General features: G+C 43.2%; 2 protein-coding genes across 2 annotated transcripts; both read left to right on the top strand.

The window, feature by feature from the left end:
* Nucleotides 1-27,591: 27,591 nt before the first annotated feature.
* LOC123132286 (DNA-directed RNA polymerase V subunit 1) lies at nucleotides 27,592-44,051 on the top strand. Its single transcript, XM_044552078.1, has 19 exons — nucleotides 27,592-27,886; nucleotides 29,106-29,196; nucleotides 29,392-29,518; nucleotides 29,627-29,742; nucleotides 29,836-29,892; nucleotides 30,568-30,741; nucleotides 31,516-31,674; nucleotides 31,767-31,922; nucleotides 32,372-34,102; nucleotides 34,197-34,372; nucleotides 34,475-34,550; nucleotides 34,640-34,767; nucleotides 36,130-36,287; nucleotides 38,187-38,461; nucleotides 39,301-39,474; nucleotides 39,548-39,688; nucleotides 41,129-42,606; nucleotides 42,722-42,830; nucleotides 43,248-44,051. The coding sequence occupies exons 2-19, from the start codon at nucleotides 29,110-29,112 to the stop codon at nucleotides 43,800-43,802; spliced, it is 5,877 nt and encodes a 1,958-aa protein (XP_044408013.1). The 5' UTR covers nucleotides 27,592-27,886; nucleotides 29,106-29,109; the 3' UTR covers nucleotides 43,803-44,051.
* Nucleotides 44,052-44,190: 139 nt separating this feature from the next.
* Nucleotides 44,191-51,884, top strand: LOC123132287 (uncharacterized). Its single transcript, XM_044552080.1, has 9 exons — nucleotides 44,191-44,666; nucleotides 45,557-45,621; nucleotides 45,703-45,801; nucleotides 47,058-47,105; nucleotides 47,196-47,265; nucleotides 47,895-47,966; nucleotides 48,330-48,446; nucleotides 51,293-51,464; nucleotides 51,497-51,884. The coding sequence occupies exons 1-8, from the start codon at nucleotides 44,211-44,213 to the stop codon at nucleotides 51,461-51,463; spliced, it is 1,098 nt and encodes a 365-aa protein (XP_044408015.1). The 5' UTR covers nucleotides 44,191-44,210; the 3' UTR covers nucleotide 51,464; nucleotides 51,497-51,884.
* Nucleotides 51,885-72,089: the final 20,205 nt, after the last annotated feature.

The following is a 72,089-nucleotide window of genomic DNA, read 5'->3' as shown; positions in this document are numbered from 1 at the left end:
TGGGCTATAAATTATTAGAAATAATGGCAGATGGGCTGTATGCTGTTTTCCACAGATTTGAGGCTTTCCTAAAAAAGGTTGACGCACAAGCACTGACTGTTGGATGTCCATCCAACGGCCATCGTGCTTCTTCAATCTCTGCTCTTCCTGCTCCAGCCGCTCAAACAAGCGCCCGCGGGACTGCCTGCTCCCTCCTCCTCGCGGCCGGCTGTGCTACCGCGCAGGCCTCACCGCCCGACCGTACTCCCATCGCTGGCCTAGCCATCCCTCTACTCACCCACACCTGCTGTTATTCTCCGGCGATGGTAGACGAACCAGTAAACCCTCGTACATGCGTACTCCCCTCCGCGTGGGAAACAACTACCGAGTCTTCCCTGCCTCCGTGTCGTCCCCTTCCTAGGCCTCGCCGTCGTCCACCGCCCTGGTGCTCTCGGTGCGGCCTGGTCAACGTGGTCAACGACCGACATGCATCTGAAGTGGACTTTATGTGGAGAGGCCGATAGCTGGGTCCACGGTCGCACGCAAGGAAATGCCTCCTTATTACGCGCAAAATAATGATTCCTCCACCTGACATCAGGGACCCACCGAAAGGGCCTCTGTATTTCACGAAAAAAACGTTACCGCCGCTGACAGCTCAGACCCACAAGCTATATCTTCGCACGCAAGGAAGTGCCTCCTTATTACGCACAAAAAAATGAATACTCCCCCTGTTAGCTGGGACCCAGTATAGTGGCAGGCTGACTTGTGGGCCTACTAAGTTTACGGGGACGGAGGCCTTTGTCAATTTAGTCAATATGCACGATTCTAGCTCCAGTGATCGCACGATGTCCATCCAACGGCCGTAGTGCTTCTTCAACCTCTGGTCTTCTTGCTCCAGCCGCCCAAACCAGCGCCGGTCGTGCCTCGTGCTCCTGCCTCCCGTGGCCGGTTGCGATGCGGCGGAGGCCTCACCGCCCCCAACTACTCCCACCGCTGGCCAGGCCATCCCTCTACTCACCCACACCCCCTGTTATTCTGCGGCGACGGCAGCCTCACACCGCAGCGAACTAGTGAACCCTCGTACTCCTCTACGCATGGGAATCCACTGCCGCGTCTTCCCCGGCTCCGCGTCGTCCCCTTCCTAGGCCTCGTCGTCGTCCATCGCCCCGGTGCTCTCGGCGTGGCGTGGTCAACGTGGTCAAGGAACGGCTTCCATCGGACGTGGACTGTACGTGGAGAGGCTGACAGTTGGGTCCACGGCCGCAACAAGGAAGTGCCTCCTTATTACGTGCAAAATAATTATTCCTCCACCTGACAGCGGGACCCACTGGACGGGCCACTGATACGTCCATTTTGCATCATGCTTTTATATCAATATTTATTGCATTATGGACCGTTATTTCACTTTATGTCACAATACTTATGGCTATTCTCTCTTATTTTACAAGGTTTACATAAGGAGGGAGAATGCCGGCAGCTGGAATTCTGGGCTGGGAAAGGAGCAAATATTAGAGACCTATTCTGCACAACTCCAAAAGTCCTGAAACTCCATGGAACATCTTAAAATAAATAAAGAAAAATCCTCGCCAAAGATGAAGGCCAAGGGGCCCACACCCTGCTCACGAGGGTGGGGGGCGCCCCCCCTAGCACGCGCCCCCTACCTCGTGGGCCCCCTGGTGGCTCTCCGACGTCCATATTCTCCTATATGAAGTCTTTCGATGAGAAAAAATCAAGAGGAACTTTTCGGGACGAGACTCCGCCGTCACGAGGCAGAACCTTGGCGGATCCAATCTAGAGCTCCGGCAGAGCTGTTCTGCCGGGGAAAGTTCCCTCCCGAAGGGGGAAATCATCACCATCGTCATCACCGACGCTCCTCTCATCGGGAGAGGGCAATCTCCATCAACATCTTCACTAGCACCATCTCATCTCCAAACCCTAGTTCATCTCTTGTACCCAATTCTTGTCTCAAAGTCCGGGATTGGTGCTAGTAGGTTGCTAGTAGTGTTGATTACTCCTTGTAGTTGATGCTAGTTGGTTTATTTGGTGGAAGATCATATGTTCAGATCCTATATGCATATTATTACCCCTCTGATTATGAACATGAATATGCTTTGTGAGTAATTACATTTGTTCCTGAGGACAAGGGAGAAGTCTTGCTATTAGTAGTCATGTGAATTTGGTATTCGTTTGATATTTTGATAAGATGTATGTTGTCTAGCCTCTAGTGGTGTTATGTGAATGTCGACTACATAACACTTCACCATTATTTGGGCCTAGAGGAAGGCATTGGGAAGTAATAAGTAGATGATGGGTTGCTAGAGTGACAGAAGCTTAAACCCTAGTTTATGCGTTGCTTCATAAGGGGCTGATTTGGATCCATATGTTTCATGCTATGGTTAGGTTTACCTTAATACTTTTGTTGTAGTTGCGGATGCTTGCAATAGAGGTTAATCATAAGTGGGATGCTTGTTCAAGTAAGAACAACACCCAAGCACCGGTCCACCCACATATCAAATTATCAAAGTATCGAACGCGAATCATATGAACGTGATGAAAACTAGCTTGACGATATTCCCATGTGTCCTCGGGAGTGCTTTTCCTATTATAAGAGTTTGTTTCGACTTATTCTTTGCTACAAAAGAATTGGGCCACCCTGCTGCACTTTATTTACTTTATTTACTTTTTGCTCGTTACAATTTATACCGTCACAAAACTATCTGTTACCACTTATTTCAGCACTTGCAGAGAATACCTTGCTGAAAACCGATTATCATTTCCTTCTGCTCCTCATTGGGTTCGACACTCTTACTTATCGAAAGGACTATGATAGATCCCCTATACTTGTGGGTCATCAAGACTCTTTTCTGGCGCCGTTGCCGGGGAGTGTAGCGCCTTTGGTAGGTGGAATTTGGTAAGGAAAAATTTATATAGTGTGCTGAAATTTACTGTCACTTGTTACTATGGAAAGTAATTCTCCGAGGGGCTTGTTCGGGGTATCTTCACCCCGTCCAGTAGAGCAAAGAGTTGCTCCTACTAAACCTATTGAAAATGAAACTCCTTTTGAATTTCCTTTGGGTATGATGGAAAAACTGCTAGCTAACCCTTTTACAGGAGATGGAACAAAGCATCCTGATGAGCACATAATATATGTGGATGAAGTTTGTGGATTATTTAAGCTTGCAGGTATACCCGATGATGTTGCTAAGAAGAAGGTCTTCCCTTTATCTTTGAAGGGAGACACATTGATATGGTATAGGCTATGTGATGATATGAAATCATGGGACTATAAAAGATTGAAATTGGAATTTCATCAAAAGTATTACCCCATGCATCTTGTTCATCGTGATCGCAATTATATATATAATTTTTGGCCTCGCGAAGGAGAAAGCATCGCTCAAGCTTGGGGGAGGCTTAAATCAATGTTATATTCATGCCCCAATCATGAGCTCTTGAGAGAAATAATTATGCAAAGTTTTTATGCTCGGCTTTCTGAAAACAATCGCACCATGCTCGATACCTCTTGTGCTGGCTCTTTTATGATGAAGACTATGGAATTAATTGGATAGAATTAAATGCAACTCTGAATATTGGGACCTCGATGAAGGTAAGGAGTCAGGTATGACACCTAAGTTTGATTGTGTTAAATCTTTTATGGACACCGATATTTTCTGTAAGTTTAGCACTAAATATGGACTTGACTCTGAGATAGTAGCTTCTTTCTGTGAATCTTTTGCTACTTATGTTGATCTCCCTAAGGAGAAGTGGTTTAAATATCATCCTCCTATAGAAGTAAAAGTAGATGCACCCATTAAAGTTGAAGAAAAGACTGTCACTTATAATGATCCTATTGTTCCTACTTCTTATGTTGAGAAACCACCTTTCCCTGTTAGAGTAAAGTATCATGCTAAAGCTTCAACTGTTGTTTGTAAAAGCAATATTAGAACTTATACACCCCCTGAGCAAGTTAAAGTAGAACCTAATATTGCTATTGTTAAAGACCTCTTGTCTGATAATATTGATGGGCATGTTATTCAGTTTGAAGGTGAAACTGCTAGAATTGCTAAACCTTGTGCTAAAGATAAACATAGACCTGTGGTAGGCGTGCTTGTTATTTCTGTTAAAATATGAGATCATTGTTATCATGGCTTATGTGATATGGGTGCGAGTGCTAGTGTTATACCGCATACTTTATACGAAGAAATTAAGAATGAAATTGCACCTGCTGAGTTAGAAGATATTGATGTCACAATTAAACTTGCCAATAGAGATACTATTTCACCAATTGGAATTGTTAGAGATATTGAAGTCATGTGTGGGAAAACTAAATATCCTGCTGATTTTCTTGTTCTTGGTTCCCCACAAGATAGCTTTTGTCCCATTATATTTGGTAGACCATTCTTAAATACTGTCAATGCTACCATAGATTGCACAAAGAATGTTGTTATTGTTGGCTTGGATGATATGGTTCATGAGTTTAATTTCTCTAAATTTAGTAAACAACATCGTGAGGAAGAATTACCTAGTAAGGATGAAATTATTGGTCTTGCTTCTATTGACGTACCTCCTAGTGATCCTTTAGAACACTATTTGCTAGACCATGAAAATGATATGTTCATGAATGAAAGAAGGGAAATAGATGAAGTATTCTTTAAACAGGAACCTATTCTGCAACACAATTTGCCAGTTGAAATTTTAGGGGATCCTCCTCCACCCAAGGGTGATGCCGTGTTTGAGCTTAAACCTTGGCCTGATAATCTTAAATATGCTTATCTTGATGAAAAGAAGATATATCCTATTATTATTAGTGCTAACCTTACAGAGCATGAAGAAGAAAGATTACTAAAATCTCTGAAGAAGCATCGTGCTGCTATTGGATATACTCTTGATGATCTTAAGGGCATTAGTCCCACTCTATGTCAACATAAAATAAATTTGGAAGCAGATGCCAAACCAGTTCGTGATCCTCAACGACGTCTGAATCCTAAAATGAAAGAAGTGGTAAGAAAAGAAATACTCAAGCTTCTGGAGGCAGGTATAATCTATCCTGTTGCTGATAGTGAGTGGGTAAGTCATGTCCTTTGTGTCCCTAAGAAGGGAGGTATTACTATTGTTCCTAATGATAAAGATGAATTGATTCCACAAAGAATTATCACAGGTTATAGGATGGTAATTGATTTCCGCAAATTAAATAAAGCTACTAAGAAAGATCATTACCCCTTACCTTTTATTGATCAAATGCTAGAAAGATTATGCAAACATACACACTATTGCTTTCTAGATGGTTATTCTGGTTTCTCTCAAATACCTGTGTCGGCTAGAGATCAATCAAAGACTACTTTTACATGCCCTTTTGGTACTTTTGCTTATAGACGTATGCCTTTTGGTTTATGTAATGCACCTGCTACCTTTCAAAGATGCATGATGGCTATATTCTCTGACTTTTGTGAAAAGATTTGTGAGGTTTTCATGGACGACTTTTCCGTCTATGGTTCCTCTTTTGATGATTGCTTGAGCAATCTTGATCGAGTTTTGCAGAGATGTGAAGAAACTAATCTTGTCTTGAATTGGGAAAAGTGACACTTTATGGTTAATGAAGGTATTGTCTTGGGGCACAAAGTTTCTGAAAGAGGTATTGAAGTTGATAAAGCCAAGGTTGATGCTATTGAAAAGATGCCATGTCCCAAGGACATCAAAGGTATAAGAAGTTTCCTTGGTCACGCTGGATTTTATAGGAGGTTCATTAAGGACTTCTCAAAAATTTCTCGGCCTCTGACTAATTTATTGCAAAAAGATATACCATTTGTCTTTGATGATGATTGTGTAGAAGCATTTGAAATACTTAAGAAAGCATTGGTCTCTGCACCTGTTGTTCAGCCACCTGATTGGAATTTACCCTTTGAAATTATGTGTGATGCTAGTGATTATGCTGTAGGTGATGTTCTCGGCCAAAGAGTTGATAAGAAATTAAATGTTATTCATTATGCTAGTAAGACTCTAGACAATGCTCAAAGTAACTATGCTACTACTGAAAAAGAGCTTTTAGCGGTTGTATTTGCTTGTGATAAGTTCAGATCTTATATTGTTGATTCTAAAGTAACTATTCATATTGATCATGCTGCTATTAAATATCTTATGGAAAAGAAAGATGCTAAACCTAGACTTATTAGATGGGTTCTCTTGCTACAAGAATTTGATTTGAATATTGTTGATAGAAAGGGAGCTGAGAACCCCATTGCTGACAACTTGTCTAGGTTAGAAAATATTCTTGATGACCCACTACCTATTAATGATAGCTTTCCTGATGAACAATTAAATGTTATAAGTACTTCTCGTAATACTCCATGGTATGCTGATTATGCTAATTATATTGTTGCTAAGTCCATACCACCTAGCTTCACATACCAACAAAAGAAAAAGTTCTTCTATGATTTGAGACATTACTTTTGGGATGACCCACATCTTTATAAAGAAGGAGTAGATGGTGTTATTAGACGTTGTGTACCTGAGCATGAACAGGAATAGATCCTACGCAAGTGTCACTCCGAGTCTTATGGAGGGCACCACGCTGGAGATAGAACTGCACATAAGGTATTGCAATCTAGTTTTTATTGGCCCACTCTCTTCAAGGATGCCCGTATGTTTGTCTTGTCTTGTGATGAATGTCAAAGAGTTGGTAATATTAGTAGATGTCAAGAAATGCCTATGAATTATTCTCTTGTTATTGAATCGTTTGATGTTTGGAGCTTTGATTATATGGGACCTTTTCCTGCCTCTAATGGATACACACATATTCTAGTTGCTGTTGATTACGTTACTAAGTGGGTAGAAGCTATTCCAACTAGTAGTGCTGATCATAACACTTCTATTAAAATGCTTAAAGAAGTTATTTTCCCGAGGTTTGGAGTCCCTAGATATTTAATGACTGATGGTGGTTCACACTTTATTCATGGTTCTTCCCGTAAAATGCTTGCTAAATATGATGTTAATCATAGAATTGCATCTCCTTATCACCCACAGTCTAGTGGTCAAGTAGAATTGAGCAATAGAGAGCTCAAATTAATTTTGCAAAAGACTGTTAATAGGTCTAGAAGGAATTGGTCTAAGAAACTTGATGATGCATTATGGGATTATAGAACTGCATATAAAAATCCTATGGGTATGTCTCCATATAAAATGGTTTATGGAAAAGCATGTCACTTACCTCTCGAACTAGAACATAAGGCATATTGGGCTATTAAAGAGCTCAACTATGATTTTAAACTTGCCGGTGAGAAGAGGTTATTTGATATTAGCTGACTTGATGAATGGAGAACCCAAGCTTATGAAAATGCCAAGTTGTTTAAAGAAAAAGTTAAAAGATGGCATGATAAAAGGATACAAAAGCGTGAGTTTAATGTAGGTGATTATGTATTGCTATACAACTCTCGTTTAAGATTTTTTGCAGGCAAACTTCTCTCTAAATGGGAAGGCCCCTATGTTATCGAAGAGGTCTGTCGTTCCGGTGCCATAAAGATCAACAACTTCGAAGGCACAGATCCGAAGGTGGTAAATGGTCAAAGAATTAAACATTATATCTCAGGTAATCCCATAAATGTTGAAACCAATATTATTGAAACCGTAACCCCGGAGGAATACATAAGGGACACTTTCCGGAACGTTTCAGACTCCAAAAAGGAATAGGTATGTGGTACGGTAAGTAAACCGACTCCAAAACAATTTTTAAGGCAATATTTCTCCATTTTGGAATATTTAGAAAAATAGAAAAATAAGTAGCAGTCCGGGAAGGACACAAGGGCCCCATGAGGGTGGTGGGCGCGCCCTACCCCCTGGGCGCGCCCCGTACCTCGTGAGCACCTCGTGTGCCTTCCGGACTCCGGTTTCTTGCACGATACGTATTTTGGTCGGTAAAAATTCATTATATAACCTCCCGAAGGTTTTGACTCCCATATCACGCAATTGTCCTCTGTTCTTGTTTCAAGCTATTTTTCTGACAGATCTATATTATCATGACATCCCCAAGTGCTTCCAAGGACAAGTTTTTCGAGAAGGTCATCAACCCTTACCTAACGGAGGTGCTTTGACACCCTCAAACCATTGAGATGCGTGATGGGTTGTTGCACATCCGCGATGTTGAGGGACCAAAGGGAACCGGAAGCGTGGAGACGAGGCTCAAAGCAATGGAGCAACAAGTTTTCAAATGCCAGGGGATGGTGGATCGTGGAATCAACGCTAGCCACACGATGCTCGCGAGTTCACCAACAACTACAAGCCGGATGCCAAGAACACCGAGGAGGCCATCTTCAAGCTATATGAGAAGATCGAGCACCTCCAAGCCCAAATCTATGACCTGCAAAACCAAAACTGTGAGTATGAATATAGATTCAAAAGAATGAGTTTGGCTGCAGATTCGAGGATTCCAGAGACTCGATCATCCTTCTATGATGGTGAACCTATGCCTTGGAAGATGGATGACAAGCCTGCATCATCAACAACACCTCCATCTTCTTCACCAACCAAGGAGATATAATCACATTGGTATGGGCACTCCCCTTGGCAACTGCCAAGCTGGGGGAGGTGCCCCGGTATCGTATCACCATCACAACTCCTATCTTTATCATTTTTCTTAGTTTGATCCTATTAGTAGTATCTTGATCTAGTAGAATAAAGTTTATGGCATGATCTAGTTTTGAGTTTTGCTTTTTGATCTCTCTATGTAATCGAGTCCGTGAGCTATATATAATAAAGATTAGTATTGAGTCAAGGGCTTGATTATTTTGCCATGATCTTGGGTGAATAAAAGAAAAGAGAAAAAGAATAAAAAGAAACAAAGAGTTCATATTGATCTTATTGAGAGTAATGACTTCACATAGAAAGAGTATGATGACTAAAAGTTGTTGGGAGTTGGCAAACATAGCGTTGGTCATTGTTGCAATTGATAGGAAGTAATAAGGAAAGAGAGGTTTTCACATATAGATATATTATCATTGACATCTTTTATGATTGGGAGCACTCATTAAAATATGACATGCTAAAGGGTTGATGTTGGACAAGGAAGACAACGTAATGAGTTATGCCTTTCTTATATCTGAGATAAAGTATGTTGTCATGGATCCTCTAACTTGTTGAGCTTGCCTTTCCCCCTCATGCTAGCCAAATTCTCAGCACTAAGTAGAAATACTACTTGTGCTTCCAAATACCCCTAAACCAGTTTTGCCATGAGAGTCCACCATATCTACCTATGGATTGAGTAAGATCCTTCAAGTAAGTTGTCATCGGTGCAAAGCAATAAAAATTGCTCTAAATATGTATGATTGATTGGTGTGGGGGAAATAAGCTTTATACGATCTTGTGATGTGGAAGTAATCAAAGTGACGGACTGCATAATAAAGGTTCATATCACAAGGGGCAATATAAAGTGACGTTCTTTTGCATTGAGATTTTTATGCATCCAACCATAAAAGCGCATGACAACATGTGCTTCCCTCTGCGAAGGGCCTATCCTTTATTATTATCTTCTACCTTATGCAAGAGTCACGGTGATCTTCACCTTTCCTTTTTCATTTTATCCTTTGGCAAGCTCAGCATGTTGGAAAGAGCATGATATATATCTAATTGGATGTAGGGGAACATGAACCATTATTGTTGACATTACCCTTGAGGTAAAAGGTTGTGGGGCGAAACTATAAGCTCCTATCTTTCTCTGTGTCCGATTAAAACTCCATAACCACAAGTATTGCGTGAGTGTTAGCAATTATGGAGGACTAAATGATAATTGAGTATGTGGGCTTGCTTTTAAGCTCTCACATAGACTCTTTCTGATGTTATGATAAATTGCAATTGCTTCAATGACTGAGATTATAGTTTGTCGGAGCCCAATAAGGTTTATGATTTATACTTTTGCATTGTGAATAGATCATCACTTGAACATAAGTAATCATATGACAAAATCTATATATGTTGCTGTTATGAGAATAATCAAGATGCCTTCATGTCCGTATTTTATTTTTATCGACGCCTCTACCTCTAAACATGAGGACATATTTATTGTTATCGGCTTTTCGCTTGAGGACAAGCGAGGTCTAAGCTTGGGGGAGTTGATACGTCCATTTTGCATCATGCTTTTATATCAATATTTATTGCATTATGGACCGTTATTTCACTTTATGTCACAATACTTATGGCTATTCTCTCTCTTATTTTACAAGGTTTACATAAGGAGGGAGAATGTCGACAGCTGGAATTCTGGGCTGGAAAAGGAGCAAATATTAGAGACCTATTCTGCGCAACTCCAAAAGTCCTGAAACTCCACGGAACATCTTAAAATAAATAAAGAAAAATCCTCGCCAAAGATGAAGGCCAGGGGGCCCACACCCTACTCATGAGGGTGGGGGCGCCCCCCTTAGGGCGCGTCCCCTACCTCGTGGGCCCCCTGGTGGCTCTCCGACGTCCATATTCTCCTATATGAAGTCTTTCGATGAGAAAAAATCAAGAGGAACTTTTCGGGACGAGACTCCGCCGTCACGAGGCGGAACCTTGGCGGATCCATCTAGAGCTCCGGCAGAGCTATTCTGCCGGGGAAAGTTCCCTCCCGAAGGGGGAAATCATCACCATCGTCATCACCGATGCTCCTCTCATCGGGAGAGGGAAATCTCCATCAACATCTTCACTAGCACCATCTCATCTCCAAACCCTAGTTCATCTCTTGTACCCAATTCTTGTCTCAAAGTCCGGGATTGGTGCTAGTAGGTTGCTAGTAGTGTTGATTACTCCTTGTAGTTGATGCTAGTTGGTTTATTTGGTGGAAGATCATATGTTCAGATCCTATATGCATATTATTACCCCTCTGATTATGAACATGAATATACTTTGTGAGTAATTACGTTTGTTCCTGAGGACAAGGGAGAAGTCTTGCTATTAGTAGTCATGTGAATTTGGTATTCGTTTGATATTTTGATAAGATGTATGTTGTCTAGCCTCTAGTGGTGTTATGTGAACGTCGACTACATAACACTTCACCATTATTTGGGCCTAGAGGAAGGCATTGGGAAGTAATAAGTAGATGATGGGTTGCTAGAGTGACAGAAGCTTAAACCCTAGTTTATGCGTTGCTTCATAAGGGGCTGATTTGGATCCATATGTTTCATGCTATGGTTAGGTTTACCTTAATACTTTTGTTGTAGTTGCGGATGCTTGCAATAGAGGTTAATCATAAGTGGGATGCTTGTTCAAGTAAGAACAACACCCAAGCACCGGTCCACCCACATATCAAATTATCAAAGTATCGAACGCGAATCATATGAACGTGATGAAAACTAGCTTGACGATATTCCCATGTGTCCTCGGGAGCGCTTTTCCTATTATAAGAGTTTGTTCTGACTTATTCTTTGCTACAAAAGAATTAGGCCACCTTGCTGCACTTTATTTACTTTATTTACTTGTTACTCGTTACAATTTATCCCGTCACAAAACTATCTGTTACCACTTATTTCAGCACTTGCAGAGAATACCTTGCTGAAAACCGATTATCATTTCCTTCTGCTCCTCATTGGGTTCGACACTCTTACTTATCGAAAGGACTATGATAGATCCCCTATACTTGTGGGTCATCAGCCACCGTATTTCGCCCCCCTGACTGCTGGGACCCACCAGCTACATCTTCGCACGCAAGGAAGTGCCTGACAGTCCGGACCCACCTGGTCGAAGCGTACGTAGCGTTGTCATTCTGGTCGCGAACGTGTATGTACATATATACTGGTCGATGTAGAGGCGCACACGTGTCGTAGTAGAGGCGGCCAGGGTGCAAGAAAGAACTCGGTCAATTCTTTCGAAGGGATCCTTTTCCTCGTTCGAGAGATACGGCCACGTATGTGTACATACGGGCGGGGTCTCGAACGCCTACTCGTGCATACGTACGGCTAGGGCTCATGTACATGGCTGAGTCGAAACGGAGAAACAACGTTGTCGTCGTGTTAATGGGGAGGCAACGGAATGCGTCGTGTTCATGGGGAGGCAATGGAATGCGTCGTATTCATGGGGAGGCAACGGAATGCGTCGTGTTCATCGGGAGGGCTTGGATGGAACAAGCGATGGAAACGAGGCCTGGCGTACCGCACAACGGAGGAAACAGACCTCCTACGTTCGAAACGGGGTCCTGTTGATCGGGAGGGGTCTGGCGTACCGCAAAACGGAGGAAACTGACCTCCTACGGTCGAAACGGGGGTCCTGTTGATCAGGAGGGGTGTGGAGTACCGCAAAACGGACGAAACGGACTTGTGTTGGAGCGCTATGGTCGAAACGGGGGTCCTGTTCATCGGGAGGGGTGTGGCGTACCGCAAAACGGGACTCCACAGGATACTGTTCATCTCCACCGTCGACCCCCTCCAGCCTCCACGAGCTACTGTTCATCCACCGTCGACCTCCTCCAGCCTCCACCTGCGACTGTTCATCCACGGGCTCCTGTTTATCCAGCCTCCACCGTGCGCTACTCCACCGGCTACTATTCAACCAACCCTCTCCACGGGCCCCTATTCAACCACCCCTCCACGGGCTACTGTTCATCCTGCCCTCCACCGTCTACTGTTCATCCTGCCCTCCACGGGGTGGTCCTGTTCATCCAGCCCTCCACGGGGTCCTGTTCATCCAGCCCCAACCGGCTCAATCGATCGGGGCCCTGTTTATCCAGAGGCAACACCACGGGGTCCTGTTCATCCACCCCCACCGGGAACTGTTCATCCAACCCCCCCCCCCAACGCTCACTGTTCATCCGGAGGCAGCATCAATTGGCTTCAGTTAGCAGCAGTAGCGAAGGAATCGCTCGATCGGGTTCAGTTAACAGCCATCGATCAATCGCTCGGGTTCAGTAACGTGTAGCCTGCAGTGCAATCGCTCGGGTTCAGTTAGAGCCCAACGCCTCGCTCGGGTTCAGTTAGAGCCAACGCCTCGCACACACGGGCATATGTGTACGAGAGAAATGCGCATCGCTCGGCCCCGACCTCCCACCGTAACTGGGAACTCCCCGAAATTTTCCTCGCCCTCGCTTCTACCACGGTTTTTCCGTCATGGACGGCCCAAAGAATGTCATGCAACTGCGTCTCTGGCCCTCCCAGGACGAAAAGCCCATTTTCTGTCATGATTTTTTTGTCATAGAAGTAGGAGCCCACCACATCTATGATGATACCGGGTTTTATCACAATTATCGTCATAGAAGTGTCATATGTATGACAGAAAAAAAATTCGTTCGGCCCAAAATGTCACGGATGTGTCTTTTTTTTGTAGTGTGTATGCAATGCAATCGCCCTGTAATTGCTTTAATTTATCACTAAATGGTAGCGATAGTCGTAGAAGCAATAATTGGCGAGACGACAACGATGCTACGATGGAGATCAAGGTGTCGCGCCGGTGACGATTGTGATCATGAGGGTGCTTCGGAGATGGAGATCACGAGCACAAGATGATGATGGCCATATCATATCACTTATATTGATTGCATGTGATGTTTATATTTTATGCATCTTATTTTGCTTGGATCGACGATAGCATTATAAGATGACCTCTCGCTAAATTTCAAGGTACAAGTGTTCTCCCTGAGTATGCACCATTGCGAAAGTTCACCGTGCCGAGACACCACGTGATGATCGGGTGTGATAAGCTCTACATTCACATACAACGGGTGCAAGCCAGTTTTGCACATGCAGAATATTCGGGTTAAACTTGACGAGCCTAGCATATGTAGATATGGCCTCGGAACACTGAGACCGAAAGGTCGAGCATGAATCATATAGTAGATATGATCAACATAGTGATGTTCACCATTGAAAACTACTCCATCTCACATGATGATCGGACATGGTTTAGTTGATTTGGATCACGTGATCACTTAGATGATTAGAGGGATGTCTATCTAAGTGGAGTTCTTAAGTAATATGATTAATTGAACTTTAATTTATCATGAACTTAGTCCTGGTAGTATTGGCATATCTATATTGTAGATCAATAGCTCGCATTTAGCTCCCTATTTTATTTTTGATATGTTCCTAGAGAAAAATAAGTTGAAAGATGTTAGTAGCAAAGATGTGGACTAGCTCCGTGATCTGAGGATTATCCTCATTGTTGCACAGAAGTATTATGTCCTTCATGCACCGCTAGGTGACAGAACTATTGCAGGAGCAGATGCAGACGTTTCTGAACGTTTTGACAAAAGCTCGGTATGATAACTACTTGATAGTTTAGTGCACCATGCTTTACGGCTTAGAACCGGGACTTCAAAAATGTTTTGAACGCCACGGAACATATAAGATGTTCCGAGAGTTGAAATTGGTATTTCATACTCATGCCCGTGTCGAAAGGTATGAGACCTCTAACATTACTTTGCCTACAAGATGAGGAGAATAGCTCAACCAGTAAGCATGTGCTCAGATTGTCTGAGTACTACAATCACTTGAATCAAGTGTGAGTTAATCTTCCAGATAAGATAGTGATTGAAAGAGTTCTCTAGTCACTATCACCAAGTTGCTAGAACTTCGTGATGAACTATAATATGCAAGGGATAACGAAAACGATTCCCAAGCTCTTCATGATGCTGAAATCGACGAAGGTAGAAATCAAGAAAAGCATCAAGTGTTGATGGTTAACAAGACCACTAGTTTCAAGAAAAGGGCAAAGGGAAGAAGGGGAACTGCAAAAAGAACGGCAAGCAAGTTGCTTCTCAAGTGAAGAAGTCCAAGTATGTACCTAAGCCTGAGACTAAGTGCTTTTACTGCAAAAGGACTAGCCACTGGAAGCGGAACTGCCCCAAGTATTTGGCGGATAAGAAGGATGGCAAAGTGAACAAAGGTATAGTGGATATACATGTTATTGATGTGTACTTTACTAGTGTTTATAGCAACCCCTCGGTATTTGATACTAGTTCAGTTGCTAAGAGTAGTAACTTGAAACAGGAGTTGCAGAATGAACAGAGACTAGTTAAGGGTGAAGTAACGATGTGTGTTGGAAGTAGTTCCAAGAATGATATGATCATCATCGCACACTCCCTGTACTTTCGGCATTAGTGTTGAACCTAAATAAGTGTTATTTGGTGTTTCCATTGAGCATGAATATGATTTGATCATGTTTATTGCAATACGGTTATTCATTTAAGTTAGAGAATAATTGTTATTCTGTTTACATGAATAAAACCTTCTATGGTTATACACCCAATGAAAATGGTTTGTTGAATCTCGATCGTAGTGATACACATATTCATAATATTGAAGCCAAAAGGTGCAAAGTTAATAATGATAGTGCAACTTATTTGTGGCACTGCCGTTTAGGTCATATTGGTGTAAAGCACGTGAAGAAAATCCATGCAGATGATCTTTTTGGAATCACTTGATTATGAATAAGTTGATGCTTGCGAACCATGCCTCATGGGCAAAGATGACTAAGACTTCGTTCTCCGGAACAATGGAGCGAGCAACTGACTTATTGGCTATAATACATACTGATGTATGAGGTCCAATGAGTGTTGAGGCTCGCAGCGGGTATCGTTATTTTCTGACATTCATAGATGATTTGAGCAGATATGGGTATATCTACTTGAAGAAACATAAGTCTGAAACATTTGAAAAGTTCAAAGAATTTCAGAGTGAAGTGGAAAATCATCGTAACAAGAAAATAAAATTTCTACAATCTGATCGCAGAGGCAAATATTTGAGTTACGAGTTTCGTCTTCAATTAAAACAATGTGGAATAGTTTCACAAACTCATGCCACCTGGAACACCACAACGTAATGGTGTGTCCGAATGTCATAATCGTACTTTATTTCATATAGTGCAATCTATGATGTCTCTTACCGATTTACCACTATCGTTTTGGGGTTACGCACTAGAAACAGTTGCATTCACATTAAAAAGGGCACCATTTAAATCCGTTGAGACGACACCGTATGAACTGTGGTTTAGCAAGAAACCTAAGTTGTCATTTCTTAAAGTTTGGGGTTGCGATGCTTATGTGAAAAAGTTTCATCTTGATAAGCTCAAACCCAAGTCGGGGAAGTGCGTCTTCATAGGATACCCAAAAGTAACTGTTGGGTACACCTTCTATCACAGATCCGAAGGCAAGATATTTGTTGATGAGAATGGATCCTTTCTAGAGAAGGAGTTTCTCTCAAAAGAAGTGAGTGGGAGGAAAGTAGAACTTGATGAGGTAACTGTACCTGCTCCTTTATTGGAAAGTAGTTCATCACAGAAATATGTTTCTATGACTCCTACACCAATTAGTGAGGAAGATAATGATGATGATCATGTAACTTCAGATCAAGTTACTACCGAACCTTGTAGGTCAACGAGAGTGAGATCCGCACCAGAGTGGTACGGTAATCCTGTTCTGGAGGTCATGTTAATTAACCATGACGAACCTACGAACTATGAGGAAGCGATGATGAGCCCAGATTCCGTGAAATGGCTTGAGGCCATAAAATCTGAGATGGGATCCATGTATGATAACAAAGTGTGGACTTTGGTTGACTTGCCCGATGATCGGCAAGCCATAGAAAATAAATGGATCTTCAAGAGGAAGACGGACGCTAATAGTAGTGTTACTATCTACAAAGCTAGACTTGTCGGAAAAGGTTTTGACAAAGTTCAAGGTGTTGACTATGATGAGATTTTCTCACTCGTAGCGATGCTTAAGTCTGTCCGAATCATGTTAGCAAATTGCCATATTTTATGAAATCTGGTAAATGGATGTCAAAACTACATTCCTTAATGGATTTCTTAAAGAGGAGTTGTATATGATGCAACCAGAAGGTTTTTTCGATCCTAAAGGTGCTAACAAAATGTGCAAGCTCCAGCGATCCATCTATGTACTGGTGCAAGCATCTCAAAGTTGGAATATACTTTTGATGAGTTTATCAAAGCATATAGTTTTATACAGACTTGTGGTGAAGTCTGTATTTACAAGAAAATGAGTGGGAGCACTACATCATTTCTGATAAATATATGTGAATGACATATAGTTGATCGAAAATAATGTAGAATTTTCTGGAAAGCATAAAGGAGTATTTGAAAGGAGTTTTTCAAATAAAGACCTCGGTGAAGCTACTTACATATTGAGCATCAAGATCTATAGAGATAGATCAAGACGCTTGATAAGTTTTTTCAATGAGTACATACCTTGACAAGATTTTGAAGTAGTTCAAAATGGAACAGTCAAAGAAAGAGTTCTTACCTGTGTTACAAGTTGTGAAATTGAGTAAGACTCAAAGCCCGACCACGGCAGAAGATAGAAAGAGAATGAAAGTCATTCCCTATGCCTCAACCATAGTTTCTATAAAGTATGCCATGCTGTGTACCAGATCTATTGTATACCCTACACTGAGTTTAGCAAGGCAGTACAATAGTGATCTAGGAGTAGATCACTGTACAGCAGTCAAAATTATCCTTAGTGGAATATGGATATGTTTCTTGATTATGGAGGTGACAAAAGGTTCGTCGTAAAGGGTTATGTCGATGCAAATTTTGACACTGATCTAGATGACTCTAAGTCTCAACCTGGATACATTTTGAAAGTGGGAGCAATTAGCTAGAGTAGCTCCGTGCAGAGCATTGTTGACATAGAAATTTGCAAAATAGATACGGATCTGAATGTGGCAGACCCGTAGACTAAACTTCTGTCACAAGCAAAACATGATCACACCATAGTACTCTTTGGGTGTTAATCACATAGCTATGTATACTAGATTATTGACTCTAGTAAACCCTTTGGGTGTTGGTCACATGACGATGTGAACTATGGGTGTTAATCACATGGTGATGTGAACTATTGGTGTTAAATCACATGGCGATGTGAACTAGATTATTGACTCTAGTGCAAGTGGGAGACTGAAGGAAATATGCCCTAGAGGCAATAATAAAGTTATTATCTATTTCCTTATTTCATGATAAATGTTTATTATTCGTACTAGAATTGTATTAACTGGAAACACAATACATGTGTGAATACATAGACAAACATAATGTCACTAGTATGCCTCTACTTGACTAGCTCATTAATCAAAGATGGTTAAGTTTCCTAACCATAGACATGAGTTGTCATTTGATTAACATGATCACATCATTAGGAGAATGATGTGATTGACTTGACCCATTCCGTTAGCTTAGCACTTGATCGTTTCATATGTTGCTATTGCTTTCTTCATGACTTATACATGTTCCTATGACTATGAGATTATGCAACTCCCGTTTACCAGAGGAACACTTTGTGTGCTACCAAACGTCACAACGTAACTGGGTGATTATAAAGGTGCTCTATAGGTGTCTCCGAAGGTACTTGTTGAGTTGGCGTATTTCGAGATTAGGATTTGTCACTCTGATCGTCGGAGAGGTGTCTCTGGGCCCACTCGGTAATACACATCACTATAAGCCTTGCAAGCATTGTAACTAATGAGTTAGTTGCGGGATGATGTATTATGGAACGAGTAAAGAGACTTGCCGGTAACGAGATTGAACTAGGTATTGAGATACCGACGATCGAATATCGGGCAAGTAACATACCGATGACAAAGGGAACAACATATGTTGTTATGCGGTTTGACCGATAAAGATCTTCGTAGAATATGTACGATCCAATATGAGCATCCAGGTTCCGATATTGGTTATTGACCAGAGACGTGTCTCGGTCATGTCTACATAGTTCTCGAACCCGTAGGGTCCGCACGCTTAATGTTCGGTGACAATTTGTATTATGAGTTTATGTGTTTTGATGTACCGAAGGTAGTTCGGAGTCCCGGATGAGATCGGGGACATGACTAGGAGTCTCGAAATGGTCGAGAAGTAAAGATCGATATATTGGACGACTATATTCGAACATCGGAAAGGTTCCGAGTGATTCGGGTATTTTCGGAGTACCGGAGAGTTACAGGAATTCGCCGGGAGTATATGGGTCTTATTGGGCTTTAGGGGAAAGAGAGAGGAGAGGCTGCGCGCCCCCCAATGCTTAGTCCGAATTGAACTAGGGGAGGGGCAGCGCCCCCTCCTTCCTTCTCTTCTCTTTTCCCTTTTCTTCTCTCCTGCTCCTACTACTTGGAAGGGCCCCTAGTTCTACTAGGAAAGGGGGAATCCTACTCCCGATGGGAGTAGGACTCCCCTAGGGTGCGCCATAGAGAGGGCCGGCCCTTCCCCTCCTCCACTCCTTTATATACGGGGAGGGGGGCACCCCTTGGAGACACAACAATTGATCATTGATCTTTTAGCCGTGTGCGGTGCCCCCTCCATCATAATCCACCTCGGTTATATCATAGCGGTGCTTAGGCGAAGCCCTGTGTTGGTAGCATCATCATCACTGTCATCACGCCGTCGTGCTGACGGAACTCTCCCTCGAAGCTCTGCTGGATCGGAGTTCGTGGGACGTCATCGAGCTAAACGTGTGCTGAACCCGGACGTGCCGTGCGTTCGGTACTTGGATTGGTCGGATCATGAAGATGTACAACTACATCAACTGTGTTGTGCTAACGCTTCCGCTTTCGGTCTATGAGGGTATGTGGACACACTCTCCCCTCTCGTTGCTATGCATCACCATGATCCTGTGTGTGCATACATTTTTTTTGAAATTACTACGTTCCCCAACACTCCAGCCTCCACGGGCTACTTCTCATCCACCGTCGACCTCCTCCAGCCTCCACCTACGATTGTTCATCCACGGGCTCCTATTCATCCAGCCTCCACCGCGCGCTCCTTCACCGACTACTGTTCAACCAGCCCTCTCCACGGGGTCGTGTTCAACCACCCCTCCACGGGCTACTGTTCATCCAGCCCTCCACCGGATACTGTTCAACCAGCCCTCCACCGGCTACTGTTCAACCAGCCCTCCATGGGGTCCTGTTCATCCAGCCCTCCATGGGGTCCTGTTCATCCACCAGCTTGATCAATCGGGGTCCTGTTCATCCAGCAGCAACGGCCTCTACTACCACGGGGTCCTGTTCATCCAACCCCCCTCCAGAAACTGTTCATCCAAACCCCCCAACAACGCTCACTGTTCATCAAGAGGCAGCATCGATCGGCTTCAGTTAGCAGCAGTAGCGAAGGAATCACTCGGGTTCAGTTAACAGCAAGGGATTGATCGATCGCTCAGATTCACGCGTAACCTGCAGTGCAATCGCTCAGGTTCAGTTAGAGCGCAACACCTCGCACACAAGCGCGTACGTACGAGAGAAACGCGCATCGCTCAGTCCCCGACCACCCACCGTAACCGGGAACTCCCTCGATATTTTCCTCGCCCTCGCTTCTACCATGGTTTTCTCCGTCATGGATGACCCAAAGAATGTCATGCAGCTGCGTCTCTGGCCCGTCCAGGATGAAAAACCCATTTTCTGTCATGATTTTTTGTCATAGAAGTAGGACCCCACCACATCTATGATGATACCAGGTTTTGTCATAATTATCGTCATAGAAGTGTCATAAGCATGACAGGAAAAAAATTCGTTCGGCCCAAAATGTCATGGATGTGTACTTTTTTTGTAGTGACTCCTTCGTGAGAGATGCCCATGGTGGGATAGACAAGGTTGCTTCTTCATGGACCCTTCGTGGGTGAAGCCCTCCGTGGACTCGCGCAACCGTTATTTTCATGAGTCAAAGTCTTCATCAATGTGGATGTACGATAGTACCACCTATCAGAACCACGTCAAAAATCTCCGTGTCTACGTTGTGTTTGCCTCCTCCAAACCCTTTACTTTACTTTCATATGCAATGTTTTACTTTCCTCTGCTACACTCTTAGAATTGCATGTGTAGGTTGATTACTTGACTTGTGCTAAGTTGCTAAAATCTGCCAACAATTAAAATTGGGAAAAGGCTAGATTTTTATTTGGTCAAGTAGTCTAATCACCCCCTCTAGACCTACTTTCGATCCTACATATGTGACAAAGTTGTTTTGCTTTGGGATGGTAGCTAATTTTCATGAGAATATGAAATATCATTCAGGTTTAGTTGATGTATTGCGGTTGTGGCGAACAAAAATTTCAACTATGTTGGATTGTTTTGATCTTGCTATAATAGAATCTGACCCAACACATGTTCCATTTATATGCTACTGCTTTAGACTTCACTTATATTTGCAAAGTGAGTTGCATCTTACACGTTGCGAATAATAGTATGGCCATACATATGTTTGTTCTACATATTAGAATGGCGCAGTTGAAGCATGGTATCCAATATATGTACTTTTGAACATTTGATAATCGACCTTCTATGAGGGCTTTGGACTTAATATTGAACAATAAGACATTATACATGTTTGTTCCTCATTATGATCATGACAATATGTACTTCACTTATACTTGCAATTATGATTGTTGATTCCTGAGATATTATTTGTTTCCATATGAACATCTTGTCTTTTATACTTGCAATCTAAGTTGCATATTGCATATTGGGAATCATTTTCATGACAACAAAAATGATACAACATGTTATATATACATATACTACGTGTACACGTTGTTCCTTTTGTTTCTGCCATTTTCAGCTTACCCAAAGTCGTGGACGGCTTTTCTTGAAGAAAGGGAGGATGATGAGGATGATTCTTCTTGCTTAAGATGGAAAGAAATATTGAGCCTTGTTGAAAAATATCACAAGGTGAATTCATTCCTAGTTGAACATGTTACTTTGATTCAGAAGAATTTTATACTGCCTAAGTCTTTGCATGTTTGTATGATCAGATTTAAAGAGAAAACAAGCTTGGCACATGGAGATGAAGAATTGCGGTAAGAAGAACACCTACCGTTGTCTAATATTATCAAGTGTGCGAGGGAGGAGAGGGAGGCGGGTGCACAACATAAAAGAGAAGGAAAATTAGAATCAGACTCGGATTGACTTCCATGAGGCCCGAAGTTGATATATGTGCTGAATCCGTGTCCGTGCCCTAAATAAGGTGGGTAAATACAATTTGGAAAGTTTGAGTCGTGTGCTTTCCAAACTGTATACCCGCATCCCATGATTCACGATGACTGAGTCGCAATCGTCAAAGCAATACGGCGGTTGTTTCTGCCAGTTTTCCAAATAGAGTCGTTTAAGTTAGGAAAGTTAGAGATATAGTTGCTTTCGACCCCAACACTAGGTTGGACGTCCAGGGGTCTATATACCCTTGTAAGTCGTGGATTTTAGGGTTAGACCATGTTTTGATTAAACCTCTACCAGATTGAACTGCTTTAAGCATTCCTCTGAAATTATATTCCTCTTTGTATCGACTAAGACTATTTATCTACACCAAATTCATTTCGATAGGGTGTATATGTGCTACTGAAAGTCAAGTGCTATCTTTCATTCCATTAGGAATTGCGAGATTGCAGAACCGCTTCGTGGTCGGCGGCTACGTGCGCAAGTGTGTGGTGTTGCGAATATCCATAGGGTTGAAGATTCGTCGCATTGGCAACGAGGAATCAGCCGAAGAGTTTGAGAGCATCTCACAAGTCATCCAACAAGTTCATTATCGACATCATATGCTCACTGAGAAGATTGGGCCACCCCTTATCAATTGGTTATTGACCGGAGAGATGTCTTGGTCATGTCCACATGATTCTTGAACCCGCAGGGTCGCATGCTTAATGCTCGGTAGCGCTAGGGTAGTAATGATATATTAACGTTGGTGACTGAAGGTTGTTTGGAGTCCCTAATGAGATCTCGGATGTCATGAGGAGTTTCGGAATGGTCTGAAGGTAAAGATTTATATATGGAAAGTTGTTATCGGGGTTCCGAAAAAAGTTTGGATTTTTTCGATATTGTACCGGGAAGCTTCCAGAAGGTTCTGGAGGGGTCCATAAGTCCACCAAGAGTTCCACCACGTCCCATACAGTAGCATGGGCTGTAGGGGGTGCCCCGGCCTTAATGGGCCATGGGCACCAGCCCCTATAAGGCCCATGCGCCTAGGGGTGGAAAACCCTAAAGGGAAGGGCCCTCCTCCCCTCCTTGGCCGCCACCCCCTCCCTTGGATGAGGGGAAAGGGCTGGCCATGTCCCCCATCCTACATAAATAGAGAGGATGCGCAAGGGGCAACCCATCCTTTGACCAAGGCGGACGCCCTCTCCCTCTCCCCCCACCTCTCGTTTGTGTAGCGCTTGGCGAAGCCCTGCCGGAGTTCCACTGCCACCACCACCACGCCATCGTGTTGGATCAGATCTCATCTACCTATTCTCCCTCCCTTGCTGGATCAAGGAGGAGGAGACATCATCGAGACGTACGTTTGCTTAACTCGGAGGTGTCGCATGTGCGGTGCTTGGATCAGATTGGATCGCGGCACGAGTACGACTACGCCAACCACGATTTCTAGATCGTTAACACTTTCGGTCTACAAGGGTATGTACATTCACCCCCTCTCATAGCTATGCATCTCCTAGATTGATCTTGGGTGTTCATAGGAAATTTTTTGATTTTCATGATTCGTTCCCCATCAGTTCTATAAGAAGAAAATCTTAGGAAGTACCATGTTTGTGAAACCAATACAAAGATGACTAGGGAGTAAATTTTTAGTTGGCTTTGTCTTATGATTTGTTCTTGGATTCAAACCAAAGTCTTTTCTTGTGTCGTCTTCATAATATGGTTGACCTAAACTTAATGTGAATCTTGTATCAACCAAAATACCTATATACTACAAACTAGAATCTCGAGGTGGACAACAACTAGAAAAATCGTCGGCATGGGTCACCATTCATCTCCCATATAAAAGCCATGTACCTGAATATGGAAATTAGTCCAAAGTCCTAACATAAACTTATTAAAATTATTAGTCCTCTCATATGTTTTTGCCATTAATCATCAGAACGACTAGGGTACAATGAAGATGCTCTTCCACCTCTGATAGTACCAAACAACATCGACAGAATAAGGGCATGTCAGCTAGGTCTTATTCCCCACCGCTGATGGCGCCATTACCTCACAACCGCTAGCTAGACACATATACTTAACCCTAGCTATAGCCAGGGTAAACAGAGACTACATAGCCACTCAAACCATCATTTGGAATATTACAAAAATGCACCAAAAAAACTTACCATTCTTGTGCCGAGACAGGCGGTTCCAGTCATACATCTACAAGGCGGAACCAATATGACAAGTAATCAGTGGCTACCGGGTATGCTAGAGAATCATTGGATGGGTTCTGCTTGCCAGTTTAAGAATACACTAAATGCTTATAGACACAATCTAGCATAAAGCAATATACAATCATCGAAATGACCCCCGTCATATTCTTTTCACTGTGTTTCATTCCTTCCATGCCAACCACCTATGTTCCATACATCACCTCTGGCACCCAACAAAAGTTGTGCTGGTACATGCTTTCTAGAGTGAGGTTGATAACGATCGAGGGTAACTAAAACATCATTAAGCAAAGAAAATTGACGTCATTGGCGACGAGGCACCACGAGGACCTCCCGTAGGTGACCCTCCATATATAACAAGCTCATTTGCAGTTCCCGACGAAGAAAACTAGCCTCCTAGTTTTGAAGCCAACGCATAAAAGCTCGGAGGAGCTTTGTTCGATTCCGTTTCCCTCTTCCTCCAAGGCTGTAATATTCCCTCCCACCTCCGATGGTGTCCTTTCACCGCAATTGCTTCTCTTTTCCGGGGTTAAACTCAGATTTTTCTTTGGCACCTCGTCTCATGTTACAAATCTAACTACGAGTACCTTTTGATCTATTTTTATCAAATTTCATATCATTTTACACACAAGTCAACGCCACGAGTAGGTCAATGCCTTCGTGGCAAGACTCTCGTAGGCGCCGGAGGAATCAAGGTTTACCATTTCCCGAATTAGACAGAAGAGTCTATCACGCGGGGGACCGGGCGTCAAGGACACAGTATCATTTATTTATGCATCATTTTGGCGTGTAGAAAAGGCAAACCTCTATCACCCCTTTCCCCCTCCGCTTGAGGGGTGATTAGGGCGAGTCTCCATCCTCGCCATCCACCATCATTGGCGTTGAGGCCATAGGGCCTCCTCCTTCTCATGCCTCTCTGGTGGTGTAAGGGATGGGAACCCCGATGCTTGAATGCTCGTGCGGTGCTTGGATCAGATTGGATCGCGGCACGTGTAGGACTACGCCAACCACAATCTCTAGATCGTTAACGCTTTCGATCTACAAGGGTATGTAGATTCACTTTCCTCTTGTAGCTATGCATCTCCTAGATTGATCATGGGTTTTTGTAGGAATTTTTTTATTTTCATGCTTCATTCCCCATCAGTTCTATTGGAAGAAAATCTCAGGGAGTACCATGTTTTGTGAAACTAATACAAAGATGACTAGGGAGTGGATTTATAGTTGGCTTTGTCTTATGATTTGTTCTTGGATTCAAACCAAAGTCTTTTCTTGTGCCATCTTCATGGTATGCTTAATGTGGATCTTGTATCAACCAAAATACCGATATACTACAAACTAGAATCTCGAGGAGGACAACAACTAGAAAAATCGTTGGCATGGGACAAAGCCATGGACCTGAATATAGAAATTAGTCCAAAGTCCTAACATAAACTTATTAAAATTATTAGTCCTCTCATATGTTTTTGTCATTAATCATCAAAACGACCAGGGTACAATGAAGATGCTCTTCCACCTCTGCCAGTGCCAAACAACATCGACAAAACAAGGGCATGACAGTTAGGTCTTATTCCTCACCACCGATGGCGCCATTACCTCACCACCGCTAGCTAGACACATATATACTTAACCCGAGCTATAGCCAGGGTAAACAGAGACTACATAGCCACTCAAACCATCATTTGGAATATTACAAAAATGTACCAAAAAAAACTTACCATTCTTGTGCCGAGACAGGTGGTTTCAGTCATACATCTATAAGGCGAAACCAATATGACAAGTAATCAATGGCTACCGCGTATGCCAGAGAATCATTGTATGGGTTTCGTTTGCCAGTTTAAGAATACACTAAATGCTTATACACGCAATCTAGCATAAAGCAATATACAATCATCGAAACGACCCCCGTCATATTCTTATCACTGTGTTTCATTCCTTCCATGCCAACCACCTATGTTCCATATGTCTCCTCTGGCACCCAACAAATGTTGTGCTGGTACATGCTTTATAGAGTGAGGTTGATAACGATCGAGGGTAAGTAAAACATTATTGAGCAAAGAAAATTGATGTGATCGGCGACGAGGCACCATGAGGACCTCGCATCGGTAACCCTCCATATATAACAAGCTCATTTGCAGTTCCCGACGAAGAAAACTAGCCTCCTAGTTTTGAAGCCAACACATAAAAGCTCGGAGGAGCTTTGTTCGATTCCGTTTCCCTCTTCCTCCAGGGTTGTAATATTCCCTCCCGCCTCCACTGGTGTGCTTTCGTTGCAATTGCTTCTCTTTTTTGGGGTTAAGCTTTTTCTTTGGCACCTCATCTCATGTTACAAATCTAATTGTGAGTACCTTTTGATCTATTTTTATCAAAATTCGTATCATTTTACACCCAAGTCAATGCCACGAGTAGGTCAATGCCTCCATGGCAAGACTCTCGTAGGCGTCGGAGGAATCAAGGCTAGATCGGACGGCTACCATTTCCCGAAATATACAGAAGAGGCTATCACGCGGGGGACCGGTCATGGAGCACACACAATATCATTTATTTATGCATCATTTTGGCGTTTAGAAAAGGAAAATCTCTATCACCCCTTTTCCCCCTCCGCTTGAGGGGTGATTAGGGCGAGTCTCCATCCTCGCCATTCACCATCGTTGGCTTTGAGGCCGTAGGGCCTCCTCCTTCTCATGCCTCTTCAGTGGTGTGAGGGGTGGGAACCCCGATACCTCGACGCTGGCCCGCCGATAGGTTAGGGTTAGGGTTTCGTGGCGGCGGCACCGGCCCAACGAGTAAGTTTCCTCGACCTTTCCTATCTTCGATGTCGTTTACGGCGCCCTCGATTGCTCCTGGGCTTAGATCCATACTGTCCTTTGTGGACGGAGATGATAGGGTTTGCAAGGCATGTCGGCGCGGTGGCGGTGGCAGCTTCCCTTTGTAGTTTGGTCCTCGGTACGTCCTGTGACGCCGTCGTGAGGCGCGCGAGGAATAATCTAGATCTGACACTTAGATCCGTGACTATTCCGGTTGCGGCGGCTTCTACTTAAGGGCGCTCCGTCCGTGACCAACAACGACGTGCCGAGAAAGACGACGAACCTTCGACGCCATTCCTGGCGATTATCTCGGTGCTTTTTTTCCGTAAAATTACGCGAAGACCGATCAATATTTTTTTTATTTCCTTGGTTGAAACAAGTAGTAAATTTCCTCCATTGCACAGCAACGAGGTCCATGATTTAGCAATTTCGAAACGCCTTTGACGATATGCTACTCCATAATTGCCATGAATATTTGCCAATGTTTGGGGGTGTAAATGTTTTTCGCTATCGCTAGAACTGAATCACTGCCACCGGTCAAGCCAGCCCGGCCCCCAACGGCGCGACCGAGCCGATCCGCACCGACGAGCCTACCCGCCGCCCCACCGACAGGTGGAACCCCTTCTCCCCTGCCCCACCGCCCAGCGAGGAGGGTCAGGTCGTGGGCGTGCAGCGGAGCCGCCGCGCGGGCACGGGCGCGGGCGGTGGTAACCTCACCTGCCACCTGCTCTCCTCTTCTCTCCCCATCTCTCTCTGTGCCTGCCGGAGGGGCGACTGCTCAGTCCCCACAGACGCGGAACGGCACACCTCCACCTCCACTACCACTCCCCCCTTCCCCACAGTAAAAGCGAGCGTCCTCGGTCCCTCCTCGGCGTCTCCGAGGCGCACTGGCCGGCTAAACCCTCTCCCTTTCCTTCCTCTCTCCGGCCGCTCCGCCGCTGCTAGGGTTTTAGGGCGCCGGTTCGGGGAAGGCGGGCGCCCCGGCGGCGGCGACGACGACGACGGCGGGGGCGGCGCCGGCGAGGTGGAGCGTCTGGTAAGCGCGGGGAGTTTTGTTATTAATCCGGGGCCGGGGATTCGATCCCATCGCCGCAATGCGGGCCGGATTCCGGCGATCGGGGGACGGGCCGGTGGGTCCCCCGGAACGGGGTTCTGGTTTTGGGGGCGGGTTTTGGTCTGTTTCATGTGGTTCGCGTCTCTGCGTCTGTATGAAGTTGTGGTTTTTTTTTAAAGAAAAGGGCTCTTGCCCCGGTTCCATTTCATCAGAAAATGATACCACAGAAGTATCCTTATTACAGCTCGCGGAGAGGATTGACCATCTAAACTGAAACATAGATCGAAAACTCATACTTCCTTTTTTCTAACCCCCGCATACATGGTCTCTACGATCACCCTTCCAGCAGTATACTGCTGTCCACGCCAGTTCCATCCTTCTGCCCTTTTCTTTATCAGGTACTGCACCACAGTTCTTTCTTCCTCAACCTGGCTCTGGCCAGATCAGCAGGGGAGGACGCCTGGCCGTCTCCCATAGTGAAGAGATGAGCCTCTCCACGCGATCTCTTGCAGCCTCTTTGCACAAGATCTTCCATTGATCGCAGAAACCTGCAATTTTTCCTCAGAATCACCTGCACACCCATCCAGGGGACCTTGTTAAAAACACATATCATTCCTGCTCCTCCAGATAACTCAGAGTGTAGCTGAAATAAGCATATTTTCAGCTTGCAGGGTTTTGTGTTTCTCCCACAACTTAGTCACATTATCAAAAGTAGGCTGGGGCATACACCCAGATATGATATGAATATTCCTCCACACCTCAGTAGCAATAGCACATTCAAAGAACAGGTGGTTAATATTCTCATACTCAGAGCAAAACAGGCAGGTAAGATCATCTAAGTGTTGTCTCTTACTCAAATTACTCCTAACCAGCAGCTTATCATGAGCAAGTAACCACATAAAAGATATGAATGTTAGGAGGGACATGAAGCTGCCATATTTTTGGGATATTTACAGGACAGATCCTCTAAAATTAATCATGCCATACGTGGATCTGGTAAGCGCGGGGAGTTTTGTTATTAATCCCGGGGCCGGGGATTCAATCCCGTCGCCGCAATGCGGGCCGGATTCCGGTGATCGGGGGATCGGCCGGTGGGTCCCCTGGAACGGGGTTCTGGTTTTGGGGGCGGGTTTTGGTCTGTTCATGTGGTTCGCGTCTATTAACTGTATATTATGTGACTGGTTTGTCCCTTCGGTTGCAGAGCGATGGAGGAGGAGGACCAATCGGCAGTGCTGGTCGCTGAAGGTGCCATCAAGAGCATAAAGCTCAGCCTCTCCACCGAGGAGGAGATAGTAAGTTCTTCTTCTTGATGATTTTACTCTCGGTTTTGCAGAGATGCATGCTGGGCTAAAAAGACTGTCAATGTGATCTCTCAAGTTTGAGAGAGCTGCCTCTGTTTCATTAATATTTGATTGAAATCAGTAATTTTGATTGGTCTGCGAGGTTACTTTGAACATTACTAATGTGCAAAATTTTGTGTTCTGCAGTGTACCTACTCTATAAATGACTGTCCTGTTACTCATCCTAGTCAGCTTGGGAATCCTTTCCTTGGCTTACCACTGGAAACAGGCAAATGCGAGTCATGTGGTGCCACGGAAAACGGCAAATGCGAAGGTTCTAAAACTACTTCTCATTAGTTTTTCTTCATGCCCCAAACATTGTCCTTTAGCAGTCCAGGACCCCTTTTCTCTTGTTACTAATAAAATCAATATGACCTTCCAGGGCATTTCGGGTTCATTGAGCTGCCTGTACCTGTATATCACCCGTGTCATGTCAGTGAGCTTAGGCAACTACTGAGCATGGTATGTCTGAAGTGCCTTCGTATCAAGAAAGGAAAGGTATGTATTGGTCAAAACAGCTTAATCTTACCATGTTATTCTTCTATACCGATTTCCCTGTTTCGATCTAAATCTTGACATTTCATGTCTCAGGTTAAACAGAAGAATGGAAAGGAAAATGTGTCGGTAACGGCATGTCACTACTGTCGGGTACTTGTCAACCTTAATACTCCCTCCGTCCCAAAATTCTTGTCTCAGATTTGTCTAGATACGGATGTATCTAATACTAAAACGTGACTTGATTTGGTAGATGCCATACTTCACTGTTGGACTGTAGCACTGAGGAATATATATATACTCAAGCAGTAGCCATTTATGTCAGTGTTTTGAATTTGACCTCACTCGTATTTAGTCCAAGTTATATAGGTAGCTGGTCTTTAACTTAACCAGAAGTCCGGTAGGAGAGAGCATATCCCACACCTCTTGTTTTATAGTGTTGGCTTGGTAACCTTGAGTATGATTGCGGGTTCTTCTTGTTCTTTTTTCTTTTTCAAATTGAAGTTACGCACATAGGTGCTAATTGATTGGGAAGTTCTTTTCTTTAGAGAAATGGAATGCCATAATAGTGTACTTGATTTAGTTTTATTTTGGTATGTGACATATTGTCACCAGAATTTACTGTACTCATAATTCCTCTCATGCTACCTATTCAGAATGCTACTGAAACTTGGAAGATATAACCAACAACCATGGCATCAGAGACTATCACCAGTGCCATTATTTTTATTTAAATCATTGAATGGCTTCCTACTTTACAGCATGTCACTACGACAAGTGCGATCTGGATGAGTGTCAACTGATGTTTCTCATCTTTATTTCTTTTAGGGTCTCCCGGCACTATATTTGAAGGAAATCAAGACAGAAGATGGTGCATTTCGTTTAGAGTTGAGAGCACCCCCAAAGAAACATATGACAGAACGCTCTTGGGACTTCCTTGACAAATATGGGGGGTTTCACCATGGTGGAGCCTCTCACTGTAGGACATTGCTTCCAGTAGAGGTAATAATTTCACCTTGTTCTGTTTTCAAGATGTTATTGTAGCTTCTTTGGACAGTAAAGATCCAGATACACCCTTTAAGTTTGGGAAGAACTATGCTGTTTGAAACGTTCCGAAAAATCTCAAGAATAGGTGATGTGTGCACAAGAGGTACCGACATGTGAAATATATATTTGCCGGTACCTTTCTTTTTTTGTTTTTCTGGAGGAGTACCCTATATGGCCAAGGCGTTTGGAGATATGACCGTCGCATTTTGAGGGTATCTTGTACCCTTATCTCAAGTAGTACAACCCGCAGGAATTTCCCAGTACCTTTTGACGCAAGAACACAAATCGCTGATGGGGGCTGCGGATTGTACTAGATCGGACGTCTGAGAAGTGTCGCTGGATAAGACTAGCTGGTGCACATGCCCAGATAGATGTTCTGTTTTTCTGTTTACATATTTACCAGATGAACTACATTTTCTCCCTGTCTTTCCACGTGTGAGGAGCTTTCATCCCTTGATAAGGTCAATTACCTTCGAATGATACATAGGGTGGTATATTCCGGAATGCATTTCTATACAATTACAATCTGTAGGGTGGTATATCCTGGAATGTTAATCTCATGAGTGACATCCATTCTTTACCCCCCAAAACATGGTAATGCCTAAAGTAAGGATCACAGTACCTGAGGCCCAAGGGCTAACAATTACTTGTCCCTTGATTATTTTTTACTGAGTTACCAGTGTTTTTGTATCCAGCAACCTACTATCTCATTCCTGTATTATTTGCCAGGCTTTTAATATATTAAAGAAGATTCCGGATGACACGAAAAAAAAGCTAGCTGCACGGGGATTCATTGCTCAGCCTGGATATGTGATGAAATATCTTCCAGTACCACCTAACTGCCTCTATATTCCAGAATTCACAGATGGGCAGAGCATCATGTCCTATGTGAGTTTTCTTCTGTGCATTTCCTGGATCTTTGTAATTTACTGACTGGTTTATACCTACAATATCCCATATTATTTTGCTTTTTGTTTCAGGACATCTCTATATCTTTGTTGAAAAAGATACTTCAAAAGATAGAGCAAATAAAAAAATCAAGATCTGGTTCCCCAAACTTTGAGTCACATGATTCTGAATCAGCTGATCTGCAACATTCTATTGGCCAATATATACAGCTCAGGGGAACTACAAAGGTATGTGTCATGATTTTGAAGCAAATTATCTAATTATTCATATTTAGATGGTGCATGAATTTTCAGTCAGACTGTTCAAGTTTGCTTCTAAATCATCACCTAGTTAAAAGTTACAGGATTACAATTGGTTCTATGAACAGCATGAATTCTTTTGTGTATTTGACAAAAAGTTAGGAATCTTCACGATATGATTGTGTCTATCCTCTTCTGAGTGTTAGCAAATTTCGACTTTCCATAGAATCATACCGAAGAGCTTTCTGGGCACTTGACCACATATTTTTTATCCATCACCATTAGAGAACTCTGGCACCTTCGCAGTATTCTTGGTAACCATCTCCTAGTGCTTGTTTATCAGAGCCATTTGCATTTATTTTCTGACCAGATTCATTTATGTCTAGTTTAATCGTGCTTCTTTTGATTCATGGAAACTCGACTCTTTTGTTTTGAAGGGTCCTCAAGACGCAAAGAGATTTGCAGTTAGCACAGATTCATCTCATTTGTCAACAAAACAATGGCTCGAAAAGATGAGAACACTTTTTATCAGCAAAGGATCAGGATTTTCATCACGCAGTGTACTTACTGGAGACCCGTATATTGGAGCAGATGTAGTTGGACTGCCTTCTGAAGTGGCAAAAAGAATTACTTTTGAAGAACAGGTTACAGATATCAACATAAATAGATTGCAAGAGGTTGTTGACAAGGGGTTGTGTTTGACTTATAGAGATGGTCAAACAACATATGCAATCACTGTAGGATCAAAAGGATATACCACTCTTAAAGTGGGTCAAACGATCAGTAGAAGAATTGTTGATGGTGATGTTGTGTTCCTTAACAGGCCACCTAGTACTCACAAGCATTCTCTCCAGGCATTTACTGTATACATCCACGATGATCATACTGTCAAAATCAACCCCCTTATATGCTCTCCTCTTGCAGCAGATTTTGATGGTGATTGTGTGCATATTTATTATCCTCAGTCACTTGCTGCTAAAGCGGAAGCATTGGAACTTTTCAGCGTGGAGAAGCAACTGACTAATTCACACAACGGAAAAGTAAATCTCCAGCTAGCGAATGACAGCTTGCTTGCTCTGAAGCACATGTCTTCTAGAACCATGTTAAGCAAAGAATCAGCAAACCAGCTGGCAATGCTCCTGTCGCTTTCTCTTCCTCCCCCTGCTGTGGTCAAGTCTAAGCCATGCTGGACAATCGCACAAATAATGCAAAGTGCGTTGCCAGCAGAATTGACATGTGAAGGGGATAGATTCCTAGTTAGGGACAGCACTGTCATAAGACTGGATATTGACAAAGAATCCGTTCAGGCCTCGTTTTCGGACTTGGTGTCCTCCATTCTTGCTGTCAAGGGACCAGGAGATGCGCTCAAGTTTTTGAATGCGCTGCAACCCCTTCTGATGGAATTCTTGCTTCTGGATGGCTTTAGTGTAAGCCTGCAAGATTTTAGTGTACCCAAGCCTTTGTTGGAAGAAGCACAGGAGTGTATTAAAAAGCAGTCTCTTGTACTGGAGCAGTCAAGGTGCTCGAGTAGCCAGTCTGTGGAAACAAGAGTTGACAACAATCTGAAGGACGTCAAACAACAAATTGCAGATTTTGTCGTGAAATCCTCTCGTCTTGGTCTTCTCATTGACCCAAAGAGTGACTCTTCAGTGTCAAAAGTTGTTCAACAGCTTGCTTTTGTTGGTCCGCAGCTCTACCGCGAGGGGAAGTTCTATTCAAGGTGTCTGGTGGACGATTGCTTCTCAAGTTTTGTCAATAGACACCCACCGATTGAAGATGGAGTTCAACACCCACCAGAGGCGTATGGTCTTGTGCGAAGTGCATATTTTCATGGTCTCAATCCTTATGAGGAGCTAGTACATTCTATATGTACAAGAGAAACTATTGTCCGCTCCTCAAGAGGGTTGACAGAACCAGGAACTCTGTTCAAGAGTCTAATGGCCATCTTGCGAGACGTAGTTATATGCTATGATGGAACTGTGAGAAACATCTGCAGCAATTCAATCATGCAGCTGAAGTACAAAGAAGAAGATGACACAGATTTTCCAAGTGCTATAGCTCCTGGAGAACCGGTGGGTGTCTTAGCTGCCACTGCTATCTCCAACCCCGCTTATAAGGCTGTCTTGGACTCTTCTCAGAGTAATAATACTTCATGGGAGTTGATGAAGGTAACTATGTTGTAAACTAATGTAATCACTATCATATGCATCGGTATCTCAAGCTATGTTGTACCTACTGTTTAACATTTTCTTAAACCAACAGGAAATACTTAAGACAAAAGTTAGCTATAAAAATGATGCGAAGGATCGAAAAGTTATCCTGTTCCTGAATGACTGCTCTTGCCCCAAGAAATTTTGCAAAGAGAAGGCTGCTATTGCAGTGCAGGGTTGCCTAAAGAGAGTCACACTAGAGGATTGTGCCACTGACATCTGCATCGAGTATGTATTTTCATGCCGTCATTCTAGTTACTTCTATACATTCTTTTTAGTATTTGTTGTCATTTGCGCCAAATAGCACGGATATGACATCTGCATTTCCAGGTATAAGAAACAAGTTAGTTTAGATGCAATTTCAGAAGCCACGCCAGCATTTGTTGGCCATATTCATCTTGAAAAGGTATTGTGATGTTTTTTTAGCTTTTCACATACAGGCTGTGTTTTTATAAGTATATATGATGCATATGAATATGTATGCATTTCTTGCAGGCACATTTAGAAAAGATAAACGTTAGCACTGATGAGATTCTTCAGAAATGCCAAGAAGTTTCTGGGAAACATGCCAATAAGAAAGGAACTCTTGGTCACCTGTTTAAAAAGATTACTTTCTCTACTTGGTAAACTTTTTATTCTCTACTCTGCATTGGGTTTTCTGTTACATCTTAGATACCATGGCTATTGCTCAGGACTGAGGTAGGCCTCATTTTAGCTGGTAGTGGTTACTGGATGCTGGTGACATGCTAATTTTGCTTCAGGGTATTGTATACTTGTGTTGTCTTCGATCAAGATGGGTAATGCCTAATATCTCAACATGAAAACTGAATTCTTAATGTTGTCTGTAAATGTTTCCTTCATGTTTTTATACATAGATTCTTTAACATGCTCTCTCACATGCATGTGTACTGTGTTGTAAACACATGCTGTGAATACCTTAGATGAAGACAAGATGTGGAAGATTATGTTAGGAAGTGAAGTGTTTCGGGATAGGGCGTTACGTCGATGACAAGGGGGAAATAAAAAATCTAACCACCGATTCGGCATCCCAGGATTAAAATTGTCACCTGTGTGTGGGCTAGTGAGATTGACCTATCTGATAAATAACCAACTCAGAATGAAATACTGAGGCGGCGAGTGAGAAGATGGCTAACCTCAATTGTAGCCATATGCACTCTTTGCGACCAAAATATCTTCACTCCATTGAAGTAGTATAGCTGTAACAAAAAAGAAGGGGAAAGGTCGATTCTGTAATGATGAAAATATTTTCCTACTGGATGATGATACTTCATATTCCGCCCAACTGCAAATAATGAAACCTTTTTAGCTGTATGCACAAGAATCAAGTTACACACAAAATGATTTTCTTTCACACGAAATTACTTTACTGCCCTTCAGTGATTCCTACACAAGCTAGCCCTTTCTCTTACATAATCAATTCACTCTTGCTGTTTAAATGTTAATTCCAACCCCTAAACATGACACCAAGGGTATAATAAAGGAGTAATCATTGCCAGTTATAGAATGACTTTATATGGAGAAGTCTAAATGGCTGCATGGACTTATTTGTGATCAGAGGGTTAACTTTGTATTTTCTGCATGTTCTTAGTTTAACATGAGGTTATCTGCTCTATAGCAATGATACTAAAACATGCTTAAGTATGTTAGAAATTTTGTATTTTCTTGTTGTTGCACTATATCCATCGTCTATTTGCTTCCTAGTCAATGCCCAAATCTGTTTTTAGTTATTCATACCAATGAACTGGCACCCTGCACCCGTGTGACTGAAGCTTAATCCATTAATGTCATAATGGGGATTTGTCTTGACACAAGGAGCTTCAGTACATTATCAATTGGGAACCACCTCTTTGTTATGTACTATTCAGTGTTACCACACTTTTGTCTGTTTAACGCGACATAATCTGTGATTGCTGATATTATTAAGGTTGATCTGATGGATATTTTTTCCTCCTTAATCTTGGCAGTGATTGTTCATTTGCGCAGAAGCCGGGTGATGGGAAGGTTCCATGTTTGCAGTTCTCTTTTTCTGAGGACATCCCTATGTTATCTGATTCCGTTGAGAAAGCAGTGAATGTGTTAGCTGATTCTCTCTGTGGTGTGCTTCTGGAGATAATCATAAAAGGTACTGTTAGCTGCAGAAACTAGTCAGCCATGGAAATTTCATTCATTGCATATTCTTAAATTACAGTCTTTTGTTAAAAATAAATTGGTTTCTCCTATCTTACTGGATGAAAGATCTGATGTACTGCACTTTGATTTGTCAACACCTGTCGTATATATATCATGCGTATAGTCGGTAGTCGCCTATTACTGTGTTCTTGGATGAGGCTATTGTTTTCAGTGGACTGGTGGTAGGGCATTCTGAGTTCCTGTGTTTAAGATGCTTAGGGCCAGGTACTGAACTCTGAACACACTTAGGAACCAAAACAGTAAATTTGTGACTAATGTTTTCAAGTGTCTACTCCTTTTGGGTGTCCTCACATGCCCTATTTAGGTGGCCTTTGTTTGGGCTGCAGCTAGTGATTCTAGATTCTAGGCCTTCCAAAATCAAAATCTGAAACAAACACATCAGATTCCTATCGAGCTTCGTAGAATCAATTCTAAAAAATGAACTACCAGACGGGTGAATCCGTAAGCTGCAATTTTGGCGATTCTGCCGATTCTGCAGCTTCCCACAAAAGAAAACGATTCGTCCTGAGCCGTTGCCCCTATTTGCAGTCCAAATTACAACCAAACTGCCACCGCAACCTTATCCAAGCGAACTGTCCCAGCAACTAGTCTCTCCTGCCGCCGCCGCTCTCACCCCACCCACGGTCGTTGCTCGCCCCGTCCTCCTCCCATCTCTTCCGTCCGATCCCGCTACGGACCGCCGCTGCTGGCTCACGCCCCCATCCTCCCGCTGAAAGCACGAGGGGGCAGAGGCGGAGCTTAGTTGAAACAAAACATGGCCGTGGCCCGCCCAATCCACGACCAAAACAGTGAATAATGAAGGCAAAAGTTGGGTCATGTGGGAGAAAAACAATGCGTTCCTTCAGCTTGGCCCGCCCAACAAAAATTGTGTAGCTCTGCTACTGCGAGGGGGGCCATCCCGAGATGGTCTGGCCGGACGTCACCCCGTTGGGCCGAGCATCTGCTGACCATGGACGCCGGCCTCCCACAGGGACTCACCAGTCGTCGTCTCCTGTGGCGCCCATGGGTTCCTGCTGTGCGTCCGCCTCCCACGATCTCTGTTGCTACTCCCTGCGTGGACTTTTACCTGGGATAGCACGAGGCGGGGAAAGCACGGCCGTGGCAATGCTTGCTGAAGCCGTACGTGTGCAGGTGCCTTTCATTTGCATGATCTTGTGAGAAGAATATGAGATCAGTTAATTTGCACCTAACTAGTATACTTGGAAAAACAGCTAATTTGCACTGAATCAGCATATAAACGTCATGCTCAGCATTCAGGGACATTACTGACATTTCACAACCCTTGCAGTTCCTAGAACTATCCAACAGCAGGTAAACAACAACCAGCTTCTGATTCTCAGGAATCCACAACCACAACTGATTTTCAGGAATCCACAGCCAAAGTGATTCTCAGGAATCTGTAGCCCAAACAAAGGGGGCCTTATACCTGCATACTTTGATGATGAATACATATCCTTTTATGCAATAGATGCATGCCATTCAGCTGAGATTTTATAATCGATATTTTCCTTGAAAAAAATGCAAATTTGTCAGTGCAACAATACAACAGATTTGCCAACTAGTTGACATGCAAACGGATGATTGCTGTCTGGGCCTACAGAATAATAGCATGTGTCATGTGGCAATTTGCTGTTCCATTTCATTTTCTGGTCCACTGATTTTTTTGTTGCAATGTTATGCGTAAGAAATTAATGTATATATACTCAACTATCTTTTTCTCCAAGAGGACATTAAAGATTTTATTTAACAATTTTGGTGGTGTTCTACCAGCTTCTTCTCTTAAGTGTGCGAAGGATTCTCCGCTCAAGTTTTTTTCCCATTTGCTCTGCAGGTGATCCTCGAGTTCAAGAGGCTAAAATTACGTGGGTTGGGTCTGATGCAACGTCTTGGGTTAAACATACAAAGAAGATATCAAAGGGTGAGCCTGCAGTAGAAATTATTGTTGAGAAAAAGGAAGCTATGCAGAACGGTGATGCATGGAGAATTGCCATGGATGCATGTATACCAGTCATGAACCTCATTGACACACAAAGGTCAATACCTTATGGTATTCAGCAAGTGCGAGAACTTCTTGGCATATCATGCTCCTTTGATCAAGTTGTTCAGGTTAGCCTTGCATTTATTTGCAAAAGCTTGGGAGTTTTTTTTTTGTAAAAACTGAAGTGACAAAGGTTTCAAATACTTGGTAGGAGTCCTGTTTTTTTCCTTAACTTAGGATGATCTTTGCAAAATAATCTTTTTTTCCGAACACAAGTTTGACTGTACCTGTACCACTGGGACTAGCTAAAGTTATTTGGTTTGTTAAATATGGTTTTCCTGTAAATACTGTACTGAAGCTTCGGTAAATATATTAATAAATCAAAGCAAGATTTGGTTTTGGTAAATACCAAACTAATCAAAGTTGATGTAAATTAAAAAATGAGGCATACTTTTAGGAAACATGTAATGTCTGGGTTAAGAGAGAGGGAGGGAGGGGAGTAGGAGAGAGATTGAAGGCAAGGTAGAGAGCTCCGCTGTGGTGTTTTGGTGGGTGGCTAGGCGGCGTGAGTGGCTCTGCCTGTTGGAGAATTTTGCTGTGAGAGGAGTTCGGCAATTGGTTAGAATTTTCTATTTTTATACCAAACTAACCGAGGCCATATGGTTTTTGATTTTCATGCATACCATAAACCAAAACCATACTAAGTTGATGGTTTGGTTCTGTTTTTTGGGTTCAGTTTCGATACTGACATATCGTAAATTTGTCGTTCAATTAAATCTGACATGTATTGCTGCCTAGCGATTTACCTTTCATCCTGCTTGACTCAAGTGTTGTAATATTTATTATGAAAAGCGATTTTGCTACAACTGTTTTGCGGCTGTTGATTTGTGCCGCACCTGTTGTCAACTTCTATCTTTATTTATGCCCTATTTCATTAGATATTTTTCTTGCTTGATCTTTTGTGCAGCGCCTTTCGAAAACCATGAAGACGGTTGCTAAAGGAATTCTGAAGGACCATTTGGTTCTTGTGGCAAACAGCATGACATGCACTGGGAACTTGAATGGGTTCCACAATGGTGGTTACAGGGCGACCTTTCGTTCATTAAAAGTTCAAGTACCTTTTACAGAGGCCACCTTGCTTGTAAGTTCATTTTGAGATTTCCTGATTTGTTTTATCACCACATGCACTATGCTGATTTCCTGATCTTCTGTAGACCCCTATGAAATGCTTCGAGAAGGCTGCCGAGAAATGCCATTCTGATTCATTGGGTTCTGTGGTCTCATCCTGTTCGTGGGGCAAGCATGCAGCACTTGGTACTGGGTCATCTTTTCAGATTCTTTGGAACGAAAATCAGGTAAGCTAGTTTTTCAACCCACTGGAGCTTATGATTCATATCAGTAATCGAGCTTGAGTCAATATTTAGTGGGGGTAAAAAGGTCTTCAGATGGTAGGGCCAATCAAACTATTTTCTTTCTTACTACAAAGATAATAATTTGAATGTTGCTATAAAGCCGTTCCACTGCATGATCCAACCATGTGAAATTACACTTCTATATTTTAACTAGTGGAGTGGCCTGTGCATTTGCACGGCTAGATTGACTACATATTGTAATATATTAAAATTTCACAGTCTACTGCAGAGTGCAGAGGTGACCGACGCATTTGTCACTTGCCTTATTGCACTTGTGTTTTTTATGTACTGCAATTACATACCTCCATATGCTTATATGCATGCGCATCTTACTCCTATTAATTGACTTATTGTTTCTCCATCTGAAGCAATGTAATTATTGATATCTTTACAAAACTACAAAAGGTGCTAGAACTTTTTCGCATCCCTGATATTCAACGCCAAAAGCTGACCACTTAAGAAAAAAGGCCAGCAATGTAAATTTTTGGATTATTACCTTTGGCGCTGTGAGGTCAGAGTGCAAATAATTGGAGCATGTGATAGGCTAGCAAATGCTTTGTTTTCTCTTTTGTGGCATGCATGTCAATAGGTGCTTTGTTTAATGAACACTATTTTCAATATGGTTGGGTTGTGCTCATCTATGAGGCAAAGGCTGAAAGCAATTAAATTCTTCTGTTTTCTAGGAAAGCAAATCAATAAATGCATATACTACATCACTAATTCTGCAGTAAGTCTTGTTGTGTTGGGGAGTCCTTGTTGTGTGTATGTATTATTCTCTTATCTGACTCATGGTTGATGCATACTGATGACCAGTGACCTTGTCGCTGATGCATGCTAGAGACCTTCTCGAGTATGCATGCATGGTTGCCTCTATCCCCATGGCATGATCATATGTCCATGGCAATGAGCTGTGTTGTCGCTGATGCATGGTCTATTGTAAAATATGCTAAACCGATATTTTATGTATTGCTGTAATTGTAAGTTTGTACCTTGGGCTAAACATAGTTCTTGAGGATCTTTCTTATTGCAATCCTGCCACAACTTTCTACTTGTGAGAAACCATCTAGCATATAGACACCAAGATTTCTTTAAATCTCAGCCGTTCTTCTTTGCTTTTTAAATCTTGCCTGTTCATTTTCTATCGTTTAGACACTATTATGAAGATCTAATGGATGTGATCTGTTTAGGTACTATTATGTAGATCTAATGGGTACAATCTGTTTAGGTACGGTTATGTAAATCTAACAGTTGTGATGTACTAATAAATAGATGGTCCACCAGATCAATGGCTCGATGTTTTACTTTTTTTGTTGTAGTTTCTAGTCTATGTCTATTTTTGACACTCTGCTTCTAGTATATAAATAACATATTTGATCATCGCAGCTGAAAAGCAACAAGGAATACGGTGATGGCCTGTATGATTTCCTGGCCTTGGTGAGGACCGACCAAGAAAAGGCTGCTTACACATTCTTGGATGATGTGGACTACCTTGTTGAAGACAACGCAATGGATGATATTTGCTTATCACCGGAAATGGATGGGATCCATGGTATGCCCACTTTTGAAGATGATCCTGAACAGCAAAATACTGAGAAGGACAGCTCATGGGAAAATGGCACAACGGCGGGTGCAAGCTGGGAACAAAATGCAAATGCTGGGAATGATTCTGGTAACTGGGGAGGAGGCTCAACAGTGGAGAATGATTCCACTGATTGGGCAGGCTGGGGCACTGGACCTGCAAATGACAAAAAGATTGTATCCGGAGAACCAGCTGAACCCGACACTTGGGCTGACCAGGGTGCTAAAAAGGATACGGAAGGAGGCTGGAATAATGCAGCTGCAGCTGGTGACACAGGAGCTGCAAAACCAGCAGAGCAAGACAAGTCATGTTGGAATGCGCCCCCAGCAGTGGAGAATGATTCCTCTGGTTGGGGAGGGTGGGGCACTGGAAACGCAAAGGACAAAAATATTGCATCTGAAGGATCAGCTGAAGTCGATACTTGGGCCGATCAGAGTGGTAAAAGGGATACTGATGGAGGTGGTGCTAGCTGGGACAAAATGAAAGTGAAGGATCACAATATGCAGCAAGACCAATGGGGTCATGTGCCAACCCAGAATGTTGATGCACAGGATGATCCATGGGGGAGTGTAGCAGGTGTGGCTCAACCTTCTACCGCAAAGCATATTGATGCACAGAATGATTCCTGGGGGAGCATGGCAGCGAAAGCTCAAACTTATGCAAGGGATGATTCCTGGGGAAGTGTGGCAGCTAAAACTTCCACTGCAGAGCCTATGGACACAAAGAATGATTCCTGGGGAAGTGTGGCAGCTAAAGCTTCTATCACAGAGCCTATGGATGCAGGGAATGGTTCCTGGGGGAGTGTGGCAGCGAAGGCTCAGACTTCTACTGCACAGCAGGAGTCCTGGGGTAATGTGTCTGCTTCACCATCAGATAATGCGTGGGGTGCTGCTCCGGTTTCCCAGGGACCTGATAACTCGGATGCAAAGCAGCCAGATTCTTGGGATGGCTGGGGTTCTGCTGCTCCAGTTTCCCAGGGAGATAGTTCAGATGCAAAGCAGCCAGATTCTTGGGATGGCTGGGGTTCTGCTCAAGCCGATGACTCGAGTACTGATAAATGGAAGACCAATGCTTCTGGCAACAACAAAGGCTGGAAAGCAGATGGATGGGAGGCCAAAGAAAACCGGAGGGACCAAAGAGACAATCCAGGCAGGCCCCAAATGAGGCCTCCTGTTGAGAGGCCACCAAGACCACGGTACGAACTGCCAGCTGAGGCGAAAAAGGTTCTACAAGAAATTGAACCCATTGTAACAATGGTCAGAAAGATCTTCCGTGAATCAAGGTAAATCATCTCACAGTTTACTTGTTTGCTTTGTGTGCTTCATGGTTGCCAAACAGTTATTTTGTTTATACCATCTTAAATATATTTGTTTTTGCCATTATCTTAAATGTTGCAGTGATGGCATAAGGCTTCCCCTGGAGGATGAAAAGTTTATCATAGAAAAAGTTCTGGAGCACCACCCTGAAAAGGAAAAGAAGGTGTCTGGTGAAATTGATCATATAATGGTATGGATTCTTGTGCTACCTTTTGCCTTCTATATATATATTTTTAGTTAAACACCTTTAGCTTTATTCTGAAGACTTAAATCCCTGAGTTGTTGAGATGAGCTGCTCCATCTCTCTAAAAACTTGGCCACCTGCTGACTGCACTTGCCTGCTTGCCACAAAATAACTACCACCTGACAGTCTGTTTTTGGCACCACTCGCTGATAGCCCTTCTCAATGGCTAGCATTAAGCCATGAGTTCCTGCAGTTGTTGGATCAACAATCCTTAGTATTTCGTTTCAAGCAGCCAAGAGTTGTCCTTCAGCATTCTGAGCTACTGTCCCGATCTGGCAGCTCAACCCTGAGATGGAATGTGTTATTGTCTGACGCATCATAATAAAACATGCAAGATCTTAACGGCCTCGTTTGATTTCGCAGGTCAACAAGCACCACGTTTTCCAGGACAGCCGGTGCTTTTACGTGGTGTCATCAGATGGGACCCAAACAGACTTCTCATACATCAAGTGCATGGACAACTACGTGAGGAAGAACCACGAGGAGCATGCCGAGCTCATCTGTGAGATGCACTTCAAGAAGCGCAACCGCGATCGACCACCAACGGTCGACGGAGGCGCGGCACCAGCCACTGAAGCCGGGGCGTCTCAGCCGGCTCCAGGCGAGGACTTGGAAGCCGCTCTGCCAGGCCCGCCGCCAGGAACTCCACCTCCGTCTGCGATCACCCAGCAGGAGACTCCAGCTTCTCCGGCTGCGGCTCCAGAAGATGATCTGCCTCTGCCTCCTCCCCCTCCACTGACCCAGCATGAGGAGGATGGAACGCCAGAAGATGATCTGCCTCTGCCTCCTCCTCCTCCACTGCCCCAGCAGGAGGCTGGAGCGCCAGGTTCAGCGCCAGAGGCAGGAGCCGTCGATGACAAGTGGGCAGGAGGTGGCGATGACAAGTGGGCGGGAGGCCCGGATGACAAGTGGGTCTAGTGGTTGCTTAGGGCGTGGAACTGAACTGAACTGAACTGGTTGTACATAGATGCTCGTAGCGTCCCCTGCTGAAAAACCTTTCTGCTTGCCCTGACAGACTTGATGTAGAGGGGTGGTGGCGGTAGCCGTTGTTAGACCTGATGATGGGCTTCGTTTCCTGTCGTATGCGATGCGTCTTCTGGATGAACCCTGTAAATTCTGGGAGGTCGCCCCGTGTGCTGCCTATGGTAATCGCGACTAGTTTCGACCCTTGTTTGATCTCCTTGGTTTCTTGTTGGCGTGGTGTGTTTGTTTACTTCCTCCGTCTCTTTTTCTTTTGGATCGTAATATCTGGGGAATGTCTTCTCGGAGCGTTCTCCCCCGTGAACCCCACAGCAGTGTTTTCCACTGAACTGGCAGTAACTCATAATGTCCAAAAAAGAAAAACTTGTAATGATCTCGTCAAGCCTTCCGATCCCGATCGGACGCCCGAGAAAGCCCGACCCCGCGCCACCTAGACAAAAGAGTCGGTCTCGCCTCCTCACACCCCACTCGACAGGCTCCACACCGGACCACCTCGCCGCCACCACCGCCCCGCCGCGTCCCCCGCCGCGATCAACCGCCACTTCCCCCTCGCCTTTCGCCGGCGGCCTCCCCGCCACCGCCATGCAGGCCCGCGTCGTCGTCTTCCCCATCAGGGGCCGCGCCTGGTGTTTCGCCCGCCCGCGCCCCGTCCTCCCCGCCACCTCCGCCTCCGCCTCCGCCGCGGGCAGCGGCGCTCTCCTGCCGCCGCCCACCCTCAAGGACCTCTGGCTCGGGATCTCCGCCGGCGGCCGCACGGCGCCCGAGAACGCCGAGGCCGTGGCCGACTTCGTCGCCGACAAGGTGCTCGATGGAATGCCCCCCACTCTCTCCCCCCTCCTCCGCCCGCCGCATTCATCCTTTCGCTATGCGTGTCTCTTAGCCTGTGCCTGCGGTATACGGTCTTAGGTGGGCATGAATGAACCGTATGATCTCGGCAGCTCCAGCCGAATGTTTTTGGTTCACTTGATGTGGCCGCAGCAAAACCGGCTGATCTTGTTGATCCGATGATGCTAAACCGTCCTGGATCTCACCGTGGCTGCGTTCTATTAATTCGTAGAATTTCGTTTTCCAATGTTTAGTTAACATGCATTGATATGTACTGACGTTTTCAGTTGAAATCAATCTGTTGCGACTTGCGAACACTGAACCTTGTTGTGAAATGCCATCTTCCACAGATTAATTTCTAGTTTTCTACTGTCACCTTGTTGAGAAATGCCATCCTCCACAGATTAATTTCTAGTTTTCTACTGTCTGTTCATGCTTGTAAGTGAGATGTGATATACTTGGGCCTCCACAGGTCCTTTCTTCAGCAGGGAAATGCATTAACAAGTGCGTGAGGTTTATTTTGTCTAAGGATGAAAATGGTACAGAAACAGTCTTTCAGAGGTAAAAATATAAAATTATGAAGACATAAATGGGATGACGACTTCCGGTTGAAACACAAATGGAAGTGAAATTTCTGGATTTACACACAGAAATTTCTGTTTTTCTTATGCATGTATTCCGTCCTCATAGACAGCACATAGCTCTGTCTGTTTCCATGTCCTTTCCACCCTACTTGTATTCCTCCATAGTAAGATCCATTGCACTAAAGCATGTGCCACTGTAACATGTTTAACCGGGCAGAAGTTACTCGCCAGGGAGAACCAACTATTGATTGAGTAACTAGCATATTGTTTTCGGGTGTGCAGATGAACAGGGCGTGGATTGGTTTCGGCAGCGCGCCGGAGGGATCAGTAAAGAGGCGGATCCACAGGTCGGGCGTTTAAGATTTGGCGTGTGTTGTGTGGAAGGGCGTGGCAAGATCGATCAGACGCTGAGCTTTGTTGTGGTGCAGCTTTGGGTTAAAGCTGCTTTCGCGGGTGCGGCCATCAGAGACTCTGTTGAAGTCACTGACCAAGGATGTCTCCATGCTTGAAATCGTCCACCCTGCAAGGTAATTGTTGACAAGCTTGCGTTATTGTTTCTTCATGGCTGTAAAATATGCATGCCAGTTGAGTTGTATTTTTTTTTCTTTGGGTTTGTGGTGTTCAAATAGTTGGAAGGTGCTAGTGCTTACTGAGTTGGTCTTCAAAACAGTTGGTCTTGTATTGCACATCTTCTGATGTTCGTGATTCTGAATGTAAATAGTACTACCTCTGATCCATAATAAGTGTCACAGTTTTGAACTAGCCCGAGTGCAAAACAGCGACACTTACTTTAGATCGGAGGGAGATCTGTTATTACTGAAGGTACATAAGTAATATGCCATTAGCACGAAAAAAAATCCTATGAGACCGGGTCTCTTTTCCAATTACGTGAGACCCCACCCAGAAAACGACACGTGTCTAGCACATATCTCAAAGCATCTGCTTCCCCAAAGATATCCCCAGCCGAGCAATCTGTTTAAACCGTGGAGCTCAGACTATTAGCATCTTCTATCTCCTTAATCCCATCTAGTGTGCAGCTTCAGCTAGCGAGCCATGACTCAGAACCAATCGCTCAATTGGTGATGGCTACTGGCGAACCACTTCTGCTCTATTCCAAAACTACAGCATCGTATTGCTAGTTTGTTACTAGCTTGTTCTTTTATCCTTAGCCATCTTCGTTGTACAAAAACCATCCAGCCTACCGGCCTCCAAGGCCATCGCGGCATCGCCGGTTCACTGTACTGCAGAGATGTGATCAAAATGACATGCTCTGCACCTGCAGATCGCCTCCATCGGCGTGGCCATGGCCGTACAGAGTGAGAGTCAGGCAGGCAGGCCGGTTACAGCCACGGGTAGTCAACTGTCATTAGGAGAAGGCTAGCCACGAGATAGACATTGCCGGCCGATGGAAATTTGGCAGAGATGTAAAGCTTGGAGAAGAAGATGCTTTGAGATGGGTGCCAAACCCGTGTCATTTTCTGGGTGGGGTCTCACGTGATGGGGAATGAGACCTGGTCTCATAGAATTTTCTTCCCATTAGCAGGGAATATGCATTGCCGCCAATGATAGAACTAGTTAACTATGAGCAGGAGACAGACATATGTATATATACTTTTAGTATATTTAGATGGGTTCTGTATGATGAACTTTGTGCATATATCTGGCTTCAACAATTTTTGCAAACTTGTCTTTCCCTGCCATGCAGTTACCTGGCATTTTTGAACTCACATGCCTTCTCTTACCCCCCTAAGTATTTATTCTAAATCATAATTTGTAACTGCAGTATAAATCCTCGTCTCGTGCGCCGACGCCTGCGGCACATTGCTGTTAGGTGATTGCTTTATGACCTTACAAGTGTATTGTTTACTTCGATTTAGATCTTTCCTGACACCTTTGTCTCTACATGGTTTTTGAGTATTAGGGGTGCAGCTATTCACAAAAAATATCTGTATGGCAGCATTTGCATGCTTCCAGTAACGAGCGTTTTCATGGTAAGAATTTAAGTGTTAGCTACAATCAATGAAAGTGTGCCTATTGGATTTATTCAAATGTATTCCAAAGATATTGCTATTTTGTATCTGTCGTTGATTTTACTGCCGTTAAGAGTTGATCAATGATATCATGAGATCTTCTTTGTGATGGTTACATCATGTACATATTTGTTTTTGCTGCATTCTAGCCTTCTAGGTTGCGCACATGTCAGTTGGTTGAGGTCTATTACTTGAAGCAACTTCCTTGTGTGCTCGCTCTACTTTGTGGCTTAGTACTTCAAATTAACAAAAGGAAAATAATAAGGTCATTTTGTGTATTGTTAAGATTAGAGAACCAGATTTAGGTTTGTGGAAGTATGATTTACATTCACAATGTTCATTCAGTTAATGAAAGATAAAGTCATGGCATGTATTGTGTGCTGATTGTTTTTGTGGAAGTGTGGTTCATTCTATCCTGTAAATGGTTTAGTAGTTAATCATTTATGATGTAGTTATTGTATTTAATTATGCTGGTTACTGGTTTTACCATCATCTGGTTAATCAAAGGATCTGATTGTATGATGCATTGTTGTATTTTATTACATAAGACAAATAACTTCCATAACAGAACACTCTTTATTCATCTACAGGTACTGCCTTTGCCAAACATACCATTTTTTTGGACGCTGTTTCGAGCTTATTCTCACTGGCGAGCTCTCCAGGTTCAAAACATGTCAAACATATTCCAGTTTGTTTGAATTTCAACTTGTGAACATATACTCCCTCAGAAGTCAGCACTGGTATGTAGTGTGTAGGGCACAATTTGTGCACAAAAATTCCAGAGGATATAAACTATAGAGGGCATGTAAGTCAAATACGTTATTGAAAGTCTTGTTAATTAGGAAGGGAGTTATTGGCAATGACGCAGTTGCTACTTGGTGACTGTTGGATGGAGCTATACTGCATTGCATGTCTTCTTTTGTTGGTAGAGAGCTAGAGATTACACTATGACATACATAGCAAATCTGTGTCAGCAATACATGAATGGAAATATGTAGGTTTTTTTGACATTTATTTTGATGCAGGGAAGCGAGAGACTCCACTTGCTAGTTTCAGACTGCTCAGGTGAAGGGAAAACCCTTCTCGAGAAGAAAAATGGAATGAGTACAAGAAAGGATGACGACTCACAGTATGCTCCGTGGGTAAGTTGACTGTAACTTCAAAATGAGTAAAACCTTCAGATTCTTATATCCTTGGGGTGCCTCTGGCAGTTGGTCATCTCTTATTTGTTGTTTGAATTAAAGTCGGTTCTGAACGAATAATGCCATGAACAGTAACATGTATATTACCATCATTGATGATTAAACATAGGACCTCTCATTACAGATAAGACATACTATTAGCTAACTGGATTCTTATCACTTACCTACTGTGACCATATTAAGAGAACCTGGAATAAATTTCACATAATTGATTTAGACATGTGTTATACTCAAATATGTCCACTTAGTTATCTTTTTAAATGTACGCTCCTAGGAATTGTGCAAAAGAGATTTGTGGAAGTATTTAAACTAAAACAATTTATCTACTTTCATAGAGTTCTTCAGTTTACTAGGCATGATTTGTTTGACCTTGGGTGTATGCCATGTGTGGTGTATGCCCTTGCATACCAGCAAGCAAGCATATGTGTGCACAGAGAGTCATGGATGACCATGGCTTTGGATTGACGAATTTATGTTATAGCTTTCACCGGTAGCTATTTAATTCAAAAACGGATGAGTATTTTTTGGCATGCCAGACTTCACCGTATAATGAGAAATACTCCCTTTGTAAAGAAATATAAGAGCATTTAGATCACTAAAGTTGTGATCTAAACGCTCTTATATTTGAGTAATCGTCACAATCAGACAATCAGTTACTTTAGTATTACCTTTCTGTAGTTCGTATAGTTGTTGACTGGTTATACACCTAATGGGTGGTGTGTACAGTTAGCCTGTCTGGATTATATACAACAATGATTAGGTGATTGGTGCAACCACTTGTTCATCTTACATGGTAATCACAGCATGATGGTAAAGATGATATTTGCACCTTGGCCTGAAGTACTTACCGGTTTTGGCATAGCTTTCATAGTGAATTTGTAGTTTTCTAGCAATCAAAAATCAAGCGTGTCGATGTTTTTCTTTTTTGGTACGTGATGTAATAGTTTTGTGTTGAATTTTAGAAGTGGCATTCTCATTTTCACTGCAATTAACCCTGAATATTGTTGGATGGGCCGGCAAATATTTAGAGTTCCATATTTAGCATCATAAGATGATTGTGTTTGGTATGTGCATTTGTTTAATATAATATATCTCCAGAAGTTAGGTCCAAATAAGACATTGGGGTCTGGGGTAATGGTTGTTTGCCAGTCTACTCTTTGTTCGTTCTGCGGCCTCAAGTTTATCTAGATGAGGTTGTTATATTTGAATGACTTTATGTTAGGATAGTTTCTTTGGTGCAGTCGGGGTTTCGCCCTGCAGCAGGTGTTTCGATGACGAGCACCTGCAGTGGGTTTCCCGGCTGTGCGTTGAACTCGCTCTCCCCTTTCCCGTCTCCTTTCTCTGGTCATGGACAGATGTATTTCCGTTATTCAGTTAATGGAAAGGGGTTCAGAAAATATATATTTGAATGACGCTTCTGATATCATGCCCATGGGGCCTTACGTGTGACTAAAATTATATTTGAGTGGCTTGTACCATGCATGTCATGTCCTGAATGGTAAAATGTACTCCCTCCGTTCCTAAATACAAGTCTTTTAAGAGATTCCACTATAGACTACATACGGAGCAAAATGAGTGAACTTATACTCTAAAAGGCGTCTATATACATCCGAATGTAGTCTCTATAGTGTGGAATCTCTAGAAGGACTTATATTTAGGAACAGAGGGAATATATAATATAAGATTACACAATTGAGAAATTGATGATCAAACATGGAACCTCTCATCACGACATGTGATATACTATTAGCTAAACTGAGTTCTTATCACTTACCTACTGTGACCATATTGAGTGAACCTGGAGTATATTCACAATGAAGTTTGTCAAAAGGTTCCATGGAGGGTTCTTCGGGCCGCTTGATTGGTCTAGACATGCTGCGTCTTTAAGTATACGCACCCAAATGAGATTTGTGGCAGGAAGTAGTTCAATTAAAAAGTCATCTACTTGAACAGAATTCTTCTATTTAGTAGGCCTGATTTGTTTGACCTCGGGCGTATGTCCTTCATACTTACATGCAAGCATGTGCGCTATGACCATGACTTTGGATGGATGAATTTATTGTTAGTAGCTTTCTTCTGGCATGGCAGACTTCCTGATAGAACAATCAATCATTGAGCAATCATCACAATCAGACAATCAGTTCTGTCAGTATATCTTTCTGTTGCTCATGCAGCTTGGTGTGGCCAGCCTGGGTTATTAAACTTATTATAGTACTACATCATTAGGTGATCGGTGCGACTGTTTGTTCATCTTACATGGGTAATCACAATAGTGAAAAAGAGGATACTTGCACCTTGGCCTTGAGTAGTTACCAGTTTTGGCACAGCTTTTACTGCGAGCCTGCGAATATATAGTTTCTCTGGCAATCAAGCATGTTGATGTATAACTTTTAGTTGAAATATAAAAACGATATTTTCAGTTTTACTGCAATGAACCATCATCTTGTTCCCCACAGAGTTCATTGTTTTTCTTCACTTATTGGAGTTCTCACTTCTCAGCGCTCTATAACCTGCCCCCACTACGAATGGACAGACAAATCTTCAGAATTCCATATTTAGCATCATAAGATGATCAATGTTCTGTAATATAATACATCTCGGGCAGTTTTGTCCAAATAAGAGTCATTGAGTTGTGGGGTAATGGTTGCTTGCATGGTTGCTCTTGCGCCCCTCTTATCATATGCATGTAGGCTCATGTGTGACTGAAACTATATTTGAGTGAATTGTAGCATCCATCTCATTTCCTGGATGGTCAATTATCTTACTGTGGTTATTTCATTCAACAGAACTTTCAGCCATCACAGAAGCTCGATGGGTTCCTTAAGAGGAGAGGCTTGGACCAGGGTCTGGATTGCGACACTATTTCAAGGATATGCCAGACGTACGACTTGGACAAGGTTGATGTCCTGAAGTACAGGGATCTGGAGTGGCCTAGCTCAGCTTCTCGCACTACCTAGGGTGGGCTAGCTCAGCTTCTCGCACTACCTAGGGATTCTTTGCCCACCGATGTCTGTACGGTAAAACAACTCTACTGGATGATAACTGCTGGAGGGTGATCAGGCTGGATCTTTTTTGCTTGGGACATGAACATTTAACCAGCATGGCGGATCATGCGGTGCCCGCATCAATCTGCTGTTAGCTTAGAAAGCTGAGAAACTAAGAGGACCTCTGAAACCGTAGCAACCCCATATGGTGACCCCCCCGTTGCTCTGTACCCAGGGTGTAAATAGAGTTTGGTGGTGACCTTCTACACCTGCCATTTCAGCACCTCTGGGTGATAGGAGACTTTACCTGCTCAAATCAACAGCTGGGTACTGAGGTTGAACATGACCTTTTTTATTTTTGTTTTCTTCTATCCATGCATCTGAATTCTGAATCCATCTTTGGTCAGATCTGAATCTTGCCAGGATCTTGTCTCTGCAAAGCAAGCAAAAAGAAACTGGTCTTTATGCTGACGTGTTTGTGGTGATTTTCACTTTGAAGACCAGCTTCTTATTGCTTATCTTTTGACTGATCCAACTCTACTTACTACATCTTCCATTGATTGCCATGTCATATGAAGGGTTTTTTAGTTGGAAAGGCCGGCTGCCAACTAAACCACGGAGAAAAAGTTTCGAAAACGACGTGGATACATCATGTGTTGAGCGCGATGTCTTTTTGGCTATCTTTGTCGCAGATTGTGATCCACGTTGGTCGCCTACGTTGATGAGATGCCCAGCCTGTGGCATGCCCATGCACCGCCTAACAAGTGGGTCGCTGCTGTCAACTGAAAAAAGAGTGGATCGCTCGATCCAGTAACTGGGTTCATGATGAAACAACCGTAAGTCCCAGTATTTTGAGTAGTGTGCTTTCCGATCACGAAACAACAGCATACACAAAAGAGAGTGGGATATAACTTGAAATTGTAACCTTGTGTGATTATCGGAAGCAAACTACACGTACATAGAAACTACCAAGTGAACGACTCACGCTCTATGGACAAATCCGATGGAATGCTATGAATTGCTAGTCCGATCTCTAGTGGCTTCCTTTTCTTTTTAGGCCTCCTTTGGTTTGCAGGAATTCTGAATGGTAGGAATTTTGTAGTTTTCTTTTCTTTGGAACCCTTTGATTTGTAGGAATATAATCCTATCCTTTCTATAAAACAATAAATTCCTGTTCCTATACATGATAAGAAACAACCCTTTGTACTGTATTTCAAAGAAAAAAATATTAGCCTAGATGCAATAAAAAATATATTATATCCTTTGAACCAAATGACATATCTTTCTCTATAGGATTTGAGATATATATTATCTCACGTTCTATGGCTTTCTTATTCCCATGATATTCCTATCCTATGAACCAAAGGATGCCTTACTATATCCATCTCACCTGCTGAGGCCTTGCATTGCCCCTAGCTGCCCACCCCCTTTGTTCCCCGTGCTCCAACCACTAATTTTTGTTATTCAAATAAATCACATGGCACCATCATCAACCAGGGCAACCATGATCCCATGAATGACTTCTTTCTTATACGCACGCAACGTCTGAAGATATAGATATCGGAATTTCTAGTTAACGACTTGTATGATAGTACTCATGGTCCATGTACCCAATCATGTAGTAAGAGGAATCAGACGATTTGAGTGAAGTTTTTTGTAACGTATCAACAACACATGTTTTAATTCTATAGTCTTGTCAACTGGTATCCAGGGGAAGCTTCAAAACCTTGTATTTATGGTGTTTAGTGATGGTCGAGCAATACCTTCTCTATCTTGACGTCTATGTGGACCATCGTGGTTGATGAGGAGGAATGCAAATACACTAGTTGTTGTAAAAATAACATTTGCAACTCAACAACTGGAGACCCTCAACATGGAGATGGTGCACAAATGAATTAAAAGACCAAGAGAGGGACTCTCCTACCTCGAGGCAACATCCTAATAATCTGATAACATTATGATGGTTTTTATCGCAGAGAGGATGGCTACCTCATCTACGAAGCTCTCGATCTCGCTTCATGCATTAGTTCTTGACTTCTTCATAGCAACTACTTGTGTCTCATCAAAATTATTGGTCCAAGAAGAGCATCTCACAACAATATCATACTCAAGTACACGAAAATAGCGTACTATATATGTGTGTGTGTGGGTGGGTGGGTGGGGGTGGGGGTGGGGGGGTGTGGTGTGGCAGCGCCCCAGCGTTGGGCCACTATGTAAATGAGTTTTTTGGGGAGGGCTTACTACATTATAATTTTTTATACTTTTCCCTCCCTGCCCCTCAATAATTTTTTCCTAGCCCCGTCACTACCTGGATCCTTTGTCTGTTGCAGATGAAACACGCCTATGGCACATGCACAAGGCCTTCAAAGTTGATGCTCTAATGAGTACGAGTCCTGAGAATCTTAACAATCCGAGCTATAAATGTAAATAAGAAGGAACTTGCCCCCAACTTACCTAAGGCAAGTAATGACATGGTTCATCAAGTACTGAACTTTGTATGAGTCAGTGAAAACCTAAATTATTTCAACAACTAAAGTCGTATGTTGTATAGTAACAAATGCTGAGAATCAAAAGGTAGATTAAAATAGTAAAGTGTCACAAATCACCCTCACAAAGAGTAGGTGATATAAGCTAGCCAAAAAGCATTGACCCATGTTGTGCCCACTATGCGAGAGGACTCATAATTATTTTGACCGATATCATTTTGTGGTTACCGAAGACCATCTTTTTCTCTCTCCAAAAAATATTGAAATCCATATTCACACTTAGGGAACTAGGATATTGTAGGATTTATGGCATTAGGAATGACATCTTCATGAAGGTGCGCTCATAGGAGACCTCCATTGTTATGGTCTAGATGCTCTAAGAACCTCCACATCCAAGTGTGCCCTTACAACACACCTATGATAGAAGCTCGGTCAGGAATCCAACACAGAGGAGATGATCTGTATACAATGTCCAAGCTAGTATTCTTCTTTTCCTACATGTTCTTACCGAGGTCGATGCTCTGACAAATGCATGTCCTGAGAACCATTAACTATCCAAGTTATGTACACCAAAACCAGAAGCTTAAGGCATCCACAGGAGAATACATGAGATTAGACAAGTGCATAGTTCCTCGAGGCAACACCTAAGGCCAATTCTTTTGGCGGCTTAAAAAATAAGGAGCCTTCTTCCCAACTCATTCCATAATCCACCCCTCTCATTCACTAGGGTTCATAAATTAATTATGGGATAACCAATTTAGAAGCCTCGATAAATTTAAGGGGAGGCTTATTTTTTAAACTAGGAAGAAGCAACTCATTTTTAGGCCACCTGGCCCTTAGCCATGTTCTCTGGCCTTCCTATATGAATTTGTGTACTCAAAATTCACAGTGTTTCCTCACTCTAGGTATAATGCCAAAATTATTAAATTCCTTTTAGGTGAAAATTACTTTTTCTATAGAGAATTTAGGTGAGAAGTACTATTCACCTCGTGTCCTACCCCCTGTTTATTCATAATACCATTGTGAAAAATAGTTTTTTTTTGCTTGGGCACCCCATGAAGGTACTAAGTGCCTTGGCGTTGGAACGATCCTATCAACCTCTTGTTATCCAGTCCGATTGTGCAATTGTTCTGAATGCCATTTTAGGATCATCCTTGGAAGGCTCTGCACATCGTCATGTAATTCTAGATACCAATAAACTTCTTGAAGACCGTGAGTTGATCCTTCAAAAAATCGACCCTAAGGATAATGGGGTCGTCGACTGCTGGGCAAAGCTTGGTATAATAAGGGTCATACTGTTTATTGGTTGCGCCAACCCCCAGACTGTATTTCTAAGCTCATAGGAGCTGATTGTGACTCTACTTTGAAGGAATAAAACTCATATTTCTTTCTCAAATATTTTAAAGAGATCATAAAGAACACCCGCATGCACATGCCAACATAAGTTGCCAATAACCCGTACTTCAGGAATATATGACCATAGAACTAGTTCTTACGAAACCTTGGAATCAAGGAGATCTTTTGACTTGTTCTTCCCAATCGATCCAAGAGGCTCACAGGGAGCTTCACCCCCACGCCACTCCCCAGTAGTAGCAGTGGCGTATGTTGCTCTCCTACAGTCACTGGCGTGGATTCAGGAATAGAACTTAGTTGGGGCCTATAAGGTCTAAATTTTGTAGCCACAGAAGCAGGTCCATTTGAGAAAAAACTCATGAAATGCTACTAAAAACATAAAAACACACAAACAATAGCAGCGCCGCTGCTGGCCTTCGGAGAACAACTGAGAGGACTCGACAGGGCCGGAGGAAGGATAGGTAGGGGGAGGTCGTCGCTCCGCCACCACTGAGCCGGGGTGGCCGCCCAGGCTTGCCCCAATGGTAGATACTCTTCCTACATTTGAGACCAGAAGCGAACACACACCTTATCATGCTGTGTTTTTTCATCGACTTCATTTTTAATCCTATATTTTTGTTTTATTAATTTACATGTTTGCTAGGCCAAGTTTAGGGTAAAAGCAAGAACTTGTTGGGGAACGTAGCATGCAATTTCAAAAAATTTCCTACGATCACGCAAGATCTATCTAGCAGATGCATAGCAACGAGAGGGGGAGAGTGTGTTCACGTACCCTCGTAGACCGAAAGCGAAAGCGTTAGGTTAACATGGTTGATGTAGTCGAACGTCTTCGCGATCCAATCGATCTTAGTACCAAACATACAGCACCTTCGTGTTCAGCACACGTTCAGATCGATGACGTCCCTCGAACTCTTGATCCAGCAGAGGGTCGAGGGAGAGTTCCGTCAGCATGACGGCATGGTGACGGTGACGGTGATGTGATCCGCGCAGGGCTTCGCCTAAGCACTACGACGTTATGACCGAAGGAGTAAACTATGGAGGGGGGCACCGCACACGACTAAGAGAACAATTGATGTGACTTTGGGGTGCCCCCCGCCCCCGTATATAAAGGAGGAGAGGGAAGGCCGACCGGCCCTGGGGGCGCGCCAAGTGGGAGGTGGGGGGTCCCACTAGGACTCCTTGAAGGAAATATGCCCTAGAGGCAATAATAAAGTTGTTATTTATATTTCCTTATATCATGATAAATGTTTATTATTCATGCTAGAATTGTATTAACCGGAAACTTAGTACATGTGTGAATACATAGACAGACAGAGTGTCCCTAGTATGCCTCTACTTGACTAGCTCATTAATCAAAGATGGTTAAGTTTCCTGACCATAGACATGTGTTGTCATTTGATGAATGGGATCACATCATTAGAGAATGATGTCATGGACAAGACCCATCCGTTAGCTTAGCATAATGATCGTTTAGTTTTATTGCTATTGCTTTCTTCATGACTTATACATGTTCCTCTGACTATGAGATTATGCAACTCCCGAATACCGGAGGAACACCTTGTGTGCTATAAAATATCAACACGTAACTGGGTGATTATAAAGATGCTCTACACGTGTCTCCGATGGTGTTTGTTGAGTTGGCATAGATCAAGATTAGGATTTGTCACTCCGTGTATTAGAAAGGTATCTCTGGGCCCTCTCGGTAATGCACATCATTATAAGCCTTGCAAGCAACGTGACTAATGAGTTAGTTATGGTATGATGCATTACAGAACGAGTAAAGAGACTTGCCGGTAACGAGATTGAACTAGGTATGATGATACCGACGATCGAATCTCGGGCAAGTAACATACCGATGACAAAGGGAATAACATATGTTGTTATGCGGTTTGACCGATAAAGATCTTCGTAGAATATGTAGGAGTCAATATGAGCATCTAGGTTCCGCTATTGGTTATTGACCGCAGAGATTTCTCGGTCATGTCTACATAGTTCTCGAACCCGTAGGGTCCGCACGCTTAACGTTCGATGACGATTTTGTATTATATGAGTTATGTGTTTTGATGACCGAATGTTGTTCAGAGTCCCGGATGATATCACGGACATGACGAGGAGTCTCGAAATGGTACAGACATAAAGAGTGTTATATTGGACGATGTTATTCGGACACCGGATGAGTTCCGAGAGGTACCGGGTAACTATCGGAGTGCTAGAGGGTTATTGGAACCGCTGGGGGAACTAATGGGCCTTCATGGGCCTTAGTGGAGAGAGAGGAGGGCCGCAAGGGGCTGTCCATGCTCCCCCTGGCAGTCTAAATTGGACTAGGGGTAGGGGGCGGCGCCCCCATTTCCCTCTCCCTCTCCCTACCTTCTTCCCCCTTCCACCAAGTGGAATCCTACTAGGACTTGGAGTCCTAGTAGAACCCCTCTCTCTTGGCGCGCCCTACAGGGGCCGGCCGGCCTCCCCTTTCCTCCTTTATATACGGAGGCAGGGGGGCACCCTAGAACACACAAGATCAATTGTCTTAGCCGTGTGCGGTGACCCCTCCACATATTACACCTCAGATCATATTGTCATAGTGCTTAGGCGAAGCCCTGCGTGGATCACATCATCAACACCGTCATCACACCGTCGTGCTGATGGAACTCATCTACATCCCGAACCTCTGCTGGGTCAAGAGCTTGAGGGATATCATCACGCTGAACGTGTGCAGAACTCGGAGGTGCCCTGCGTTTGGTACTTGATCGGTTGGATCGTGATTGGATCATGAAGAGTACGACTACATCAACCGCGTTAACATAACACTTCCGCTTTCGGTCTACGAGGGTACGTGGACACACTCTCCCCTCTCGTTGCTATGCATCTCCTAGTTAGATCTTGCGTGATTGTAGGAATTTTTTTCAAATTGCATGCCACATTCTCTAGCAGTGGCATCCGAGCTAGGTCTATGCGTAGATGATTTGCACGAGTAGAACACAAAGAGTTGTGGGCGATAATAGTCATACTACTTACCACCAACGTCTTACTTTGATTCGGCGGTATTGTTGGATGAAGCGGCCCGGACCGACATTACATGACCGTGTTCATGAGACTTGTTCTACCGATGTGCTTTGCATACAGGTGGTTGGCGGGTGTCTGTTTCTCCAACTTTAGCTGAATCGAGTTTGACTATGGTCGGTCCTTGTTGAAGCTTAAAACAACACACTTGACGAAAAATCATTGTGGTTTTGATGCGTAGGTAAGAACGGTTCTTGCTAGAAGCCCGTAGCAGCCACGTAAAACTTGCAACAACAAAATAGAGGACATTTAACTTGTTTTTGCAGGGCATGTTGTGATGTGATATGGTCAAGACGTGATGAGATATAAATTGTTGTATGAGATGATCATGTTTTGTAACAGTTATCGGCAACTGGCAAGAGCCATATGGTTGTCGCTTTATTGTATGAAATGCAATCGCCATGTAACTGTTTTACTTTATTACTAAGCGGTAGCGATAGTCGTAGAAGCAATAGTTGGCGAGACAACAACGATGCTACAATGGAGATCAAGGTGTCAAGCCAGTGACGATGGAGATCATGACGGTGCTTTGGAGATGGAGATCAAAGGCACAAGATGATGATGGCCATATCATGTCACATATTTTGATTGCGTGTGATGTTTATCTTTTATGCATCTTATTTTGCTTAGTACGACGGTAGCATTATAAGATGATCCCTCACTAAATTTCAAGGTACAAGTGTTCTCCCTGAATATGCACCGTTGCTACAGTTCGTCGTGCCGAGACACCACGTGATGATCCGATGTGATAAGCTCTACGTTCACATACAACGAGTGTAAGACAGTTTTGCACATGCAGAATACTCGGGTTAAACTTGACGAGCCTAGTATATGCAGATATGGCCTCAGAACACTGAGACCGAAATGTCGAACGTGAATCATATAGTAGATATGATCAACATAGAGATGTTCACCATTGAAAACTACTCCATCTCATGTGATGATCAGACATGGTTTAGTTGGTATGGATCACGTGATCATTTAGATGACTAGAGGGATGTCTACCTAAGTGGGAGTTCTTTATTAATATGATTAATTGAACTTTAATTTATCATGAACTTAGTACCTAATAGTATTTGCATGTCTATGTTGTTGTAGATCAATGGCCCGTGCTACCGTTCCCTTGAATTTTAATGCGTTCCTAGAGAAAGCTAAGTTGAAAGATGATGGTAGCAACTTCACGGACTGGGTTCGTAACTTGAGGATTATCCTCATTGCTACACAGAAGAATTATGTCCTGGAAGCACCGCTAGGTGCAAGACCCGCTGCAGGAACAACTCCAGACGTTATGAACGTCTGGTAGAGCAAAGCTGATGACTACTCGATAGTTCAGTGTGCCATGCTTTATGGCTTAGAATCGGGACTTCAAAGACGTTTTGAACATCATGGAGCATATGAGATGTTCCAGGAGTTGAAGTTAATATTTCAAGCAAATGCCCGAATTGACAGATATGACGTCTCCAATAAGTTCTATAGCTGCAAGATGGAGGAGAATAGTTCTGTCAGTGAACATATACTTAGAATGTCTGGGTACCACAACCACTGGACTCAACTGGGAGTTAATCTTCCTGATGATAGTGTCATCGACAGAGTTCTTCAATCACTGCCACCAAGCTACAAAAGCTTCGTGATGAACTATAATATGCAAGGGGTGGATAAAACAATTCCCGAGGTCTTCGCGATGCTAAAGCCTGCAGAGGTAGAAATCAAGAAGGAACATCAAGTGTTGATGGTTAACAAGACCACTAGTTTCAAGAAAAAGGGAAAAGGGAAGAAGGAGAACTTCAAGAAGAACGACAAGAAACTTGCTGCTCAAGTGAAGAAGCCCAAGTCTGGACCTAAGCCTAAGACTGAGTGCTTCTACTGCAAAGGGACTGGTCACTGGGAGCGGAACTGCCCCAAATATTTGGCGGATAAGAAGGATGGCAAAGTGAAAGGTATATTTGATATACATGTTATTGATGTGTACCTTTATAATGCTCGTAGTAGCACCTGGGTATTTGATACTGGTTTTGTTGCTTATATTTTCAACTCGAAACATGGGCTACAGATTAAATGAGGATTGGCTAAGGACGAGGTGACGATGCGCGTGGGAAATGGTTCCAACGTCGATGTGATAGCCTTCGGCACGTTACCTCTACATCTACCGTCGGGATTAGTTTTAGACCTAAATAATTGTTATTTGGTGCCAGCGTTGAGCATGAACATTATATCTGGATCTTGTTTGATGCGAGACGGTTATTCATTTAAATCAGAGAATAATGGTTGTTCTATTTATATGAGTAATATCTTTTATGGTCATGCACCCTTAATGAGTGGTCTATTTTTGTTGAATCTCGATTGTAGTGATGCACATATTCATAATATTGAAGCCAAAAGATGCAAGGTTAATAATGATAGTGCAACTTATTTGTGGCACTGCCGTTTAGGTCATATTGGTGTAAAGCGCATGAAGAAACTCCATGCTGATGGGCTTTTGGAATCACTTGATGCTTGCGAACCATGCCTCATGGGCAAGATGACTAAGACTCCGTTCTCCAAAACAATGGAGCGAGCAACTGACTTATTGGAAATAATACATACTGATGTATGCGGTCCGATGAGTGTTGAGGCTCGCGGCGGGTATCATTATTTTCTGACCTTCACAGATGATTTGAGAAGATATGGGTATATCTACTTAATGAAACATAAGTCTGAAATATTTGAAAAGTTTAAAGAATTTTAGAGTGAAGTGGAAAATCATCATAACAAGAAGATAAAGTTTCTACGATCTGATCGTGGAGGTGAATATTTGAGTTATGAGTTTGGTCTTCATTTAAAACAATGTGGAATAGTTTCGCAACTCACGCCACCTGGAACACCATAGCGTAATGGTGTGTCCGAACGTCATAACCATACTTTATTAGATATGGTGCGACCTATGATGTCTCTTACCGGTTTACTGCTATCGTTTTGGGGTTATGCTTTAGAGACAACTGCATTCATGTTAAATAGGGCACCATCTAAATCCGTTGAGATGACACCATATGAACTGTGGTTTGGAAAGAAACCTAAGCTATCATTTCTTGAAGTTTGGGGCTGCGATGCTTATGTGAAAAAGTTTCAACCTGATAAGCTCGAACCCAAATTGGAGAAATGTGTCTTCATAGGATACCCAAAAGAGACTGTTGGGTACACATTCTATCACAGATCCGAAGGCAAGATATTTGTTGCTAAGAATGGATCCTTTCTAGAGAAGGAGTTTCTCTCAAAAGAAGTGAGTGGGAGGAAAGTAGTACTTGATGAGGTAATTGTACCTTCTCCCGAATTGGAAAGTAGTTCATCACAGAAATTAGTTCCAATGATCCCTACACCAATTAGTGAGGAAGCTAATGATGATGATCATGAAACTTCTGATGAAGTTGCTACCGAACCTTGTAGGTCAACCAGAGTACGATCGGCACCAAAGTGGTATGGTAATCCTGTTCTGGAGGTCATGTTACTTGACCATGACGAACCTATGAACTATGAGGAAGCGATGATGAGCCCAGATTCCGTGAAATAGCTTGAGGCCATGAAATCTAAGATGAGATCCATGTATGAGAACAAAGTGTGGACTTTGGTTGACTTTCCCGATGATCGGCAAGCCATAGAGAATAAATGGATCTTCAAGAAGAAGACTGACATTGACGGTAATGTTACTGTTTACAAAGCTCGACCTGTTGCGAAAGGTTTTCGACAAGTTCAAGGAGTTGACTATGATGAGACCTTCTCACCCGTAGCAATGCTTAAGTCCGTCTGAATCATGTTAGCAATTGCCGCATTTTATGATTTCGAAATTTGGCAAATGGATGTCAAAACTGCATTCCTTAATGGACATCTTAAAGAAGACTTGTATATGATGCAACCAGAAGGTTTTGTCGATCCAAAATGTGCTAACAAAGTGTGCAAGCTCCAGCGATCCATTTATGGACTGGTGCAAGCCTCTCAGAGTTGGAATATACGCTTTGATAGTGTGATCAAAGCATATGGTTTTATACAGACTTTTAGAGAAGCTTGTATTTACAAGAAAGTGAGTGGGAGCTCTGTAGCATTTATAATATTATATGTGGATGACATATTGTTGATTGGAAATAATACAAAATTTCTGGATAGCATAAAAGGATACTTGAATAAGAATTTTTCAATGAAAGACCTCGGTGAAGCTGCTTATATATTGGGCATCAAGATCTATAGAGATAGATCAAGATGCTTAATTGGACTTTCACAAAGCACATACATTGATAAAGTTTTGAAGAAGTTCAAAATGGATCAGTCAAAGAAAGGGTTCTTACCTGTGTTACAAGGTGTGAAGTTGAGTCAGACTCAATGCCCAACCACTACAGAAGATAGAGAAAAAAAATGAAAGTCACTCCCTATGCCTCAGCCATAGGTTCTATCATATATGCAATGTTATGTACCAGACCTGATGTGTAACACCCCGGATGTAACTTACCATAATTGTACTCCAACTCTTGCCATTTTCGGCTCTAAGTTATGAGATTCCTTCGTGGTTGGGTTTTGTCTTTGTTTTGCATTTTGTCCATGTCATGCATTTCATATCATGTCATCATGTGCATCTCATTTGCATATGTGTTCGTCTCATGCATCCGAGCATTTTCCCCGTTGTCCGTTTTGCAATCTGACACTCCTACGTCCTCCGGCGCCCCCTTTTGCCTCTTTTCGTGAGCGGGTGTTAAACTTTCTCGGAATGGACCAAGATTTGCCAAGCGGCCTTGGTACACCACCGGTAGACCGCCTGTCAAGTTTCGTGCCATTTAGAGTCCGTTTGATACTCCAACGGTTAACCGGGGAACCGTAAAGGCCTCGTGTGTGTTGCAGCCCAACACCCCTCCAAAGTGGCCCATTAACCCATCTAAAACCCCTCCATCCTCTCGACTGTTCGATCACAACCGCGTGGCCGAAAACCGCACTCCATTTGGACACTCCTAGCTCCCTGTACCTATATAAACACCTCCCCCTCCGAAATTCGCGGATGAACCCTAGCCTAGCCTCTCCTCGCGCCGCCGGACATTTCTTCCTCTGGCAACCGGACGTGTCTACCCTTGCCCTCGCCCAATCAGGAGCCGCCACGCGTCCCCCGCGCCGCCCCACTTCGCCACCGGCCCGCAAGGCCCAGATCCGGCCCCCGCGGCCCAGACCCCGCCGCCGCCGCCCGCGGACGCCGCGCCCGTGCACGCCCGCCGGCACGGTTCCTCCGCCGCCTCGCCGCGACCATCCGCGCCGCCGCCCGGAGTCCGCCTTGCTCCGGCCGCCTTGCTCCGGTCGCTGCCATGCCGGTCCGGTGCCCCGCCGTCCTCCTCCGTCCGAAGCTCCACGTTGCCGGCCTCCTCCGTTCGAAGCTTCGGCCGCCGCCCCCTGCCTTCTCCGGCGAGCCCGACCCCGGCCATCCTCGATCCACGCGCGAGGAACCCTAGATCTAAAATCTGAGGTTGACCCCGAGATAGTTATTTTATTTTGCATTTTGAAGCCCTGTTCATCGCATCATAACTCCTCATCCGTAGCTCCGTTTTGTGCGTGCCATATATCAAAATGTTCGTCAGGATGTGCTCTTCATTTTGTTCCATTGTGGCATGCTTGTTTGAGTCCATTTTGATGCCCAAATTGTTGATGCAATAGTCTTATAAAATGTTAGTTCCTATTACTTAGCAGAGTATGAGCATTTGTCATTTTTGCTACTATTGATGTGTGTTGCATATGGGCATGAGCTCTACATGTGTTTTGGGATATGTCATGCCATCTTTACAGGGGTGTATACCATGTATTTTTGTGATCAATGTGGTGACTAGCACAAGCATGCAAAGTAGCTCTTGTAATATTGCTGATTTCAGAGACTTAGAATTTCACCAAGTCATTTCTCTGCTAATATTGTTATGCCATGTATTCATGTTGCTACAGTGAGATCCATGCTTCTTTTGAGTATGTTCAGTAAGGATTATTTTGATATATGGTTATGCTCTATCCATCCATGCCCCTGTTTGAAATTATGGAGTGCCCTAGCATGTCTCAATCTTGCTCTACTTTTGCTATAAAATGTTCCTGGCAGATTGTTTACGTGTTAATCAATTTTGCCAAGGTTGTTGTAGTTGATCCATGCAAGCTATGAGCTTGTTATTGCTTTGGTTAGCTTCATAATCATGTCTTCTTGCTGATGATATTCTTATCTTGTCATGCAATGCCTTGTGTTGAGTGAACCGAGCTCGCAAAGAGGCCTTCATAACTCTATTTATGCCATGCTCAGTTTTCTGCTAAGTCTGAATCTGTTAACGAAACTTGCTATGTTTACATGTGTGCCATCATATTTTCTGTCCCCTTTTTGCTCATGGTCAGTAGGGGACTTTTGTTCTATGTTTTGAGTAGATTCATGCCGTGCCTTTGTTTTCTATGATCTGATCCCGTAGCATGTTGTTAGCTTGCTCTAAACATTGCTTCCTGATGTTAATTCCTGACATGTTAGTATTCACTAAGTCTATGAAGCTGATATCTTTTGCACTTTTGCCATGCTTGTTTGAACCTGCTCTTGTGCGTTTTAGCCGTAGCTCAGTGTTCATCTTTTGTCAAGCATCTTGAGTAGATCACTGCCATGTGCTTTGTTGCTATGTTGGAGTGCAGTAGCTTAGTTTGTTGTTGCATTCTAGATGGCATCGTGCTGTTAATCACAGATTTGTGCCATTCTTGTTTTGCTTGCCATTTGCAAACCGTGCATCCGATTCCGGTGATCTTTATGTCGATTTCGACCGAAATCAACTCATCTTTCCAGCGGTCAATAACCAATAGCGGAACCTGGATGCTCATATTGGTTCCTACATATTCTACGAAGATCTTTATCGGTCAAACCGCAATAACAACATACGTTATTCCCTTTGTCATCGGTATGTTACTTGCCCGAGATTCGATCATTGGTATCATCATACCTAGTTCAATCTCGTTACCGGCAAGTCTCTTTACTCGTTCTGTAATGCATCATCCCGTAACTAACTCATTAGTCACATTGCTTGCAAGGCTTATATTGATGTGCATTACCGAGAGGGCCCAAAGATACCTCTCCGATACTCGAAGTGAAAAATCCTAATCTCGATCTATGCTAACCCAACAAACACCTTCGGAGACACCTGTAGAGCATCTTTATAATCACCCAATTATGTTGTGACGTTTCATATCACACAAGGTGTTCCTCCAGTATTCGGGAGTTGTATAATCTCATAGTCAGAGGAATATGTATAAGTCATGAAGAAAGCAATAGCAATAAAACTTAACGATCATTATGCTAAGCTAACGGATGGGTCTTGTCCATCACATCATTCTCTAATGATGTGATCTCATTCATCAAATGACATCACACGTCTATGCTCAGGAAACTTAACCATCTTTGATTAACGAGATAGTCAAGTAGAGGCATACTAGGGACACTCTGTTTGTCTATGTATTCACACATGTACTAAGTTCCCAGTTAATACAATTCTAGCATGAATAATAAATATTTATCATGATATAAGGAAATATAATAACAACTTTATTATTGCCTCTAGGGCATATTTCCTTCAGAACTACATGAACAAGATCAAGTGAGGGAAAACAAACCAACACTATAAAGTGACCAAAGAGGCGGACACCAGAAAACTCCAACTCGGAACATGCAACACAATATCTAAACCGACGCACAAAGCCTTGGCAATACACTGTTGTCTACGACCGTTGGGTCCTCCTCCACCATTTCCATGATGGCAACTAGGACACACACTTTGTCTGCAGCTGGTCCTCCACTGGACAGTGCTCCTCCAGCAGCTGGAGGTTTTAGTGCTACTCTGCCAGTAGCTGCCTGAACATAGACACCGGAGGCTCCTCAATCGATGCAAAGCCTGCTCTTTATCATGCACCTCCACCAACACCCAGTTGTAGTGCCGCTTTGCTTGAAGCCTGCAGAACCCTGGCATTGGTGGCTCCTCCATCAGCGACGAGGGAAAATTCTCCCTCCATCGACGACGCGGGCAAAAGCTCCTCCTGGCGACGAGGCGCAGGCGCCCCCTCCATCACCGGTGCGGGCGCACGTGGCTCCTTGTGGGATCAACCTCCTCCACCCTCCTTGGAGGTTGGCACACATTAATGCGGGGATGGCACCGATCCTTTTGAGTCATGGAGTTTTGTTGCGATTTGGACGTGGCAAGCCGACATGAGGCCCCTGTACCACATGGCGAAGGAGTAGGCGATGGCGATGGCAAGAATGTGAAGGTGGTTTAAGGGTGGCTCGGATGACGGGAGAAGGGTTCGAAGGGGTATGACTCCGGGCCATGTCCGTCTGGCTTAAATAGTCGGAGTAGGGGGAGGGGGGTTGAACGTGAAGCACCCGATTCGGCTTCTCAGGTTACTTTCATTATAAGTGTATTTTATGTATTAAATCCACACGTGCTAGCAAGATAATAAGCGATAGTTCAAATCTAAAATACAAATAAAAGAAAATTTGAACACTTTTAGCAAAGACAATACTATCAGGAAGCCCCAACAATAATCAAACTACTTTTACCAGCTAGGGAACCTCTATGAATATTGAAATCTGTTGGATGATTACTTACTTGTTTGGACACATTGATGGTTTCACCCCCATCTCGCCTGCTTCATCCACTGTCTTGTTGAGGTCTAATTTCCTTCACCCTATTTTTCTGAGAATGGTCCAAAAAACCTAGGTACTGTGGTGCCATTGGACAAGTGAAAATAAGGTGGTTAACAAGTGCGTCACTCATGGATATCGTAAGTTTTGCTCCTTGTCGTTCTACGTCTTGGTCAATTCATTTATTCACTGAATTTTGTAACTTGATGATCAAGTCATTGTATAGCCTGGACTCATGGTGGCAACGGGGACGACGATGACCGGGGATGACTCTGTTGGGGAACGTAGTAATTTCAAAAAATTATCTACGCACACGCAAGATCATGGTGATGCATAGCAATGAGAGGGGAGAGTATCGTCTATGTACCCTCATAGACCGTAAGCGGAAGCGTTATGAGAACGTGGTTGATGTAGTCGCACGTCTTCACGATCTGACCGATCCAAGTACCGAATGTACGACACCTCCGAGTTTAGCACACATTCAGCACGGTGACGTCCCACGAACTCCGATCCAGCAGAGCTTCGAGGGAGAGTTCCGTCAGCACGACGGCATGATGATGGTGATGATGATGCTATCGACGCAGTGCTTCGCCTAAGCATCACTACGATATGACCGAGGTGGATTATGGTGGAGAGGGGCACCGCACACAGCTAAAAGATCAACTGATCAACATGTGTATATGGGGTGCCCCCTCCCCCGTATATAAAGGAGTGGAGGAGGGGGATAGGCCGGCCCTCCTAGGCTCCCCCAAGGGGAATCCTACTCCCACCGGGAGTAGGACTCCAACCCTTCCATGAGTAGGAGTAGGAGAGAGGGAAGGAGGAGAGAGGGGAAAGAAAAGGGGGGCGCCGCCCCCTCCTTGTCCAATTCAGACTAGAGGGAGAGGGGGCGCGCGGCCTGCCCTGGTGCCCCTCCTCTTCTCCACTAAGGCCCAATAGGCCCATTACACTCCCCGCGGGGTTCTGGTAACCCCCCGGTACTCCGGTATTTGTCCGAACTTGCCCGGAACCCTTCTGAAGTCCAAACATAGTCATCCAATATATCGATCTTTATGTCTCGACCATTTCGAGACTTCTCGTCATGTCTGTGATCATATCCGGGACTTCGAACTACCTTTGGTACATCAAAACACATAAACTCATAATATCGATCGTCACTGAACGTTAAGCGTGCGGACCCTACGGGTTCGAGAACTATGTAGACATGACCGAGACTCGTCTCCGATGAATAACCAATAGCGGAACCTAGATGCTCATATTGGCTCCTACATATTCTATGAAGATCTTTATCTGTCAAACCGCATAACAACACGTTGTTCCCTTTGTCATCGATATGTTACTTGCCCGAGATTTGATCGTTGGTATCTTCATACCTAGTTCAGTATCGTTACTGGCAAGTCTCTTTACTCGTTCCGTAATGCATCATCCCGCAACTAACTCATTATTCACAATGCTTGCAAGGCTTATAGTGATGTGCATTACCGAGAGGGCCCAGAGATACCTCTCCGACAATCGGAGTGACAAATCCTAATCTCGATCTATGCCAACTCAGCAAGCACCATCAGAGACACCTGTAGAGCACCTTTATAATCACCCAGTTACGTTGTGATGTTTGGTAGCACACAAAGTGTTTCTCCGGTACTCGGGAGTTGCATAATCTCATAGTCATAGGAACATGTATAAGTCATGAAGAAAGCAATAGCAACAAACTAAATGATCATCGTGCTAAGCTAACGGATGGGTCAAGTCAATCACATCATTCTCCAATGATGTGATCCCGTTAATCAAATGAAAACTCAAGTCTATGGTTAGGAAACATAACCATCATTCATTCAACAAGCTAGTCAAGTAGAGGCAAACTAGTGACACTCTCTTTGTCTATGTATTCACACATGTACTAAGTTTCCGGTTAATACAATTCTAGCATGAATAATAAACATTTATCATGATATAAAGAAATATAAATAACAACTTTATTATTGCCTCTAGGGCATATTTCCTTCGGTCTCCCACTTGCACTAGAGTCAATAATCTAGTTCACGTCGTCATGTGATTTAACACCAATACTTCACATCTTTATGTGATTAGTTCACATCTCCATGTGACTAATACCCAAAGGGTTTACTAGAGTCAATAATCTAGTTCACATCGCTATGTGATTAATACCGAAAGAGTGATCATGTTTTGCTTGTGAGAGAAGTTTAGTCTACAGGTCTACAACATTCAGATCCGCATGTATTTTGCAAATTTCTATGTATACAATACTCTACACAGAGCTACTCTAGCTAATTGCTCCCACTTTCAATATGTATCTAGATAGAGACTTAGAGTCATCTAGATCGGTGTCAAAAGCTTGCATCGACGTAACTCTTTATGATGAACTCTTTTATAACCTCCATAACCGAGAAATATTCCCTTAGTCCTCTAAGGATAATGTTGACCGCTGTCCAGTGATCTACTGCTAGATCACTATCATACTCCCTTGCCAAAATCAAGCTAAGGTATACAATAGAACTGGCACACAGCATGGCATACTTTATAGAACCTATGGCTGAGGCATAGGGAATGACTTTTTCATTCTCTTTCCATTTTCTGCCGTGGTCGTGTTTTGAGTCTTTACTCAACTTCACACCTTGCAACACAGGCAAGAACTCCTTCTTTGACTGTTCCATTTTGAACTACTTCAAAATCTTGTCAAGGTATGTACTCATTGAAAATATATCAAGCATCTTGATCTATCTCTATAGATCTTGATGCTCAATATGTAAGTAGCTTTACCAAGGTCTTTCTTTGAAAAACTCCTTTCAAACACTCCTTTATGCTTTCTAGAAATTTCTACATTATTTTCGATCAAAAATATGTCATTCACATATACTTATCAGAAATGCTGTAGTGCTCCCACTCACTTTCTTGTAAATACAGGCTTCACCGCAAGTCTGTATAAAACTATATGCTTTGATCATACTATCAAAGCGTACATTCCAACTCCGAGATGCTTGCACCAGTTCATAGATGGATCGCTGGAGCTTGCACAACTTGTTAGTACCTTTAGGATTGACAAAACCTTCCGGTTGCATCATATACAACTCTTCTTTAAGAAAACCATTAAGGAATATAGTTTTGACATCCATTTGCCAGATTTCATAAAATGTGGCAATTGCTAACATGATCCGGACACACTTTTAAGCATCGATACGAGTGAGAAACTCTCATCGTAGTCAACACCTTGAACTTTGTCAAAACCTTTTTCGACAAGTCTAGCTTTGTAGATAGTAACACTACTATCAGCGTACGTCTTCCTCTTTAAGATCCATTTATTTTCAATGGCTTGCCGATCATCGGGAAAGTCAATCAAAGTGCATACTTTGTTCTCATACATGGATCCCATCTCAGATTTCATGGCCTCAAGCCATTTCGCGGAATCTGGGCTCATCATCGCTTCCTCATAGTTCGTAGGTTCGTCATGGTCAAGTAACATGACCACCAGAATATGATTACCGTACCACTCTGGTGCGGATCTCACTCTGGTTGACCTACGAGGTTCAGTAGTAACTTGATCCGAAGCTTCATGATCATCATCATTAACTTCCTCACTAATTGGTGTAAGCATCACTTGAACTGATTTCAGTGAAGAAATACTTTCCAATTAGGGAGAAGGTACAATTACCTCATCAAGTTCTACCTTTCTCCCACTCACTTCTTTCGAGAGAAACTCCTTCTCTAGAAAGGATCCATTCTTAGCAATGAATGTCTTGCCTTCGGATCTGTGATAGAAGGTGTACCCAACAGTTTATTTTAGGTATCCTATGAAGACGCACTTTTCCGATTTGGGTTTGAGCTTATCAGGCTGAAACTTTTTCACATAAGCATCACAACCCCAAACTTTAAGAAACAACAACTTTGGTTTCTTGCCAAACCACAGTTCATATGGTGTCGTCTCAACGGATTTAGATGGTGCCCTATTTAACGTGAATGCAGCTGTCTCTAATGCATAACCCCAAAACGATAGTGGTAAATCGGTAAGAGACATCATAGATTGCACTATATCCAATAAAGTACAGTTATGATGTTCGGACACACCATTATGCTGTGGTGTTCCAGGTGGCATGAATTTGTGAAACTATTCCACATTGTTTTAGTTGAAGACCAAACTCGTAACTCAAATATTCGTCTCCGTGATCAGATCGTAGAAACTTTATTTTCTTGTTATGATGATTTTCCACTTCACTCTGAAATTATTTGAACTTTTCAAATGTTTCAGACTTATGTTTCATTTAGTAGATATACCCACATCTGCTCAAATCATCTGTGAAGGTCAAAAAATAATGATACCCGCCACGAGCCTCAACACTCATCGGACCGCATACATCAGTATGTATTATTTCCAATAAATCAGTTGCTCTCTCCATTGTTCCGGAGAACGGAGTCTTAGTCATCTTGCCCATGAGGCATGGTTCGCAAGCATCAACTGATTCATAATCAAGTGATTCCAAAAGCCCATCAGCATGGATTTTCTTCATGCGCTTTACACCAACATGACCTAAACGGCAGTGCCACAAATAAGTTGCACTACCATTATTAACTTTGCATCTTTTGGCTTCAATATTATGAATATGTGTATCACTACGGTCGAGATTCAATAAACCATTCACCTTGGGTGTATGACCATTGAAGGTTTTATTCATGTAAACATAACATTAATTATTCTCTGACGTTAAATGAATAACCGTATTGCAATAAACATTATCAAATCATATTCATGCTTAACGCAAACACCAAATAACATTTATTTAGGTTCAACACTAATCCCGAAACTATAGGGAGTCTGCGATGATGATCATATCAATTTTGGAACCACTTCCAACACACATCGTCACTTCACCCTTAACTAGTCTCTGTTCATTCTGCAACTCCGGTTTCGAGTTACTAATCTTAGCAACTGAACTAGTATCAAATACTGAGGGTTGCTATAAACACTAGTAAAGTACACATCAATAACATGTATATCAAATATACCTTTGTTCACTTTGCCATCCTTCTTATCCGCCAAATACTTGGG

Source organism: Triticum aestivum, chromosome 6A (genome assembly GCF_018294505.1).
Source record: "Triticum aestivum cultivar Chinese Spring chromosome 6A, IWGSC CS RefSeq v2.1, whole genome shotgun sequence".
Classification (NCBI taxonomy): Eukaryota; Viridiplantae; Streptophyta; class Magnoliopsida; order Poales; family Poaceae; genus Triticum; species Triticum aestivum.
The sequence above is the reverse complement of the archived record's forward strand: the minus strand, read 5'-3'. Positions and strand labels throughout refer to the sequence as shown.

Coding starts and splice junctions, on each gene's coding strand:
- LOC123132287 (XM_044552080.1), top strand. CDS start 44,211: ATGTCCAAAAAAGAAAAACTTGTAATGATCTCGTCAAGCCTTCCGATC. Junction 44,667..45,556: donor CCGACTTCGTCGCCGACAAG/GTGCTCGATGGA, acceptor TCGGGTGTGCAG/ATGAACAGGGCGTGGATTGG. Junction 47,266..47,894: donor CAGTAACGAGCGTTTTCATG/GTAAGAATTTAA, acceptor ATTCATCTACAG/GTACTGCCTTTGCCAAACAT.
- LOC123132286 (XM_044552078.1), top strand. CDS start 29,110: ATGGAGGAGGAGGACCAATCGGCAGTGCTGGTCGCTGAAGGTGCCATC. Junction 34,373..34,474: donor GCCACTGACATCTGCATCGA/GTATGTATTTTC, acceptor CTGCATTTCCAG/GTATAAGAAACAAGTTAGTT. Junction 34,551..34,639: donor GCCATATTCATCTTGAAAAG/GTATTGTGATGT, acceptor CATTTCTTGCAG/GCACATTTAGAAAAGATAAA.